Source organism: Barbus barbus (assembly GCF_936440315.1).
Source record: "Barbus barbus genome assembly, chromosome: 3".
NCBI lineage: Eukaryota > Metazoa > Chordata > Actinopteri > Cypriniformes > Cyprinidae > Barbus > Barbus barbus.
The window spans coordinates 37,986,459-38,056,461 of NC_136731.1; the positions used below are offsets into that span (position 1 = coordinate 37,986,459).

Genomic DNA, 70,003 nt, shown 5'->3' on the forward strand with positions numbered 1-70,003 from the left:
CCACGAGTGCTCTTTTTTTACACTGTCCAGTTTTTTGTCTTTACTCCTGTGCTCTGTGGAGTCATACTGCACTCTAGTGTTTTTGTCTTCTGAGGTGCCGATGAAAACACTTCATGTCCTTGGTGGGCTTCATTAAGACACAGTGGGCAGATGGACCGTTGGTCTGTGCGACACGAAAACTCCAATAGCCTGTTGTGCCTCAAACAAATATTTCCTTTAGGTTCCCTGCTTACAACAATAACGGTGTGCTTTTCTCTGGGATAGCCATTGTTACGATATCTCAGGTGGGCCCTGCAGCACAAATCCTCAATTTCTGGACACATCTTGACATTTTTGGAATTCTTTGCTGTGTAGATTTCTCTCTCCGTGTGTCCAGATCCATCATAACGTGTAGGTGGAGGATCCTGAAGGCCTGTGTTTTTAAAGCGCTCCACCACTTCTGCAAACATGGTGTTTTTGTTGAGGACAGGTCGAGGCGAGAAGGTCTTCCTGCACTGAGGGCAACTGTAACCCGTGTCTTTGCTGACATGTTTATCCCAGTAGTCTTTAACACAGCTCATGCAGTAGTTGTGTCCGCAGGGAATCGTCACTGGATCCTGGAGTGCGTCCAGACAGATGGGACAGTTGAACGGATCGAGGTCTTCAAAACACTCCTCTGCCATTTCACACAGTTATCTTAACTAATAATTAGCTGTAATAAATTCAGTGTTCTCTCTCTACACCCTAAGCTATAATCAAGGTCCATAGCGAGCAAGTGAGTGCAAGAGAGAGAAAAAGGAACAGGTATGTCTTTAGAGTACGGTAACCTGGTAAAAACTTTTTGAGCTTCTTTAACAGTTGTCATGTTTGTTCTTGTTCTTGATGGATAGATAGACCGACCAAATACACAGCTGTGGTGAGAATAAGGCATTTCTTTCAAAAATATCTTATGCTCACTACAGCTGCATTTATTTGGTCAAGAATAGTTAAAACTGTATATTACACAATGTTTGATACATTTTCAAATATTTCTTTGTTGCAAAGCTGAATATTCAGTATCATTACTCCAGTCTGTCACATGATCCTTCAGAAATCATTCAAATATGCCGATTTCCTGCTCAATAAACATTTATCAATGTTCATAACAGTTGTTTAATATTTTTATGGAAACTGGTCCTTTTTAATGATTCTTTTGATTAATAGAAAGTTCAAAAGAACAGAATTTACTTGGAAAAATAAATATTGTGTAACATTATAAATGTCTGATGAATAAATGTACTAATTTCTTAAAAACAAAACAAAAAAATTCTTCCAAAAAACTACAAAAATTTGAAGCATGGGCCTTTAGATCAAACAGCTAATCGTGAGAAACATACATTGTGTTCAACCTTTTGAAATATTTATTTCACAGTATTATTAGACGATCCAGAGGTTTGATCACTTTTTGAGATCGTTTACAAATAAACTGTTGCTGAAAGTGGCCCCCTATAGTATGAGTAAAATTACACCGAGCTCAACGGCTACCTCTGTATGTTGCAAACATAATTCAGTTTTACCAACACTATAATTGAGTGCATATTATACAGTTACATAAAGAGTAATTTGTTAAAACAATGTTGTATCCATATTTTTAAAATCATTTTGTGGTAACAATGTCAAACAGCATGTTACAAATGACCAACAACTTTATCCACTATATTAACCACACACAACTACAGGGCTAGGAGGAAGCGGTTGTTTTGTACTGCCAGCAGCTGCTGGTGCAGTCCATGCAGAAACTGTCCGCAGAGAAGCGTCGCAGGACCGCTGAGTTGCTCCTGGAGCAGCAGATCTCTCAGCTCAGCCATTTTGATGAAGACAATGCAGCGGAGAGACCAGGAATACTGCCAAAGGCAGGTTTTCTGCTCTGAAAGCAGAGGACTGTGGGGGTCAGCTCTGTGCTGGCTGGGTATCGAGTAGAGATGCAGGGAAAATAACATCCCAGAGGGTACAATCTGATCATGTTCAATATATTATCACACAATATCGACAGTTTGTTTTAAACAAATGCTGAACATTAACTTATTTGGAAAGTTACTAAAACGTACTTCATTTGAAATATACAACATTTAATCTATCTGTCTGTCTATCTATACATATATCTGAGTCTGTCTAATCTATCTGTCTCTGTTTGTCTGTCTGTCCATCTATCAATCTATACATCTCTCCATCTGTCTATCTATATCTCTGTCTGTCTGTCCATCTATCAATCTATACATATCTGTCTAATCTATACTGACTGAGCCACAAATATGAATGCTTTAAGCTGATTCATGCAAATATTTCCGTTAAATTCCATAAGTTTATCATGATGAGAGCTCAACGCTGACTTCAAATGGCCAGTTGGATTTTGTTCTGTTGCAAACACTACATTCAACATAATGGTTTGTTTGAGGGTGAAATTTTTAAGCCGTCTCTTTAAATCTCCTGATGGCTATAGCAGTCGGTGTTTTGGTTGAGAGCAGGTCTTTCTGCACTCAGGGCAGCTGTACCCTGTCGCTTCTTGTTGATCCCAGTTCTGCCTGATGCAGGCCGTACAGTTGTGTTCATCCTGGAGAAGGTCCAGACAGTTTGCAGAGCTGAGCTGCTGATGACTGAGTGAATCTCCAGCCTCTGTTGTATTAGGACAGATTCACAAAAGAAAGACAGGGAAAAGCCGAATATGACCCTGTTGCACAGATTCCTTTTGACACATTAGGAAAAAGCACAGGAACGTTGCTGTACGTGCTTTTGTACAGTGGAAAGAAGAAACAAGGAAAATATTGATAAGATTCATGTGCATACAGTATAATACATTTTACTGGAAAGAATTTTATTCAGCCTACAGACATATGAGCCATATCATTAAGCAGGGTTATTCAAAAATTAAGAAGGTAATATTAGACAAGAGTTTAGAGTAGCTAACTATTAAGTATTCAGTACATCTTTGAAAACACACAATGCCATAATAACCCTAAAATCAATTTAACACTTTTGCATTACCCAAAATGCCCTACAATTGTGGTCGCATGTTTTGCAAAAAATACAAAATAAAAATCTAGCGAGCCACCTACTGCTTATTCAAAATCTGTTACATATTATGATGCACCTTCCTTACAGTTTTACAACAAAATAACACACAGATTCAATATTCATACCACTTATAAAAGCCTGAGTAGGTGAAACAGTTTGACACATCATTTGCCGGACAGTTGAATTTAATTACAAAGTGACTAACTAACACAACCTCTAAAACAAGATCATTGTTCAATTGAAAGCATACTCAACTGATTCAGAATATACAGAGCATTATGTTGAGCATTATTGATGCTATACATCGATGCAGATTAAAAACACGATTATAGAATGAAAATGGCACTCTAAAATGAGTATAAAAGTACAAAAACAACAACAAATAACTGTTAACAGAAATACTGTATAAACATTCAAATAAAAAGATTAAGTGGTCTTTTACAATCAGTATTAAATTTGGATTATTTACATTGTTACTTGATTTACAGTTATAGGAAGGAAATACATAAAAAGAAGTATGCACAGTTTACTAATTATTTGTGGTTTTTATGATTTGTGTTATTCTCAAGGTCAGGATTTGGCTTGATCTTGACTAATTGCAGGTACTCCTTCAATCCCATGAGCCACCAGTGCCTCACACAAGTGAGTAAGGTATGTTGAGTCTGGATATCCACTGTTGCACACAAACAAATATTTCACATTCACACAAAAAGTTGGATATTTTAAATGTCAAATTAATGCATTCTGAGAAATTAAGTGTTCTTTCTCCCAGTCCACACTTATTAAATATACTAAATGTTGATTTATCTTTCAGGCCTACAGTTTTTTAAACACTTTTTTAAACTTTCTTACAAAGTTTTTCCTGGTAAAAACCTATGCCATCATTTATTTAAAATACATTTAGATCATACTAACTATACTACAAATCCATTAACATATTTAGTGACATATCTCTCAAGACTTAGTGATACAAAATTATAATGAAACATTTTTTGGAGTATTTATTGCACAATGCAAATTTCTTAATATTATGAACGTGTTTTAATATCACTATTAATAAGGACTGTATGATCTCTGTATAATATCAGACTTTAAATGCAAGATATTTAAAGTATACTTGAAGTATAAACAGTGAAATATACTTCAGTATATCTTTAGCTGGACTACAATGAAAGTGCATTAAGTACATAATTAGTTGTTCCAATTCAGCAGACACCAAGTTTAGTTATACTAAACTTTAACAGTTTAGTATACTATTGCAAGGTAAGCACATAAATATGTTCATTTGTAGTATACTTACATAAATATATTTATTATAGTCAGTTAAAGGTGAGCTAAAATTTACATTATATCTATTTGAATTTAATCCATCTTCCTTATCAACTTTAAATTACAATTCCGATTCTCTTTCGCAAACTTAATTTAAATTAAAAAATGTCACTGAAATTTAAAAAAAGCATGACACCTCAACTGGCAATGTCTGAGTGACAGCAAATGTTTGCCATGGATATCCTGTCACAGTCATGTAACAGATTATTACCTAAAAATTGCTGCTCTCTACTACAAAAGAGATCCTAGTTTGTAGACATTGTAGTTGGGGCAAACACCCCTGTGGTTAAGCTAACTAGCACTAACACATCCTTACTAAAATTATATTAGGAAAACATAAGTAATAAGATAATTAGTACTCTCTAAAATCATAGAAATCACACATCAACATGTCTATGCCACCAGCCAGGTATAATTATATTTGCAAGCTCAGTGTTTGTTCAGCTTAGCATCTGGACTCACCCATTCTTTCCTCCATCCATCCTGGTCTTGTGAGGGATCCTGCCCCAGGTTACTTTTGCATCACCACCAGCCTTCTTGCTTGAGCTAACAGTAAATGTTAGGCCTTGATTAAATGCCTTTTCCAGACAAGGCAATAAACTCTTTCCCTTTGGGTTGAGTGGCAGATAAGCCACAAATTGACCCCCCTCGAATGGTGACCCAGGACAGGGATCCTTATCCTAGAAGGGATGCGTAAGGCACAGAAATTATAAGGTAATATTATAATATATGACTGATATTGTAAGATATTTTGCACAATTGTAAGCTATACGTCTACAATGCTTTACTTAATAAACTAAGATATAATGCACAAAGATAATACCCTTTGTATGCCATCAGGTATGCAGTATGTAATCTTGGCCGTTGTGTATTTGCTATAGCCTGGAAGACTCAAAGTCAACTCCACACATGACATAGTGCCTTGGATTCCCTTATGTTCTTTGCTGTCCTCTTGTCTTGAATGCTGCTCTTGAGTCTGATGTTCATGTTGTGTATCTTTTGAGCTATAACTTTGAACCGGATCCCCCAGAACCTTCTTCTCAGAGTTCATCTCTTCTTTTCCACACACTCGGCAGTATGTATGCAGTTGTAGGCAGTCAGAGCAAAGGATGACACCACAGGTGGTCCGTTTCACATTTGCATTATTTGCTCCACACACGCATTGTTCTGAAACAATATATGGCAGAAGGTTGGACTGTTTCAAAGTCATTGAGGTATCTTGGTAAAATGGTAAAGAAGTTGGCCCATAATATTTTTGTCTTGTTGCGTCTTCTCTGGCATAAGAAAATTGGCTTAGTGAGTTTGTCTTGCTTAATTCATCCTTAGTAGATCTAGGGTTTTCCAACCTTTCCAATGTAGCCGATTTCGGTTTGGTTGATTGTCCTTCACTCTTGCGACTGCTGTTAGACTGAACCACTTGAATTGCATCCTGAAAAGGAAACTCCTTAAGACTTTGATCAGACTTAAAATGATCAGCTTTTGTTGACCGCATGCTCAAAGAAGACATGGCTGCTCCTTGATCTACATCCTCCTGCAAGGTCTTCATCTGTTGTAAGGAAGGGGACTTCTGCCCAGGATATACTTCCTTAAATATATCACTGGCTTGAGAGCAGAGCAATTTTGGACCAAGCAAGTAAATGCTATTCCTCACGGTGTGCAAGTTGACCTTGCGAAAACGTGACTGCACATTCAAGCAGCAGGTTTCAAACAGTTTATCTTTTTCAACCACGCCAAGCTCTGTCAAACTCAACTCCTGCATGTAAAAGTCACTGGCTACCATAGCCACTAGATTCTGAAGCTGCCGATGACTTTCTCCAACCTTCGATGAATCTGTGCCCTTCAGTGTCACGCTCACCTCACTTTTGCCTGCTTTTTTCTCAGTAATTTCTAAGCCAGATTTCATGGCATTCAGTTGCTTGCAGTAGACCTCCTGCATGTACATCCACATCAGGTAAGACACAGTAAGTTCTGCTTCCACTGTAGGAATCGGAGGATCTTCATTGGCTTTTCCACCACTGAGGCTATTGGATCTTGCTCTTTGATATGCATGTGTGCTAATCATTGGTTTAGCTGTAATCTGGTTATTTTTCACCTGATCTTTTAGGTGTTGCCGACCTGAGAAACTATTAGCTCTTCTTATGGGGGATTGGGAAGTGGGCAGTGATGTTGAGGAGGGAGCAGCTGTCTTCACTTCAGTATTACTGGCTGAGAGGGCATTTACACTTGTGTTCACTGAAACTTTGACTCCTGTGGTCAGTGTTGAAGTGAGTCCAGTGGCAGTAGCTGGTTTGGCCTTGGATGTGTTGAAGGTAGTTCCACCAAATGTGTTCACAGATAGAGGGTCTTGGTTTTTAAACAGGACATCCTCTCCTGTACAGTTTGGACTTGTCATCCTGAATGTTTCAGTTCCTTTCCCTGTCAGTTCATTACGGAGTATGCCTGCAGTGCCAAGCGAAGAATTTATGGGTGGTGTTGGGTCTAAGATTAGCATGTCCATTTTGTTTGTGAGACTCTTTATGTCTCCACCCATCTCCCCTAGCCCAAAGCTCTTAAATCGAGCCGCTAGTTTGTATTCTTTTGTATTTCCAACGTCCCCTTTTCGTTCAGCGCTAGAGCCAATCAGTTTAGGGGGCACTGGAGTGTGCACTTCACTTTTTCTCTTAAACTGTTGCTCTCTCTCTAAGGATTCAAGGGATGCTGATGGAGATCTGGAAGAGGATGCTGGCATTTCCGTCAAGTTCTGCATCACGTCTTCCTCCCCTCCAAGCAGTAGCATTTGTTTGGCCTGAGATACCTCACTTTTCTCTCCAACTATATAAATGCTGTCCTGGTCATAGCTAAGCAGAACATTAGGCAGTACTAACTGCACCTTTTTTAATGCTGAATTCAGTCCATCTGGCATGTAAAGAGCACCCTTTTTAATCTGGTCTTTTCTCAGACAACCCTCTAGCTGTTGATAAAGCTTCCTGAGCTCTTTATGGGCTTGACGCATGTTCTGTTTAACCCCTGACCCGGTTGGCACCTCTAACTGTAGGTACAAGGTGGTGACCCCCTCAGATGTAACGTGAACCACTTGCACTCCATGAAGTTGCAGTATCTGCTTGTACTCCTTAAGGCTCTGCAGGTACGCAAACACATCAGCTTCCATGATGATCGAAAGATCTTCCAAATTAGCTTCATCTATCCTGCTCTCTGCCCCCTCCTCTATTTTGCTTTTCTTAGTCTGACTTTTGCATTCATTGAGGGCTTCATTGCTGTCTTGCCGTCCATAGCGCACATGTCCTAAACCTGCCATGGATATAGAGCTGACATCTCCTGAAGACCGGGATGCAAAGCTGGCCCATTTCTTTACACTTGCAAGGTCTTCTCTCTTCTCAAGACTTTGACCTCCACTAAAATTTGGGTATTCAGCTTTTGAAAGGTGATTATTAAATAACGTCTGCATATAAGGAAAGGCGCCTTGAAAATCAGAGTAGTTGCCTTGCAAGGTGCACGTGTCCTGTAATAAGCCACGCTGCATACGTACACCAGGAAACTCACTGCGCAGTACATTCAGAGTCTCTGCACCACGAGGAAGCTGACTGCAATCTATAGTCACAGTCATATCGAGGATCACCTAAAGGAGTGCAAGAACATCAGCTGTGTGACTGTGTCAAAACAAAATGAATACTAGAATATATACGATTGGGAAATGGAACTTGTATTTTTTTAAAAAGCTGTCAAATGCAATGCTTATGTGGTCAGCAAACCTTATTTAGACTCTGGGACTCTTGTCTCGGTAGACTCAGGGAGAGTTCATATTTTATGCCATCCAGCTGTAAAATGTGAGGATGATGATGAAGTACGCTCTGGACCACTAAATAAAACCAGAAAGAGAAGATCAATTTCATTTGAGGGGCAAAGACTGGCTCAGCAGTTTACACACTAACAAACAAGATGTTTGCACACACATATTCAAGGTAATTTTTCACAATGTCTGATCAATAAAAGTATCAATTTTAGTTTTCTCTCTGTCTCACCAAAGACACTGATTCTCACTTATCTGACTCTGCTGCAAGACACACACACAAGCACAGTGAAAACTCACTCACTTTTAATCAGGCTTGACAGGACATAAAGAATACCCCGTCACAACCTGGCCACCCCCCACACATACACTTTATCAGCAAACTGACTACACAACTAAAATGTAGCCTTGGCAGACTGATCGGCTAGCAAGAGCCAGAGACTTCATTAGGTATATGCCATCAGTCTGGCTGCCAATCAGTGCATTTTGGATTTTTTCCAACTACCAGCTACTTTGGCAATGACATTTAAATGCACTGAAATTCAATGTATGCACCAGAAATATAAAAAGTGGGGTAAAGATGTGTCAACATCTTTATGCTGAAAAGTAAAAATACCAAAGTAAATAGCCATGCAAACATATACATGTACTAAAATATATACAGTATTATAAAATGTAGTAAATTTTCAGTGTATTCACCTTTTTCTTCCTGTAAGACCGGCGTGGCCATTTTTAAATAGTATGGGTCTAGCTAACAGTCTCATCCACGTCCAGCTATTTTTAGCTGTACAAAACAGCTCATTTTGCTGCTAGATATTGAAAATGGGTGTGTCTTACCATATTATTTTAATGTATTATCTTAATTATGAACACACTGGTTTGTAATGCAAACAGTTTTACCGTTTACTGCACGTTGTTATTCTTCTCGTTATTTTCCTATAGCAGCTAATGAACCGGAAGTCTCGCACATACTCGCTTACTTCCGTGTTGAAGAAAAAGGTGGATACAACCATGTAAATTGTTCGCTTATGAATAGTCATAAATTCTTAATTTATGCATGTAAATTAAGGTAATGTAGGTTAGATACAACCCTTAAAGGGGTCATTGGATGCAACATTCACTTTTACATGGTATTTGAACTAAAATGTATCTTGGCGGTGTGTGTACACAACCACCATGATCATAAAAATCCACCATCATAACCCCTTTCTCAAATCAAGCCGTTCACAGATTCTTGGCAGACTGACGTAGTTCTGCACAAGCCACTCCCACGATTGTTGACTGACACTGCCGTTTTATCACAGACCCACCCTGAGTGAGCTGTCAACAGTCTGCCATTGCTTCGAAGCTGGAGCAGTTGTAAACAAGAATGTCTCTTAAGCGATTGAGGTCTTTTTTTTGTTAGATGCAATAATGGACATAGCAGTCGTCATTTGCTCCCGACATCTGAGCCGCTGAAGACGCAGAGGATTACATTTGTTTGTGAAGGGAATGCACCCCCTGATCTACCTAAATGCATCTATGTTCGAGCCAATCATTCGTGATCCAGCTTCACCTACAGAGGAAGTGAGTACAAGGGTTTTTCTATGAATCTTTGCAAGTCACCTTTCCTAATAATAGGGGTTGAATGACTTCTGATTTTTTTAAAGTCGACTTTTATGTGATGAAAGTCGAGTTGACGTCGACTAGTCGCTGATGACATCATTAATGAACAAATAAGCCTAAACCTGGAGCTGAGACTTGAACACCTTGTGTACAGCTATGGCATTTGACACAGCACTGCCCACATGGCTATTATAACAGCTCATTTTTGTCAGTTCTTTTGCCTTTGGGTCGTTATATTTCTCACAGATTTCTGCTCGTTCTAAATCAGATACAGATAACGTAGCACCGTAAAGATTACATTTATATGAATGCATTAGTGAGAGCGACTGCGTGTGTGAATTAATTCTACCTGGCAGCATGTCTCTACTATAGTGAAGCTGCGGGATTTAGTTAAGAAATATGTGCTAGAACTTTTCAGTTTCTATGCTATTTTACTGAGAAATCACAAAATAAAGTTGACGATGCATTTCCGCGCTGAATGATTCTGTGTGCTCGCAATCTGCGTATGATGTACGCGCTACTGTCTGTAGCCTATGTGTATGCGTTACAGTGCAGTAGCGCATTAGATTGGAATGACGATTAACTTACCTGTACAATAAGCTGTTTAAAATGTGCATTCTCCCGTTCAATTTCGAGCATCCAGTAATATAATCGCACATGTTTTGTGAAGCGCTTTCGGAGTATGCATTTATTTATCATTTTAACTGTTTGGAAATGGAGCGTAAATATGTGGAAGTCCTTCAAAGATTTATTATCCTGTTGCACCTTTTATAGGACCAGCGACTAGTCGACATCAAGCTTAAAGGGGTCATATGATGTTGCTAAAAAGAATGTTTATGCGGTTTAAGGTTCAAAAAACACATTTTCCACATATTTTTTATTATTGTTGCTCCTCTATGCTTCGCCTTTCTGAAACGAGACGATTTTTACAAAGCTCATCGTTCTGAGAAGCGAGGCGTGCTCTGATTGGCCGAATACCTCAAGTGTGAGACAGAGATGTTATGCTCCTTACCGTAATGTGATGCCATGTCCCAGCGCGACGACACAAAAACAAAAAAAAACCCATTATAAACGAGGCATTTGTTGCATCCAGTGGGGACATAATTGCAGATTATAATGACTTATACTGTCTTTTTACGCGTCAAGTTGCATCGCGCCGAGTAAACATTACCATGTCTGCATTTGTGATCGGAGAAACGACAAACAACAAGCGCTACTCTACACAGCTCAAAACTCGGGCTTGAATCGTCAGTGGCAAATTCTTTAAATTTGAAAACATACTTACAGGCTGTGAGTCAGAAGTGCCAGACTGTCCTTGCAAAGTTGGAATTGCCCCACTTTATAGAAACAGCCTTTGTGCAAGCCAGCGTTGTAGACTACTCTCCCAGGTTCAGGAAATAGTCCTCCGTAAAATGTGCTGCACACACTCTAATATTTGGGATGAACTGTTCAGGAACAGTGTTGTAAATACAACTTAACCACTGATTTCTAGTTGTGTCTTCTTTTGGAAGCCCAAACAAAGTACTTTCGCTTTTACAACAAAACACAGCATCTCCAGGACATGGCGCCAGTGGCAGCAACAATACTACAGCGAGAATGTGGGGGCGTGTTTGAATGAGCTGTTTTAAGGGGCGTAGCAGAGTCTTAACTTTTATAAAGAATATATTTTTGGTTTTGAGACTTTAGTCTTTGCAACTTCAGGGATCTTATCTATGCACGAACAGCTTAACACACCAAAGAGAAAGGAAAACTTGAAATCGCATCATATGACCCCTTTAAAGCGTCATGGCAGCGCATTAAAGTCGAGTAGTCGGTGCAACCTCTACCTAAAAATGCACTAGTTGGCAAGTTCCGTGGCTAAATGCGGCTAAAGTTAACAGTCCCAGAGAATGGCTCATCACCCTACAGAAGAAAGGGGCGGGGTGAGCAGAGCTCATAAGCATTTAAAGGAACATGCACCGAAACGGGTCGTTGTGAACAGAGCTGTTTTTGACAAGTAGGGATAACTGCAGGCTTGAGCAATGGGCGTGGCGAAAGGTTAGGGCGTGCCAAAAGGTAGGGGCATGGAGAAAGGTCTTAATGATTGGTCGACAAAGCTGTCTGTCAGGGTGTGGGGGTAGGGTTAGGGGTAGATTTTGTTGTACTGATTCACCTTTCGGAACGCCTCATTTCAGCACGCCCATTGCTCCAGGCTGCAGCTACCCCCGTCTCGTTTTTGACAGGAAAAAAGAGTGTTGTTTTACACTACCATTGAGAAATTTTAACCAAAGTATGTTGTAGGCTTTTCATTAAGACCCTAAATAATCATATCAACTTGTAGAAAATAGGCATCCGATGACCCCTTTAATATTTTTATGGCGTAGCAACCCTGTGGACTATTATATTGTTTAAATAAATGAGCTGTTCAGTTCAATAACAGAAGAAAATTTTCCCCTACAATTTCAAGTTACGGTTCAAATAAATAAATAAAAAAAGAAAGCAAGCAAGAATGATGGAATAGTTGAAAATATTTAACTTTAAATTACATTTATTTTGCAAAAACAACTATTTGTGTTAACATTTAGAGGACAATTTAGGGTGCAAAATGGCACAGTTTACCCCACTTTTCCTTAGCTATTTCACCAATATCCATGTATTCATGTATTGACAGCATGTACTCTGATGTTTACCAGCAGTCATCAGTCATGTACATACCTGTTCTCTCCTCAAATGAGACGAGGGCACGCAGAGGTGTCCGCGCGATGATAGTGACCGACTTGACCTCTCCTCCTCCGTTCCTCTGGCGTAGGAAGTGAATCAACAGCTTGTCCCTGAGCCGTTCGTGATCCACGTCTGTGGGCAAACCGTGAACGCACACCGTGCGGCCTTCCTCTGCCATCCTTCAGGGCTGCCACCTATAAACACTGATTTTGAGTAAACACAAGTGGAGAAGGGCGGTATAATTATTAATGCGTCACCAAGTAAGCCATTCGAGCAGATAAATATCGAAATATCTTTTCCAGCTTTGTCAGTTACTACCTTCCTCATTATAATAACCAAAAGGACGTAAAAGTCGTTGTCCTGTCCACCGCTTGTGTACGGAGCTCGAGCACACAGGAAGTGTAACTAACAACAGCTCGTGAGAAGAGACACCGTTATACTCGCGTTTTTTAACATGATTATATAATGTTTTTTTTTTCACCTGTGCGTCTCGATATCAACACTTCGTCGCTATGTTCTCCTTTAAAATAGAGTATTTGCCATTTTTCCTAAAAAGTAATTTCGTTAGCCTATTTCGTGCCTGGCGTCGTTTACATGAGAAATGAAAGTGAAAGTAAGAACGCAAACGATGAGAAATTGCGCCTTTTACAAGTTTTTTTTAATGACTTGAGCTTACAAGCAAACTGCACCGAATGTATTCCTTACTTATTATTTATAGCATTTTTTTATTATCTATAATTATTTTCTAATCTATTTCCATAAATTATTATTGTCCCATGTCATGTCCTTTAAAAACCCCCAGTAAATTAAAAAAGCGTTTATGGGTAGATAGAAACAGAAAATGACTCAGCATCATGCAATGTCTTTTCATAAAATAATAAAGTAAAATTAGGTTTTTGCTCATCCTAAGATTTTATTCATGCTACTGAAATTCAATAGTTTCTTATGAATATATTAACCCTTACAAAATAAAAGGTACAATTAGCATGTCAAGGCACCAATCTTAGGCTTTCAACAGCCTTTGATAAAAACAAACTCAAAAACATAACTCAATTTCATACAGGTATAATACATTTAATACAGTTATAATAAGAATTATTATTTTGGTGAATGCATAAAATAGTTGAATTGCAGTGAACAAGTACTGAATTTTCAAAAACGATGTCACCCCAAATGTATCTTTCCCAGTGAGTAATATTTTGTTTTGAATTTTACACATTACTGGTGATATGGCAAAACTATAATTTGACGCTCCATCTACAGGCGATATCGTGCTAGTGCAGGAACATATTTGCTCACATTCTAGTCTATTAATACCCAGAGCTCCACCATGTGTCAGGTCAACAATATCTTGTGACAGGCAGCTTCGTTCTTGAAGGAACATGCGGGCATTTTATTAACAGAAATAGCAAATATTTCGAGCATTGCCTTTTATACATACCTGTTTTAAGCAAATTTATCATTGATTATTTAAGTTCAGCCTGTGCAGGAGAAACTTGAAGAGCGTTCAAGGTAGGAAGACCCTATCTTTAGAGCATTTACCCTGTTCTCAGTGTTATTATTGAATGTTATTAATGTGATTTATTCCTTAAACTCAGAGACAAAACTTGCTGGGTACCATATATAGGGGTTTTACTTATTCAACTGTGTTTCTATGGCTGATTGGAAAAGGTTATGCCTATTGAGCAATGCTGCTTTACTAACACTCCTACAGCGCAAGGCCACACTTTCTGTGCCAATGCTTTTTGTTCTAGGTGTATAACTCTAGTGCACTTCTAAATACAAAAGCTCTAGCTGGGATGTCCCGGGACACCTTTGCCTTCACTTCTGCCTCTCTGCGCTCCTTAAGGCTGGAGCAGGAGCTGCAGGACTGGGAGGATGCCAGGCAGGCACTGGCACAAAGGAGGACTATGACAAGACGCCCGTTACCTGCCGCCCCCAGACTCCGACATGGAAACGAGAGGATCCAGACAGTACGTGCTCCACCACCCCAAATACGGTGCAGAGACCCAGCCATCCATAACATCTTTATTTGTGGGGATATGAAGAGAGTGTATGCCGTCCTCAAAGACCCAGGCATGGTGAATGCACTGATGGAGACCGTACATGAGGAGATGATGTGGGCCCCGGAAATGGGTAGGACCCTTATAGACAGCCACCACACACACAAACAAACTTATGCGTTTAGGTGTATTTGGGTGAATTCTCTCCTCTCATTTTTATTGCAGGAATGTGGACTCTTACCACAAAGGTAAAGCAGACGTCTGCATTGCGTCTGGCTGCCAGCAGGGGACACTTCGGCTGTGTCGAGGAGCTGCTGTTTAGGGAAGCAGAGGTGGATGCAGACCCAGGCGGCCGTACAGCTTTACATGATGCCTGTTCTGGAAGCCATCACATCTGTGTGCGCCTGCTCATAGACCATGGGGCTGATCCAGACCTGCTTGCTGTAGACGGCAATACCCCATTGCACCTCTGTAATGCAGCAGAAACATATCAGTGAGTTGGCCTCCCTCCACACAGTCAGAGGGAACATGACAAAATGTCAAATGTAACGAATAAAACAAACAAACAAAATTAAAAATTAAAGAACATGACTCGAAATGTCAACTAAAGTCAAAATCTTTCAAAATAGGTTGGAACTAGGTGAAAAAGTTCACTTAAAGCCTTTATGTATAATGCATTATAAAAGTGGGTTTTAATGCAATAATTATGCCTTGTAATGCACCTTATAATGCATTGTACAATCTCATGAATAATTGTAACCACAGTTAATACATTATAACACTTATCAATTCATTGTTACACTATGCATTTTAAATGTAGTTATAATTATTTACAATAATATATAATGCATTACAATGCACATTATAATAAATAATTATAATGCATTATACACACTAACCCTTTATAATGCATTAAAGCCATTAAGTAAAGTGTTATCGAAGAGTTTTTCTTAATATTATTATTAATAATATTTTATTTCAGTTAAGGTTTATTTTATTTCAAGAAACAACAGTTTTTTAAATGGTTTTAGTTTTTATTGATTATAAAACCCTGTTTATAATGTTACTAAATATTTCCATTTCAAATAAATGTTGTTCTTTAGAGCTTTCTATTTACCAAAAGAAGAAAAAAAGAAGAAAAAAAACCTGAAAAAACAGCACAGCTGTTTTCAGCATTAATAAACCTAGTTTAAACTTAGTTTACCTTAATCAGAAATGTTTCTTGAGCACCAAATCAGCGAATTAAAATGATTTCTGAAGGTTCATGTGAGACTGGAGTAATGATGCTGAAAATTCAGCTTAGACATCACAGGAATAAGTTACATTTATATATAAAAATATATATATTAACAATACTACTGTTTACTGTATTTTTGATCTAATAAATGCATCCTTTGTAAGCATAGGAAATCTCACAATCCTAAACTTTTTAGTTCAACAAAAAATAAAAATGTCATCATTTACCCTCACATCACTCTGACTTGTATTATTGTCTTTCATTCGTGAAGCTCTAAAAGAGATGTTGGCATGAGTTCAGAGCTTTTTTCCATACAACAAAAGGTGATTCATACTACATAATGTCACACCATGTTGAAAATATATATATATTTTTTGGCACACATCTTCTCTGCAGGTGTGCTGAGCACTTGGTAACCAGTGGAGCTCTGGTGAACGTGGCCCAGCGAGACTCAGGTCTCACTCCCCTTCATGTGGCCTGCAGGAGAGGACTGGAGGACCACGTGGAGCTCTTCCTGTCCTATGGAGGGGACGTGACAGCTCGAAGCCAAGAGGGCGAGACACCCTTGAACGCAGCCTGCGCTGGGGCGGAGAGGCCTGCAGATGCAGGACGGTATCTGCGTATTGTCCAGAAGCTGCTAGCAGCCGGGGCTGATGCACAGACTGCTGGGAGGAAGAAGCATACGGCCCTGCATAATGCCTGTGGGAACTGTTGTCCCCGCATAACTAAGCTGCTGCTGGAACATGGGGCTCGTGCAGACATAGCTAACTGTGCTGGATACACACCCCTGGACTGCCTGTTACAGGTGGGATGATGATGGGGTAGAGGGTTAAGACTTTTGCAAGATCCTATTTTTACTTTTAGATGTAGATTTTTATAAACTATAAAGAGCACCTTTTATTGAAACAGCTCACCGCAAAATTCGAAATTCTGCTGAATGATTTCTGAAGGATCATGTGACACTGAAGACTGGAGAAATGATGCTGAAAATTCAGCTTTATCATCACAGGAATAAATGAAGAGCTCATTTGCAAAAACAGATATCTCTGTCTTTAACATTTATCAAAAATCATGTTTTTTCATTGTGCATTCCAATTAATAATTCCAATCAAACTGCAGTTGGGTTCTTTTGATTAGGTCAAAAAATAACTAAAAGTACAGCTAACTAACACAATAAAACACAATAAAAACATGATAACATAATAAAAAACATGATTTTTGGAAATGTTAAAAAACGGAGTTGTCTGTTTTTGCAAATAAACTCTTCAAATTACCTTTAAAGAAATATTCAAATAGAAAACAGTTATTTTACATTGTAATAATATTTCACCATATTACTGTTTCTACTGTATTTTTGATCAAATGAATGCTGTCTTGGTGAACATAAGAAACATAACAAAAACATAAGTATTCCAAAAGGTTGAATTCTTCTCTCTGTATTTTGGCAGGTAGTAGAAGATTACCCAGACCAGCAGCCAGAGGTTGTGGCACAATCTCTTCTTAACTATGGAGCACAGCCACCCTGCCCTAGAGTAAGCGCAGACTGTTATGTGTCCTACCTACTGTACCTACACTTTGGTATGAATCCTCATATATCCGCCTGTGTTTATCCCAGATGCTGAAACTCTGCCTGCCCTCTCCTGCCACTTTGGAGGTAATGCTGAATTGCTATCCGGTCATCCCAGCATGTGAGGAGTGGTTAGAGGACATACCAGAGAAACTACTAAAGGTCTCTCTGAAAATATATCTTGTATTAGTATTATTAGTTGTATTTTATACAATAAGTGTACTTTGCATTTTGGTTGGTCATGCCCTGCCATTTTTATCAACAGTGGTTGATCTGGTTGCATTTTCATTCAGAAACTAGTATCTCATCCTAATGAAAAAACACTTGTTGTATTCTCAGGAGCATCAGTCTTTCTTCGATGCGGTCAGACAGATGAGTGGTCAGCTGCGCTCTCTTCAGCACCTCTGCCGTTGTGCGCTCCGCCGCCACCTGGGGTCATTGTGTCCCTTCGCAATAGTCCAGCTCAACATTCCCAGCACTTTAAAAGATTATCTCCTGCTGCATAATGATGGACTGCTCCATTGAGCGGCATTTTCAGACAAACAAAAATAGCTGACTGGAAACAATGGGGTGAACTTGTTTTTCACAATATTTAGCATCTGTGATAAATATATGTTGTTATAAATTGATGTCTGATGTTTCAGATCTCTCTGGATGCCTCTTGACAACAGTAGTTATGTGGATTAACAGTAGTAATGTGGACAAATGGGGCAGTGCCCTGGGGACTTTGACTGTCAGAGGCTTTGAACCACAGTGGCTTAACAGACAGATATAAAGCACTGCAAATGTAATATTGATACAGATAGGTGGGTAGTGCTTTAATATGTGACCCTGGACCACAAAACCAGTCTTAAGTCGCTGGGGTATATTTGTAGCAATAGCCAAAAATACATTTTATGGGTCAAAATTATTGATTTTTTTTTAATGCAAAAAATTATTAGGATATTAAGTAAAGATCATATTTCATGAATATATTTTGTAAATTTCCTACTGTAAATATATCAAAACTTAATTTTTGATTAGTAATATGCATTTCTAAGGACTTCATTTGGACAACTTTAAAGGCGATTTGCTCAATATTTTGATTTCTTTGCACCCTCAGATTCCAGATTTTCAAATAGTTGTATCTGGGCCAAATATTGTCCGATCCTAACAAACCATACATCAATGGAAAACTTATTTATTCAGCTTTCAGATGATGTATAAATCTCAATTTTGAAAAATGTACCCTTATGACTGGTTTTGTGGTCCAGGGTTACATATGTGCCAGTGGCGGTTCTCACAATGTGAAATAAACAAAGACATGAAAATGCACTCTTGGCACTAACTGAATGCATTATTGCTTTTTATGTATTTATTACTTTGATGTTGTATACAAATATACACTCTCACTGCGGTGCCATTTCTTTATTACAGTCGCTAGTTTATTTCTTACATTTTGAAAATTAAGAAATTATATTGTATGTTGTAGATCTACATCATTTTTTTTTTTTTTTTGCAAACTACCACATTTGCAAAATAGAATTTGGATTTGTCAATCAATCAATCAATCAATACACACACATACAAACAAACAAAAAAATATTTTTCTTTCATAATTTTGAAATAAAATTCAAAATGTCCTTGAGTGTAGTTTTATTTATATAAATACACTTCTATATATAATTTATAGACATGTCAATAACTTCAAACCAAAAAACTTTTATTTTCATTTTTTATTATTGTCTAGTTTTATACATTTTGTACATTTAATGTTTTATTATTTATTTGTTTATTTATGTATTTAAGACTGAAGATAGAAAGCGAGCGATTCAGAAATTTTTTTTTTGCCAACCACGTGACCTTCCTACTCTGACGGAGCGTCAGCTGTGTGCGTGCGCGTGCGCGTGCGGGTGTACGTGTGTTTATTTATTTCCGAGCCAAGCGTTTCGTCTTTCAGCCGGTGTAGGGATTAAAACAGCGTCGATCCAGGATGATCTGAAGTAAAAGAAGGTAAATGTGCTGTAATATCTGTTTAAAGGACATGTGTTCTGTTAAAACTTACGAATCAAGGTCGTCCTACATCGCCGCTACATGATTAGCCGCCTTCCCTTGCAGACAGACAAAACAAAGCAGATACTTTTTCATTAAATGTATTTTTTCTTTTCGGCATTTCGTCTCATTTGTGTTTTTTTTTGTATCGACTGTAGATCATTCTAGGCCCTGTGGGCGACATTAAATGTGTTACATGAAGGCTTGTTCAAGATTTCAAGGCTTTAGCGGAAACCGCTAGCGAACCTCTAAACTGTCTGGTAATAGTGTATTATTAATGAACTAATATAAAACTTAACAGAGGAGATTTATAATTTTAATGCAAAAAAGGTGTATGTCACTCAGTACTTAATGTCATCGGGCTTATTGCCTAATGCAGCTAAGAAGTGTGCCACTTTGTGTTAGGTAACACAGTTACAGGTCTTTAAACAACTCACTGATGCTTTGCTAGATGATCCAGTTCATGCTTTCTAACAGTGTAACCCATGATTAAAGTCCAATAGCATTGAATGACCTATTATAAATCCCAGATTCAAGCAGGTCACTAAGATTGAGATGACTTCTGAGCTTGATTTGCTTTTTCATGCACTTTTCTGGTCTTATGATAGACTTGAGTAATATAAATAGAACCATTGAGATACTATGAATAGTTTTTATTTAATTAGTTTTCATTTTTATATTTTCCATTTTCTTTTGAATTCCAGTTAAAGGTTTAGTAATTGTGTTGTGCTGTCAATGATTTTAGTATATTTCAGGTAACATTTGTATTATTTCAAGTAACCATGTTATTTTTTTCCCCCTCCATGGTTTTACTTTTAGTTAACCTTAATAACCCTCTTTCAGAGGAAAGAAATGTCTCATCCAGAAATCGTCTCTGAAACAACCTTCTTTGGTTGACATTACTGAGCCTTGTTTATCCAATTGGATCATATTGTCAACACTGCAAAAAAAAAAAAAAAAAAAAGGCTTATCTTAGTATTTTTTGTCTTGTTTCTATCTAAAAATTCTCTAATTAAGATGCATTTACTAGATAAACAAAATGACAAGATATTGAGTCTCGTTTCCAGGGTGAAAAAAACCCCTAAATTAAGTGCATTTAGCTTAAAACAAGTAAAATGATCTACCAGCAGAGTAATTAAAATATTCTTAAAACAAGAGCATTTTATTTACCCCACTGGGAGATCATTTTTTTATTTTTAGCAAAATGTATTTAATTTATTTGTATTTTTTTGCTCTGGAAACGAGACAAAAATATGAAGCCTTTCTTTTTTGGCAGTGAAATGAAATATCCTGTTTCTCTTGGTAAGTTGTTACATGACGGAAGTAAAAAGGGTTGTGAACATGTTTATGGTTGATTTGATCTTTCTTTTTCTTGTCTGCGCAGGTCGAGAGGGGCTGGGATGGTGGTGTGTGCTCTAACTGTGCTTGACGGGCTCGGCGAGGAGGCCACGGCTTTGGGCAGCGTGGTCGTCCTGTTCCTGGCCGTGGTTCTTGCCTGGCTGTCTACCCACGTGGCCGACCGCGGAGATCACATTCTGGGGACCATTCTCACCGTGGGTGCCCATGCCTCCCTCATCGGCCTCGGGGGTCACGACAGCTACGCGAGCCCCCCGCCCAGCTCAGAGCCCAGCGAGCAGCAGGACGAAGAGCCCGCGGAGGAGGAGAAGCAGGAAGAAGGAGAGGCCCGGCCGGATGGGGGAGAGGATGTGCCTGGAGAGGAGCTGCTGGATATTCAGGGTGGGAGAAAGAAAGTGAGCTATGTTCAGGGTGATGAAAGGGAAGAGAGGAAGGAGGAAGGGACGGAAGAGGAGGCAGAGGATGAGGCCACCAGTATCACTGTGAGACTGAAGTTCCTGAATGACACGGAGGAGCTGGCAGTGCTTAGACCACAGGACACCGTTGGACTGCTGAAGAGGTGAGACAAACACACACGAGGCAGTGAAGAAATAAAGTTAGCTTGTCAGTCTTTAAAAAAAAAAAATGAGATGACGAACCTTAAATCAGAATCAGAATGAGCTTTATTGCCAGGTATGTTTACACACATGAATTTGTTTTGGTGACAGAAGCTTCACAGAGCAACAGAATGACAGAAACTACCTTATTAACTTTTAATAAGCAGCAAATTAGGAGTTTGAGGCAAAATGGTTTGTTAATGGCGAGAATCGGACCTTAAAGTGTGATTGTCTAAGCAGTTTATGCAGCCGACCACAGATCTAGGACTGTGAAAATAAAATAAAAAAATCAAATGACTAAAAGTACTTTTTCAGCCTTGTGATTGTATTATACCTTGATTTTTATGTTTCTCTTCTAAGATTACATAAAGTCAGTAGGTTTTAAATGTGTTGGAATGGAATTGACAAATACAGTAAAATAGTAATATTTTGAAATGTCATAATTTAAAATAACTTTCTTTTTTTTATATATTTTAAATTTGTGCTAAATGTATTCCTGTAATGCAAAGCTGAATTTTCAGCATCATTAAGGTCATTGCACACTGAGTCTGACATTTTCTCACGTAAAAAAATAAATATGACCTCACATTGTGTCAATCACGTTTACACACTGCCTCCGAAACTTTCGTCCGTCATAAATTTGTTTTTGGATCAGGTTCAATTTTCTGCGTTTTCACATCCGTAGCATGCATTTTGATAGGAAAGGATGAGGAATATGGAAAAACGCACGTGAAAATTTCGGTCTCTGTGTGCAATGACCTTTACTCGTGTCACATGATCCTTCAGAAATCATTCTAATATGCACAAGAAACAGTTCTTATCAGTGTTTAATATTTTGTGGAAACTGTGATATATTTATTTCAAGCTTCTTTGATGCATAGAAAGTTCAAAGAACAGCATTAATTAGTATTTTTTGAAACACTGAAAATGTCTTTTGATCTTACTGACCCCAAACTTTTGAACAGTAGTTTAATTTGAAATATTCTTTAAGTATTTTTTAATGCATTTTTTTATGTATTACATTTCGCGCACAAAATATTTTGCCGCATGACCACCTCACCCTGACACAGCTAATGAAGTTTAAACCACATTAAAACAGTAACGTCTTAATGCAATAACACTTGCACGTCACAAGACAGGGTGAGACTGCAAAACTAAGCAACGTAATGGCCAAAAACAAACACGTAACAAAATCCCTCCATTATTCACTGTTGCTTAATTGCACAAGCAACTCTCTATTGTTTCTCTCTCTCTCTATCTCTCCATCAGTAAGTACTTCTCTGGCCGTGAACATCAGATTAAGCTCATCTACCAGGGTCAGTTGTTGCAGGACCCTCAGCGCTCTCTCCTGTCCCTCAACATCACCCACAACAGCGTCCTCCACTGTCACGTCTCTCAAGCCCAGGCGCTGCGTGAGGCGACCGCAGAGGAGAACCCTCGAGCCGGGAGGGGCTCCATGCTCAGTGGGGGGCTGCGCTCGGCCGGCGTGGCTCTCAGCACAGGAAGCCTGGTGATCCCCGTGTTCGTGGTGCTGCTCGCCGTCATCTGGTACTTCCGAATCAACTACCGCCAGCTGTTCACTGCCCCGGCCACCATCTCTTTGGTTGGGGTCACAGTCTTCTTCAGCTTCCTCATCTTTGGCATGCACAGTCGATGAGAAGAGGGATGAAGAGAGGAATGATGCCAATTTTAGGGAAAAAGGAAAACGATACGATAGGACTTGAAAATAATCAATCAGTGGTAGCCGAGAAAGTTCTCAGGGAGCCTTCGAGGGTTCTGGTGCCATTTAGACGACTGAAGTCGTGCGTGTGATGAGAGGTGTGCTAGTGCTTTCAGCTTCATTTGTGAGCAGCACAAAGTAATACTGCTTTATAATTTAGCTTCTTGGGAAAAAAAAAGCTTTATAATTATTTAATCTCAACCTAAAATGTAGCTTCTCTGTGTAAAGTGAAGTCAGGATCCCATGTCTGACTGGGCTTTTCATTTAGAGGAATCGCAATTTGTCAACTGATTGGTTTTTATTAATTATGTGTCTCTTCTTCCCTGGTAATAGCACCACTATCTTCTGTAGTAGCAAAAATGTCATATGTTCAGATCTCAGTACACAAATAACAGATGTGATGTGCTTGTTGATATTTTGAGACATCAGTTTACCCAAACTTGTTTTTGATGTTTGTGATTGAAGGATTTTTTTTCTTTTGCCAGTGTCACTGAAATCTGTATTTATTTGACACTTTTATTTCTACATAACAGTCTGGTTTAGCATGTCTGCTGCTAGTTACAGCTCATAGTTATCATTTAGGACATAAGAATTTTATACATGATGAAGATTTTACATGCAAACATACTGGAGTATTCTAAAGAGACTATAGAAAACTCACTGCATTAATAGGCATTTCATATGTGACACCGATAACAAAGCAAATAACTTTTCTCCTGTGTAAAATCTGTATATAAGCAATGTATTTACTGTAGATAAATCAAAGAGGCATAGAGGAACCTTAAAGCTCTCTGACAAGTTTGATGGTTCTTGTATGAATGGGTCACATTTGTCAGTATTCTCAGCAATATCTACATATGTTTTGGGGAAAAGTAGTCTACCTTCTCATTCTCGCTGTAACAGACAACTAGCACCTTTTAATTAAAATGCTTTTTGGTTTTGCTTTGATGCAGTAATTCAGAATAAAATAGCTCATCTTTGAAATGCTCTTGTTCTTATCCACACACACACACACACATTGATGTATTGAACCAGTAACTTCCACTGTATGGAAAAAGTAATACGTGCTTGGAAATTGGAATGAAGTGAGGAATAAATCATGACAATTTTTGGGCGAACTGACCCTTTAAGGGTGGTTTAAGAATGAGTGTGAGCACATCGAATCCTGAGAAAAATTTATTTAGACTATTACAGAGTTACTACAGTCCATTGAGAGCCAGAGCAACAACTGAGCATCACAGAAGAAACATCTACCCACAGCAATGGTATCTCCTAAGTTGTACCAGGTGTCTGTGTTTTTTCTCTCTCCATCATGCAGACATTTCAATTCACACTTAGAGAAACTCTCAAGTGATTTAAACTTCAAGCAACAAAATTCACAAAAGAGAGCTCAATGACAAAAATAAAATTTTACTGAAAATACAATACGGCGCCTATATGGGCTGGATTTTATCCATTTAAGTGCATCTTCAATTGCTATTTGCATTTCTGACTTTTTTTTACCAAACATTTTATACAAAACAAGCTGACATCTAACATAGTAAGTGCTCTATGGCTCACCGAACTCTTCAGCCATTTCAACTTTGTAATCAGAGAAAATCCATAAGTTACAAATCAAGCCAAAAAGCCATGATTATAAAAAAAAATTACAAACATTGACACTAAACTAAATAAATAGAGTATCAGACAAGAAATATTAGCCATGACAACAAACAAGAATATTAACTTCAAAAGAGACACAAAAGGCAAAAGATTGTGTATCCACAGATTTGGCAGAAAGCTGTTGGTAGCACTATGCAAGTCCATTATTTAACAAGAGCGAGTATGAGTAGTAGCTTCGCTTGCAGAGAGCAGCTGAGAAGAGATCAACAGGTTGCAGTAACATTAGCAAGACGATATCAAGGAAAGATACCCTTTAAAACCAGTAGAGGACATTGCACAGATTAACCTACAGTAGGCCACCTGGGAACAAAATATTTGCAACATCCCATTCACATTCAAACATTCACCCATGCGCACCGTCACATTTTCATGTCACTGTAAACCAAAATCTCATGTATACACACACAAGAGTATACAATGACAGTGAACTGCATAGTAAAATAAAAACAAATGCTTGCTCTAGCTCACATCCACATACAAAAACCCAATTTAATCACAAAAACACTCACTTTTCACTGTGCAACACTGTGCCGTAACAAATGTACTCTCTTGTGCCCCAGATACAAATGTCTGAAATGGTCCCCAGATATTTTCTCTCATACACATTCAACAGAGACTTTGTCTCATCTCATTCATAAACCTTGAAAAAGTGGAAACCAGAGATCACATAAGGACTCATCAAGTCAGTTATGAACACAAACTCTGTGTGTAATTGTGTTGCATGTTCCTCAGTTCAGGTCATCGTAGATGCTAGGAGCTGGGGGAACGGGCAGTTTTGGTCGCTTTTTCCGACTGGACAGGCCCAGTGCATTCTGGGAGCTGCTGCTCCCGCTCCCGCCGCCAACTACTACTACTCTCTCTCGGTCTCCTCTCTCTCGTTCCTGCCCTTTGTCCCGCTCTCCTCCACCTCCAGTGGTAGTCAGAGTCAGTGTACTGGGCTTTTTCTTTTTCTTAGGTCTCTTAGATTCAGAGTTATTGGTGCCTGAGAACGAGACGGTGAATAAGTGGAAAAAAACAAAGACAGCATGTTGTTTTTTAAAAGCCTTCATGAAAAACTCACTAGCTTTTGAAGATGCCGAGTCTGACGGCGAGATATCAGAGGAGCCGTCCCACTGGAGGCGAGACATGATCAGCTGGCCATCAGGGGCATCATAGCAATCGTTTTCCAGCATTGTTTCAGAGTCAGGTAGCGTCGACCTATAAAACAGGAAGCAAGATATGACTACATAGAGACAAATGCTGAATAAGCACACATTTAACAAGAACCTTAGTTCAAAGAAACAACAGATTTGAAACCAAAGAGATATTTGCAGATGAGCTGCCATAGTTTCTTCCGTCACCCTTTATTTTACAGGTTAATATGGCACATTGAATATTCAAGAAGCATTATTAAAATCGTGAAGCCAAAGAACTTTTTTAAAATATCTGCGAAGTACCTTAAATCTAAATTAGTCTTACAAAACTTGAAAAAAATATATTAGTGTGAATTATGGAAATATGTTGAGTTAATAAATGACAAGAACTAGAAAAATTGGACATGAAAAAAGAAAAAGCACGAGTAGATCTACATTTACACTGAAAACTATCACTAGTAACACTAAAATAAAGTCTCATTTGTTAACATTAGTTAATGTATTAGCTAACATGAACTAACAATGGGCAATACATTTTTTACAACATTTTTAAACTTTAATTACAAATGCTTATAAATGGTTACAAAGAGAAACCAGGCATCATCCCCTTAAATCTGTTAAAGTTTAAATGCATTCAGAACACCACAAACTTACACTGAAACAATTATTGTTGCTATGAGACACCTTTAAAATGGAAAACAGTGTATTCAAAAATGGGCTCAAGATATCAAACATGTTTGATATCTGCCAACTGGATGAAGCTAAGTCTGCACACAATACACTACATGATTTTCTGTGAAATCTGTCAGCTTTTGACTGCCCCAAATCTGCAGTCTGACTGCGGCTTTCTCCAACTAATGTTGGCTCTTCCAGACTGCAAATTGGGAAAAAAATCTGGGAAAACATTGTGTAGTGTATTCCAGCCTTTAGTTCACAATGCATTAACTAATGTTAACAATAGATGCAAATTTTGACTTAATTAGTATTAATATATGCTGAAATTTACAACAACTAAGGTTAATAAATGCTTGTATTTTTCATTGCTAGTTTGTGAACAAATAAAACCTCACTGTAAAAAAGAAAAATCACAGCGGACTAAGCTGTACACTGACTCCAGATGGTGTGCCTCAAGTCTCAATACTAGGACCGATTAGTTTTTCACCTTAATCTTTGGCCAGCTGCTACAAATGAACACAAGCTTGATGAAAAAGAGGTATATTATGAGAGAGAGAGATGAAAGGAGAGGAAAGCGGGTGGGTACACTAATTGTTTTCTGACAGGGAGAGGTCAGGGTTGGGAGAAGGGGTGAAACTCACGCGGACGGCCCAAGGAGGAAGACCCTGACTGCCCTCCTCTGTTCGTCCGTGTGCTGGGGACACCGCTGGGACCTGCCAGGACACAACGTGGCATTACGCACTGCACCAGAGACAATGACGGGCAAGAGACTGGGTGAACACTACCAGCAGGATTGGAAAGGGTGCTCTAGGGTTAGATATTAGCATTTAGGGAAGGGGGTTTCAGTGCTGGTTGATGTTCAAGAAGTATCTTGCTACGTAAAAGAGGCAGTGCTTTAAAACAACCCATTACTGTCCAATTGGGAAATGATGGTGCACTTTTATGTCCAATTGGGATGGAGACAGTTTATTTCAATTAAACATTTTTAACAGAAGTGAGGCCAAATTAAATGACACAGGAAAGAAAACTGAAAAGTGAACACCAATCAAAAATATGGGGTTTATATGGAGTTGCCAGTTGTGTTCCGTAAAATCAGTCCCAACATAACATGATCATTTTCATTTACATGAATGAAAAAGATCACGTGTTCACACATCACATGCACAATCAATCTCTGGCTTTAAAGCAGCAGCACACACAAATACACACACATCCCCGACACTCGGAACAGTGAAAAATTACATCCCCTTGTCTGTACCAGTTCACCGTACTTCTGATCATATAACAGACTTCATTAGAGCAACAATTCCCTCAAAAATGAGCATCTTCATGCTGTCAAATATATCATATTAGTGATTTTTTTAAACCAATTACAACAGTACACTCTTCTTTTTTGTAATGCAAATATGTTCTTAAGTGCTGAACAGTTCAAAAGCTACAAACATTTCTACATCTAAATGTTCCTCAATGCAGGGTTAAAGTAGCAAAGTAGCCTTAACACAGAATTAAAAAAAAAGAGATGTTTTTGCCAGGCATAAAATGTGCAAAGCCCTCAAATCTCCTGGTTTCACAGATGTTCCAGCCATCAGTAAGTTTTTATTCCTCATAATATATGCCTGCTGTGGAAAAATACTTACTCTTTGCTGGAAGGAAAGACAACAAACTTGGTGACTTTCACAGTCAATAAGGTAATGGAAAGAAACTCTAAATGTCAGTGAGTGTGCCACAATGTGCAATTGTAAGAATAAATCACAGAGGTTTTCCTGTTAGTTCACAAATATGGACTGAATTCTTACCGAGTACACATCTTCTTCGTGTGCTCCGATACGACACCGCATTGCTGAGGAAAGAGAGAGCCTGTTAGCAAGAGGTAAACTCCAGTGGATGAGATTGTATAAATGCCAATAATACTATTTAATAGCAAAACAGCTAAAATAAAGCAAATTATTAACACTTATTTACAAAAATTTCACCAAAAATATCTGAAATTTGATCTTGGTAGATTTTGTAACAGAAAAAAAGAGGGAAATACCACTTCTAATAATGGTCAAAATTATGCTAATAATTGCAGATGTTCAAAATATTAGCGGTCCCCTTTATTTGGTCTACTATGAATGCATATAAGAATTTGAGGTGGCCAAAAAACACCCCAAAAAAAAAAAAAAAAAAAACTTTATTCTAACACTCCACTAAATTCAAGTAATATTTTAGTTGGAAAGATACATATTTTCCTATATAACGATTTTAATCTACCTGCATTTAAATCTGAAACATCACTATATGGTACAAAAACATTAAGAGTTTGGATAAGTAGAGAAGATAATATTTTGAATTAAATTAAGTTTTGAATTGCATTTTTTATTTTTTTTTACTTTATGATGATAGGACAGTTAGCAAAGATTTGACAGGAAGCAAAGACGCCCATAGTTTATTTGTAGACCTAATCTAGAATTTTGATAATTTACTAATATTTTTCTTTTTTGTTATTAGTATTCTTTTTTTTGCTGAGGTGGGTGTGGTTTATAGATTTATTTTTAGAAGGAAAAAAAAGGAAATTTATGTTAAACAGTCTATATAATAAATAAAATTTGATTATAAGAATATAATACACTTAATAATATATATTCTTAATGTAATAATATATTCTCTATGTAAAAATATAATATTAATTTATAATAGTTCACCGTAGTCAGTATGGAGTGCAGCTCCTCAGGTCCCAAAGTCTCATAACTGATGCCCGAGCTGTAATTAAACTGCAAGAGTGAATGAGTGAGAGAGTGAAACAACAATCCCCATAATACTACAGTAACAAATGCAACAGTGAAAGCAAGAACCAGTGTTATACACATTAAAATAATTAATCATCTCACCTTGTATAGGTCTGGATTACTGCTGAGCTCTCCTGCAGAGCGACAAGACACAAAAAGTCTCAACACATTCATGTGAAGCCTGCTGTCTGTCATGCAATGAACTACCTTTAAAAAACTTCTGAAAGCTAGATTCAGTCAGAATAAAACCCACCATTCTTGTGCTTCAGGGATTTGGATCTCCTGGGAGAGTTTGGATTCTAAAACACACAGATTTATTTTAAATATTTTAAATTTAGAATATTTGGCTTGCATTTTTTTCATATTTGATAAAAGTGTTATACCTTTTCTGACTTTCTCTTCTTGGCTGTGAAAATAAGAGATTAACTGTTATCATTAATTATTAAAATCAGGCCTACGTTAGATAAAGTGCAACATTTAGAGACAAATAGTGGTGTAGGAAGTAAGAGGAAAACAGAGAAACAGACAGACTATCAGCTCACCTTTCTTTTCTGAACCATAGGACCAGTCATTGTCATTGATATCATCATTGTCTTCCTGATCGCTTTCTGACTTGCTTGTGTTGTTGCTGCTGGCTATTCTGTTGAAAGAGCAGAACAATCAATGCTTTGAAACGTCACTAGAATTTTCCCTCAGGGATCAATACAATCTCTCTACCTGGCAGAAAGTGCAATCTTGAATAAAAAGAATACTAAAAGACTTTCAAATCACATGAGCCAATATTTTATTCACAATAGAACATAGATGATATAACAAATGTTTAAACTGAGGAATTTTACAATTTTATGCACAAAATTAGCTCATTTAAAATTTGATGCCTGCTACAGGTCTGAAAATAGTTGGGACGGCGGCATGGTTACCATGGTGTAGCCTCTCCTCTTCTTTTCAAAACAGTTTGAAGACGTCTGGGCTTTGAGGTTATGAGTTTCTGGAGTATTGGTGTTGGAATCTTGTCCCATTCTTGCCTGATATAGGTATCCAGCTGCTGAAGAGTTTATAGTAGTCTTTGACATTTTTCGTTTAATGATGTGCCAATTGTTCTCTAGAGGTGAAAGATCTGGACTGAAGGCAGGCCAATTCAGCACCCAGACTTCTATTACAAAGTCATGCTGTTGTAATAGCTGCAGTATGTGGTTTTGCATTGTCCTGCTGAAATACACGTCATCAGGAGGGGAGCATATGTTGCTCTAAAACCTTTATATACCTTTCAACATTCATAGTGCCTTCCAAAACATGCAAGCTGCCCATACCGTATGCACTTATGCACCTCCATACAAGAGATGCTGGCTTTTTAACCGAATGCTGATAACACGCTGGAAGGTCTCCCTCCTCTTTAGCCCGGAGGACACGGCGTCCGTGATTTCCAACAAGAATGTCAAATTTGGACTCGTCTGACCATAGAACACTTTTCTACTTTGAAACAGTTAATTTTAAATGAGCCTTGGCCCACAGGACACAATGGCGCTTCTGGACCATGTTCACATATGGCTTCCTTTTTGCATGATGTGCGGCGGATTGTGTTTACCGACCATGGTTTCTGGAAGTATTCCTGGGCCCATTTAGTAATGTCAATGACAGAATCATGCTGATGAGTGATGCAGTGTCGTCTGAGGACCCGAAGACCACGGGCATCCAACAAAGGTCTTCGGCCTTGTCCCTTACTCACAGAGATTTCTCCGAATCTTTTGATGATGTTATGCACTGAAGGAGTGAATCGCAGAACTACAATGGCCTTCATAATAATATTAATTATATTTATTGAATAATTATTAATCAAAGTTACATTTATGCATGTTAGAGAATAAGTTTAATATGGCTTTAGTCTGCCTTTCTATTCTCTAAGAAGCTGCTCTCATTGTGTGTGTAACCATGCCCGATAAGATTTAGGGCTGAGGCAACCTTGAAGTAAGATAAGGGTTTCTCTGTGTATGCGTGTTAGTATCTGTCTGTACAGGGAGAAGCGCAGACAGTCCCAGGACAAACGTTCAAACAGCCGATGTCCAGCGTATCAGATATACGTCTTTGGATAGATGTATTGCGTCTAACCTCTGACCACTTGTCACCAAAATATAAGAATACAAGATATACTTCAAGCTTTCATCCATGTGTGGAAATTGTCTATGTTTATCTAAGTTTTAGAACTAATCAGACTTATGCACTGACGCAATTAGCAAACTCTGTCTGGGTATAATTGTTGGTGTTTCTGAATTGTAACGCAGAGCGGCCTACGAACTCCGTGTGAGTGTTGAAGTTGACTTTCACTGACGAACCTGCAAACTATTTTCTTCAGTAAATGTTTCTTTAATTAATCGCATCTCTTACTCCTGGCCTTTGTTCATCATACCTGGTCCATGGGTTTTCACTGTTATTCCCCAACAGCACTGTACATGATGAGATTTGCAAAGCCTTTGCAATTTGACGTTGAGGAATGTTGTTTTTAAAGTATTCCACAATCTTTTTACGCACTCTTTCACAGATTGGAGAGCCTCTGCCCATCTTTACTTCTGAGAGACTCTGCCTCTCTAAGACATCCCTTTTATAGCTAATCATGCTACAGACCTGATGTCAACTAACTTAATTAGATAGATGTTCTCCCAGCTGAATCTTTTCAAAATTTCTTGCTTTTTCAGTCCTTTGTTGCCAACTTTTTTGAGACCTGTAGCAGGCATCAAATTTGAAATGTGCTCATTTAGTGGATAAAAGTAGGGCTGCACTATGTAAGATACACATTTCATGCTCATATGAAACAGCCTGCGATAATGAACGTGATATTGTGCAGCTTGTCAGTGAACTATAGCTCAGTGTATTAAATGCCGCTGAAACCATGTGATGGAGATTTATTACTAATCACAGAACCTGCTTTACTGACGAGATGCGCATGACAATTCCATGCAATATATCGTGTAGCCCTAGATAAAAGTTCAACATTTCTCAGTTTAAACATTTGTTATGTTATCCATGTTCTATTGAGAATAAAATATTGGCTCATGTGATTTGAAAGTCTTTTAGTTTTCATTTTATTCAAATTTAAAAAAAAAACAACTTTCCAACGTTTCTGGAATTCGGGTTGTAAAACAACAAAGTTCAGACATTAGGATGAGTAAATAATCTTGCTCAACTACTGCTTTAAGCCATCCCTTCACAGAATAATGAGCTAAATGGTGTGAGCTCACAGCCCGCTGACCTGCGATTGGCTATTCGGCTGCTGTTGCGACCCATGCCAAGACACTTCTCCAGATGAGGAGCAAAGCGAGAGGCCGCTATACTCCGGCTGCAGTTGGGACACACACACTCCTTATTCTTCCACTGGTTGTACACCTGCCCAAAGATGTCTACACCAGGCTGGTCCACTATTTCTACATCAGAGGGAACATAAAGTAGTGACACATTTTAAAAGCATGCAACCCAGGCAAATTAATTTGTTTATTTTTATGACTGACTCACCGAAATCCTTCATACTTTCTTGGTCCGTTTCATCCAGGAAGAAATAGCCCTGTTTGACCGCCCTGTGCACCTCAAAGCACAGCCCTAAACAGGCATCTTCCACTAAGTCAGAGTAAACGTCATGAGCCAAGGCCTACAACAAATGCAGAGAAGTTAAATCATGCGTGTTAAACTGATCATCATGCATCTTATTTGTCTATGATACAGGCTAGTTTTTGGGTCTGGGATAAAGGAGGCCCACCCATAAAAAATCTGTCCCTGACCCTGTGAATTTTAGTGAGGAGCCTGCATAACACAATTCTTCCATAAACAGATGCATTTAGATGAACACAAAACAATAAAGCAGATAAATACTGTTCTATATGTTTCATAAATTAAACTCATTATCTGCAACCCTTTACCTCTAGCTTGGTGTTATCCAGGCCTGACAGAGACATATCCTCCATTTTCATTTGCAGCAACTATTGTAGGAGACCTCTCATTGTGGACAATGCTGAAAGAGGCACAAGCACTAAAACACACAAATACATACAAAGGCACATTACATCACAGTCAAATGTAATATCATAATCCTACTATCTAAAAATAAAAGTATGCCTTTTTAATAAACAAAAAAAGAGACTCAGCATATCAAAATATCAATTAGTAAACAACTGAAAACAATTTAAACAGCCATTTATAAGCACATTTGTTCATATTGTGAATTGTGTTATCAACTCAATGTTTGTTTTTAAAACTCAAATGCATTTTCCAGGCTCTAAGGTCCATTTTATAACATGCTTGTGATGTTTATAAATTATTTATCATGTTCAGCAAGCTGATATATAACGGGAATACTGTGAACATGGGGGGGGGGAAGCAATTATTCAGCAAAACAGCAGTCACATAATATAAACGATGTATAACCAGTTTATATTTAAACCTAATAAAACTGCTGAATACACACTGTTATTGTAAACATAGTTGACTGTAGCACTGCCCTGTCTTCTCTATGATATAACTTTCCTTATGGGCTGGTTTGAGAAACATTATTAGAAAAACATGTCACAAAGTAGTAAGTGAGGCCGCGCGCAGAAAAGCATTTTTGTTGCGCTCTTGATTCAATTGTATCTCTACTTACCAAGACTGAACGGGCCGGGTCTCGTCATTCACGACCCGCTGCTCTCTCGTTCAACGACCACATAGAACAAACATCCTCAAAACGAAAGTACATGTGAAAATAACGAAAATATTATGTTACAAAAACGATTAGATGCCTAGCTGAATAAGTCGTTTGAGTACAGATGATGTTTGGAAATAAAACAACGCTGCCATTTTGGCTCCGGTTAGACATCACTAGCCTATTACCGATCTTAGGTGACACATCGATTGAGCTGCCTTGAATTAAACACACACTGATATACGTACACATACATGGTGACTCAGTCACATAAATAAAACAATTACGGAAGTATTTAATTGCTAATAAATGATAAATTATGCGCACACACACAAACACAAAAACTGATTAAGAGAAAGTTTATTTGCTCAAATTGTAAATTGCAGGGATATAACATCTCTTGCTATAGAAAACGTCCAAATGTTTCAAATCTGTAGTACAAATTTCTCTTTTTTTTGCCATTTCTACAAATAAACAAACAAACATGGGAAGGGGTAAAAAACTAAAACTTACCAAATTAAAAACATGTCCCCAATTGACAAACTCATTTTGGCTATAGCAGAATACTGCTTAGCCAACTGAAAATACAAACGCAATAATGTTCACTCATTACAAAGGAAAAAAAAAAAGAAAGAGGAAGCTATATGTACAAATACCTTACAACAGCACTGAACCCAACCCAAATCTATTTGAAAGTCTCAAAATCCTATAAAATATCAACAAATCTTGAAAGATCCACTGGGTTTCTTATCCCGGCCCATCATTCAAATCATCTATAACCAAATTCTGTTTTTCAAACAACTTTTTGCATGATACAGGCCTTAATTATTCCGGGTGCCTAGAATAAAGGTCACATGTCTGGTACAGCAAATACAGCACCCAGCTCTGTTTTTACAGCAATCTCCCCCTCCGTCCTCAAAATTATATGCTGGTCTTTATATGCAAATTACCAAGGCTCAAAATTTTAGATGGAGGGAAAAATCACTTACAGTGCCCCTGTTAAGTTGAGGGCTGCATAAAAATACTGAGTAAAAGGTGGTACTCAGCAGAGGAAGCTGGGTTGTGGGTTTAACTAAATTTAGTTGCCATTTCAGGCCAGGGCATTGGAATGAGAGAATATACCAGTCACCCTCAAAACTGCTCATATATACATAAACACACAAATAACGGTACCCCTCTCTTAAATAAAACATCTCCATTACATTCCTTGAGCTGGTGCATGAAAGACCTGTGAAGTGGTTGATATTATGGGCTAATGAGTGAAATGACGAAAGAAGAATACTGAAAAAACATAGGGCTTGTGAGCAAGGGATTCCATCATAAGTGCACTGAATTGTGGGGGTAACTCGCATCCGTCATATTTAAAACATACCGTTTAAAAAAGAAAAACAGTTCTTTGGAGCACCAAATAAAACAGTGGTTGGAAAGAGGAACAAAAAGTCAGCTTCAAACACCACAGAACTATAATTAACAAATGGAAGAAAAACATGTTGGTGCCCCATCCACAAAACACACACACACACACACAAAAAAACCACAAGACAAGCATATTTCTGCAAGAACTTTGCTTGTGTTGCCATACAATTAACTTATAAACTAGTCCTCCTCGTTATGTAACATCAGTCGGCTTTATTATCTGAACAAACAGCGAACTCAAACCCGTCAGCTGCCACGCAACAGCTATGGGCAGCATTTCTAAAACAGGACAAAAATAAATAGTCCATTTTCACCTTTAACCCCTCATCAGGAGCAGGTAAGGGCAGCGCACAAATGCCTGCTGAACAAGAACCGCGTGCGAGACCAGTGGGGCCCATGCGGCAACATTCAAAATGGCTTCATTGTTCCTGAAAATACCACAATTGTTTTGAACCGAAAAAGCAAAAACAAACACCAAAGCAAAAATGGAGGGGGGGAGCAGGAAACGGAGAGGAACGATGCTACTAGGAAGAACAAGAGAGGTACAGACAGAAGAAAAGAAAGCAAACATTCTTCAGAGTGCAATTATTTGGTCCCCTGTACCTCCTGAAAGAATCTTTGAAACTAAGAGACTCTTTGGCTCATTTACGGAAAAGAAAATGGCACCTGGTGCTCTCTATATCTTCTAAAATATAAACACGGGGCGTCCTAATAACGCTTCACGACTGCTACAAGCCAATAGCAGAGCACTGCACCCTTTTTTCAGTGTTGGGAGGAATTTAGAGCATACATCCTTGTACACGTTGCCTAAAATGCCTTAAAACCTGCCAAGCCAATTCATTGAGGGAGTTACAAATAAAATCAGAAGCGCAGGGGAGAGGAGAAGCAAAGGAAAGAGTGTGTGAAAGGTGGCGCAGATGTGTGACAGCGGGGTGAGCCCCCCTCCTGTGGTGAGAAGAGCGCAGTGCAAAGCAGGCTCAGACCCCCCGGCTCATGGCTCAGTTCACAGCATTTCTGGCAGTCTGTGGGCTCAGCCTGACTCGGCTCCGGCTCCGGCTCAGTCGGAGTCTGAGCCCGATGAATCGTCAGAGCTGGAAGCGCTGCTGCTGCTCTCTGATTTATTCTCTTTATCCTCAACCTCTTCGTCCTCAATGTCTTCTTCATTCTGGAAGTGAATTTGGAAAGATTAGCTTTCATTACTTTCATTCAAAATCCGACCAGGTTAAACATGAAATTCCCAAACAGTATTTTCTGGAAGCCGATTGCTGCTCTCAATGACAAAATCAATATTGCAAAATCAAAGGCTGGTCCTATATCAATATACATGACCAGCATGCTATAAATCTTACATCGTCGTCGTCGCTGTCGTCATCGGAGGATGATCCGTCGTCAGATTCCTTCTCCTCATCATCGTCATCATCGTCTTCATCCTCTTCCTCATCCTTTGGATAAAGTAACAATTGATAAAGAACGAATCAATCATTAGGCCTACATGCTGCTAAAAATGTACATGGTGGCCGATAAACGCAGAGTGATTTAAGACTATGCATGATCAAACTCACCGATAGTTTGGCCTTGGGTTTCGCTTTAGCAGCGGTGCCACCTGGTTTTGATGTGCTCCTCCGTTTCTGCAGAAAAGTTTAAGAGAAAACATTAAATAGACAAAACTGTGGGCAGGGGGTGTTACAGAAGAGCCAAATTTTCTTTTTAAATTATTATTACCAATTTAAATAAAAACAATATAATTTGAGAAACAAACAAAAAAATCTTATGGTATATAATTCAAGTCTATTTTGACAAGTTAGACTGCAATACTGAGTGGCTCCAAATGTATGACTCACCAGAGAATTATATTCTTTATAAGTAGCTCTCTCTTGTGATGATATACTCTGTGAAGTGGAAAAAATATTACAGCAATGTTGTAATATATTAGATCTTCACATTAAGCTATTTGTGCTAGTGTTGAGTAGGTTAAATAACAGTAAAGACACGTACCGCCAGCCACTGCTCGAGAAGCACTTTGTACTGCCTCTGTTTCTCTTCTGCCAGCCTTTTGTAACGGTCCTTCTCTTTCTGAGGGAGCCGCTGCCAGCGGCCTCCGATTTCACCCATGCGCTCTTTCATGGGCAGATGATTCAGCTCGCCATTCGACAGCATCTCCTGAGAGAACTTCTGATAACCGTTCCTGAAGTCACAGGTGAAGAGAGCATGAGTAAAAACAGTGGGATGGGCAAGACAAGCAAGCTGCCTCAAACACACCAACAGCTTTTTCCCTTGTAGACGTTTAAGACTTAACACACAGAACAAACTTACGAGGGTGGTTTCTTAGGTTCACCATCAAATTTCATTTTCTTCCCAGGGGTAATGACTTGGGGAGGCGCTCGCATCTCGCTCAGCTCTCTCTGCACAAGACAGAAGATTAAAAAGGGTATGAAATCTTGCACACACAAAGTCGGGAAGAAAAAATAAGCAGACAGTAGACATATGATCAGTTACTTTATTCAAGGCAGTTTGATTTTAATGCCACAAAATATTTGGATATGTCTGGACTCACTTCATATCTCTTCTGGTCCTCTGCTGCCTTCTTGATCCACATGATCTTTTCTTTCTTCTCCATGGTGTTCCAGGTGGCCTCCATGGCTTTTTGAGCTTTTGCTCGGTCATTCTGAGTAAGCAAAGAAGAGGGAGAGATCAGTGGATAATCTATTATCTGATAATAAACTATTTTCAGATAGTGCTGGTGTTATATTCTTTGAAAAAAAAACAAAAAAAAACACTTAATTTCTTGCAATTATGATTCCATACCTTGAATCGGGCAAGATAGTCTCCAATGACGCTTTGTTGCCAGATATCCTGAGCTGTTTTGGGCGTTTCTGGTAGTTTCCCTTTGTCCTCTTTGCTCTGTTTTTCAGACTCTGCCTTCAGCGTCATCTCCAGGTTTTTATATTTTTCCTACAAGAAAGATTACAGAAGTTGAATACAATTTAACTGGCTAATACAGTAAGAGAAGGATCTTAACATCTCTGGGTCACTAAAGTGTCATGATTACCTTCTTCTTGTCAGAAAGCTCATTCCACATGCGGGCCAGTAGTCTGGTGAGCTCCATGTCAGAAAGATCAGGCCTTTCCTGGTGAAGTTTTGGGCGCTTCTCCTCAGAGAAAATAAACATTGCAGAGACAGGGGGCTTGGGCTTCTCTGTACTGGACTGTTGGGATAACAACGAGGAAAAGGGAATTAAAGAAGCAAAGGTTTAGTTACTAAAGTTCACTTAAGATAGTAATCCTTTAAATGACCCAAAAATGACTGACAGGTGAACTGACCTTTGCTGTTGAGTTCTTCTTTTTGGAAGCAGGACTACTGCCTCCACCTCCCTTTTTAAAGCTGCCCATCTTCTGTTCTGACAGTATTCTCTGCTGTTCCTCCTCTGAGATACTCTGGGATTCACAGAAAACATTTAAAATGCAAACTGAATAGAAAATTGTGCAAAAAAAAAAAACACACAGAGAGCAAGTGTCTGTTGTCATAGAAGTATACTTACTAATAAGTAACGATTCATCTCAACTTCATATTCTTTCTTTTTCTGTGTAGAGCAGAAATCAAATAAAATATGAAATAGATGGACAAACTTTCAAATGTAACCATGTTGGTTTGTTTATGTTAATAGGTGGCTGAACTGGTTACAAACAATGTGTTACAAACCTGCTCACAGCGCTTTTGGTAAGCGTCTTTCTCGCCCTGTTTGAGGAGTTTCCAGCGCTGACTACACATGACCATACGCTCTGTACTGGGGACATCTTTCATACTGGACATCAGCTCAGCACAGAACATAGAGTAACCATTACTGAAAGAGAGACAAAATGAGAGAATGAAAACTTTCACTTACTCATACAAAATCGCTGTTATTATTACTTAAACTATTTTTTTTTTATCACTTTCAGCAATTTAAATAAAAATTGCTGAAAGTGACCATCCCCCCCCCAAAAAAAAAGCCAAAACCTTTTATCAGGTAAACTTACGAAGGCGGTTTGTCTGGCCGCCCATCAAACTTGTCTTTGAGCTGTCTCTCTGCTTTGGTCAGAGTGGATTTGACGATGTCCCCCTCTGTCATGTTCATCTCCGGGTGCTGCTGGATAAACTCGCGCATCTTTTCCTAAACAAGGACAAGAAAGATGAAAGGTTATAAAGCAGCACGCTACTGCAGGCAAATATGCCATGTAAAATGCAAACGTTTTACCTCATACAATTTCTTCTGCTCCAAAGACTTTGTGATCCACTTTATCCTCTTCTTGTCTGAGAGCTGTGGCCACTGCTTGGCAACACTCTCCTTGATGTCTTTGGTAGTCGCCTAGCGAGTTTAAAACAAGTGTTTTACGGCATTCATGTGTATGAAGAAGCCAGCATCATTATTTATGAGTGCGAGTGTGTGTGTAGAGCGTACATCTGGGTGTGCTTTGAGAAAGGCCTTCTTCTCATGGCAGTACCACAGTTGCTGGGGTGTCTTGGGCTTCTCTGGAACATTGGACTTCTTGTTAACATTCTCTAGAAGGTCGGGATGGTCTTGCCTGTTAAGAAACAAACAAACTCTTTAAGAAAAGCCATGACTTAAAAATGTAAATGTGATGGTAAAGTGTCAATAAGTCACTTACCTGAACTTCATCATGCTGAGCACGAAAGTCTCCTTTTCATTGAGAAAGTCTTTCACATATTTCTCCTGTTGACAAAAGGTTCAGTCATAACAAACAGGTCAGTCAAAACAGTGCCTGCTTTGTCGACCGATCTAGAAAGGTACCACTCAAAACAATAGGTGACCCAGACCAAATAGAAAATATTTGCTTCTTTTCAAAGGGAAAAAGAGCAGCCACAGATTTGCAATCCACTGAACACCAGATGAATCCTAAACCTTTAGCCAATATACCATTACAGTATCCACATCATTTCCCATTAGCGTAAAAATCCATATTAATTCCTCTTTTATATTGGCTCTTGAAAAAATTATACAGACTGTGTTTTAGTGACGTTTTTTATTTTATTTTATTGCACTCACTTTTTTACGATCCGGGAGCTCCTTGTATTTTTTGGACAGGATTTTTGTGAGATCTAGGTTGCTCATCTCTGGATGTAGTTTAGCGTACTTGGCACGCTTCTCCATAAAGAAACGGAAATACGGTGTCAATGGCTTTTTGGGGAAGTCTGGGTGCTTCTGCAGAGGGGACAAAAACACAAAGTTAGTATTTGCAACCGTTGCAAGTGAGAGGAAAAACAGTCCTTTTTAATCCAAGCTTTCAGCACAGAGCCACAAGACTGTCTACCTTCAGCTTCTTTCCTTTGTATGGATTTTTGATGTAGTCCTGCGCATCCAGGATCAGCTCAGTAAGGGTGCGGAATTTGCGAATCTGAGTGAGGAACAGGATTTTTTTTTTTTAATCAAATATTTCAAATCCTAGTATCTACTGCTCAACAACATTTTTGATGCAAGTTTCTCTAGTCATTACAACTTAAACTCATTGATAACTGAACTAGCGTACCATGCGTGAAACTTCCTGCCATTTCTGTTTGCACATCTCCCCAGAGTAAGAGTTGAAAGCCACTTTCTCCCAGTCCAAATGGGACTCGGACGTCTTGTACTTGGACAGATCTTTTTCCGGCAGGTTCCCCTTTATGGCATCCAACAGCTTAAACAGGTCATCCTGCTCCCAAACTGTAATAAAACATTATGGAAAAAATTATCTAAGAGATCCAATGCACACATCTTCACGAAGATTAAGAAAAACGTACACATTTGTATTTAACACAAAGGTTAAATACAGGTTCACATGGTTTATGACAAGAGCAATTTGTTTTCCAAGGCAATTATTGCCAGGAGTATGAACCTAATTATTCAAAGCAACTTGCTTTGCATTCAAGGTATACATTTTATCAGAAAATGCATCCTGTGGGAATCAAACCAATGATTTTGGCATTGCTCTACTGTTTGAGCCATCAATTCAACAGATATTTAGAACCCAAAATGCTCTTTTATTTTTTTTCCCTATGAAAGCTATATCCATTACCACTGATGGCAAAAATATAAATGCTAAACAATATTCATAAACAACTAAAACCCACCACGATTCATGTTTCTTACCGGGTTCTTTAGCAGTGGAGTCCATTTCTCCATTCATTGTCTGAAATCACTATAAAAAAAACAACAAACAAAGAAAGATTAATTATATTAAGGACTACAAAAGTTGAAAATCATACTTTCATGGCTTTAACCCAGCTTTAAATTAAATATTAAATTATTTTGCCTCAAATTACTGAAAAAAATTAATAAGCTACATCTTGTTTATATTGTAAAAAAAAAAAAAAAAAAAGATTTCTCTTTTTCGGACTTAAAAGTTTAATCAGTACCGTGTAGGTGTTTTGTAAGCTAATGCCTCAAACAGGAATCTCTGCCTGAAGAGTGGAATTAAAACCCAGCCCGACACATAATGGTTGATGTTCATTATACCGCCCCTAAACGTTTACGCTGCATCGTGAGACAGAGCCCATTGCTTGTGACGGTTTCAAATCTCAAATAACTCTGCAGTCGACACCAGCAAGAGCAGCCAATCCGTCTAATCTTCCATTCTGTCCACAGAACTAAGACTCGCAGCGGCTTCTCCTGCTCTCTGCGCGCTTTTCGAGGCGAAACTGGAGCATATTTTCGGCGGACGAGTGGATACTGGGAGGTACTACAGGAGGAGGAAGCAGCGTTTTGGGCGATAGGCAGGCGGCTGCCTGTAGACGGACCAGCTGACCACGGATCGGGATCTGCTTTCGGTCTGCGTCGAGAGGGGAAACACAGCCAGGGATCATCATGAGTGACTGCAACAGCATGCAGCACCAGAGTCAGCCTCCAACCCGACGGGGCGCGAGGCTCCGTTTCCGCCACGGACGTGTTCTGGGTCGCCCCCTTTGATGCATAGCGACTGGTTTAAGAATGCTTGAGTATGGAGGGCTAGTCATAATCTGATGTCTTTTAGCGAGCGAGTGCGTCGACTGAATTAGTCACAAAATGGCACGACTCTTGTTCCAGGGCGAGGCGCTGAATCATGTGTAATGGCGGCGCGCGAGCCAGCAGTGTCCAGCTCGAAAATACACCCTGGCTGAAGGGCATATTTACCACCATGAAATGTTACTAAATAAAGTGGGTGGCATGATGACCAGACCCAGTTTGAGCAGAATAGAGAGTTACTGCGATAGAAATGCTCAGGAAAACTATTTTGTGGATTTTAAGCGCATTTATGAACAAAAGCTTTGTAGCGGAACTCAAGTTCAGAGTAAAGAATACGTTTAAGTATTTATAAGGGTCACTTTAAAATTGATGTTTAAACGTAAGACCGTTTCCCATATCAAAACCTCACTAAATTACATAATCGGTGCTGTTTGATGTTTAAAACTCCGCTTTAATGATTTACCCAACTTTAATAATAAACTCAGCAACATTGTGTCCACACGGGGAAGTGCTACAAATGATAGCCTCGGAGATATCTAAAAATACGTTTAATGAGGGAAAAATGTTACACTGTTAAACCGATCTATGACTTGACCTACACCGGAGCTATCCGGCTATAACTAGCATTGAATCCCCATAAAAGCCTGGTGAAAGCCGAACCGACAGTCGTCAAAAATAACCCTAAAATGCTGTTAAAATCAAACCTTATTATACGCTCCTAAAAAGAGCTTGTATCGGGCGTCCAAATTGCCCTCTTACCGTGAAGAAATTCGGTGGTTTACCCCGAGTTTGGAGTAACGAGGAGTGCGGGGTGAGAGCACGGTTTGAACAGCCGTATGGCAGCAGGGTCTTCAGAGGCTTGAAAAACAAAAAATGAAAGAAATATACGATTAATTTCACCGAATTCGCGGTGGTTGAAGCACAAGTATGACAAGCGAGATCCACTCGTTTAGAAATGAATCATTCTGGTCTCTAAACGTGTCGTTTACTCCCAGTCACAATGGAAAAACGCAACAGCCGAGAGAGAGGACGCTTGACTGGCGTGACGACTGTTCTAGAGCCGCCATACTACCCTCCATGCGCTGCTGCCGCGAGCCTAATTCACCGACAGAAAGACGGCTCACAACTCACCCGGGTCGCTCCTCAAGCACAGATAACCCGAAAAAACGGCCAAATGTGATCGCGAACTTTGCTTTCACGGTAAGACGCAAGCGAAAACAAGCCCACACGGTGAGATAACCGAGCTCCCTGATGGCGAACCAGAGGCGGCTGATTCTTCCCTCCACGAGCCTCATGGAGTCCTGACTCGGAAATGAAGGCGACCGCGAGGGCTCTAAACACTATAAAGCGCGCTTAAAAAACGAGGTTAGCGGCTCCTGGAGTTGTATTCGGAAATTAAACTGTGGTAGATCAATGTTGATGTTTTTCCCCGAGTCACAGGACGGGAAAGTCGGGTAAGGCGACCTCGGAATGTACCGTGCCTTGCACCAAGTCAACGCGAATTTAAACGAGGCGGCTTTACAAAAACAAAGCGCACGAACGTTCTAAAATCAGAATGTTTAGAATGTTTGCGTTACATTTAAGGTTTTGTTTTTTTCAAGGTTTGTTGGTAGGATGAGGCGCTGGTTAGCTCTTACCTGTCGCTGCTTGTGTGTGGAACTGGTGCTGGAACAAGGGGAGGGTTGAATGTTAGCCAGCACTGCGCCGCCGGTCCAGGGCACGGGCGCTCCAGTCCCCGCAGAGCTGAGAGACTTCCCCCCGCCTCCATCTCTCTCGCTCTCCTTCCAGTCAGCGCGCAGCTCTCTCGATCCGCTCATTTCTCTTTCCAGAGAGACATCCGCATTTTCAATCTCTCCGCTGCTATAGCCGCTCGCATCACGGATGGATCGCCTGGGTTTCGCTTCCATTTGGATTATAAAGTCTGCGCTGCCGAGGCGCCCTCAAGCGCCTGTAGCCTCTCGGGCTTGTTTTGAACACATTTGTTTACTCTTGATGACCATGTGAAGTTTGAATAAATAGTGAATTTGATTGAATATGTTCCAGAGTGATTTCTGTTTTGATTTATGCTTTTTTTAAAATAATAAATAAAAAAGCAGTTTTCTTGAATTTAGTCAAACTCCCAGCGTGCATGTGTGGTGTTAGGAGTGAACTACTGTTGTGTACTTTAAACATGTTTTCGGTATTTTCAGTCTGAATCTTTTTGTCAAGTTAAATAATTAAACCCCACCTTGTCTGTTTGTGGGCGTCACCTGCGAGGTCCAATCAAGACGTTCTGATTTGGGGAAAACATGATTTTCCTATGACCGAGCTGATTCGTTAAACATCAGAGCGGTGACGTGTCCAGCAGCGAGAGAGCGCGCGTGCCTCCGGAAACAACACACAGGCCTGGTGCTTCCCAAGCGTTTCTGTCTGTTATAGCACTACAGCCCTATCAGTACACCTGCACTGACACCAAACCAAAAATGAACACGCTATTGATTTGAAATCATTTAGCACTGTCAATGCAAATTATTCACCTAAACAGTTCATACCGTGGCTGGAATTATCTTCAATAAAACACACGATCTTGTCTATTTACACGTTTTGATTCTAAGGAAATTCATTTGTACATGAAGTCACGATGGGATGTAGGCTATACAATCCATCCACAGATCACGTGACTCAAAAATTTACAAAACTTATACCTTACAAAACATTAAAAAAAGAAAATAAATTAATACTTTTATTCAGCGGAGATGCATTAAATTGGCCATAGGTTACAGTTAAAAGTTCTATTTAAAAATCATTTTTAGAATTCTATTTCAGATATGTTCTTTTGAACATTCTATGTATATAACAACTTTGAAAAAAAGTATCATGATTTTCACAAAAATATTAAGCAGCAAAACCAGCTCTCACGGTTTCTTTCACAGTACAACAAACTGGAAGCTAAACAGTCAGGTTTCAGGAGTGGCCATTCAACAGAGACTGCGGTACTCTCAGTCACTGAAGCCCTGCGAATTGCAAAGGCCGATTCCAAATCATCAGTCCTCATTCTACTGGATCTTTCTGCTGCTTTTGACACTATCAATCATCAGATTCTCCTGTCTACACTCTCATCACTGGGCATCACTGGGATTCCACTTCGCTGGTCTGAATCCTATCTCACCGGTAGATCGTTCAGGGTGGCCTGGGGAGGGGAGGTATCCAAACCACATCAACTGGTCACTGGAGTTCCTCAGGGATCGGTTCTTGGACACCTCCTCTTCTCCACATACACTATATCGCTGGGTCCCATCATACATGCACATGGCTTCTCCTATCACTGCTACGCCGATGACACGCAGCTCTATCTCTCTTTTCAACCAGATGACCCAACGGTAGCTGCACGGATCTCAGGCTGCCTGGCGGACATCTCGGCATGGATGAAAGAACATCACCTACAGCTCAACCTCCCAAAGACGGAACTTCTTGTCTTACCTGCCACTCCGACTCTACAGCATGACTTCACGATTAAGTTAGGCTCATCAATGATTACCCCATCAACTTCGGTCAGAAATCTTGGTGTAATCTTTGATGACCAGCTGACCTTCAAAGAGCACATTGCAAAGACTGCTCGATCCTGCAGGTTTGCACTACACAACATCAGAAAGATCAGGCCCTTTCTGACAAAGCATGCTGCACAACTTCTTGTCCAGGCCCTTGTCGTTTCTAGACTGGACTACTGCAATGCTCTTCTGGCTGGTCTGCCATCAAACACAATCAAACCTCTACAAATGATTTAGAATGCAGCGGCACGACTGATCTTCAACGAGCCCAAAAGAGCGCATGTTACACCGCTCTTCATCTCCTTGCACTGGCTACCAGTGGCAGCTCGCATCAAGTTCAAGACACTGATGCTTGCGTACAGAACTACCACAGGCTCCACTCACTATTACCAATCTACATCCCCTCCAGAAGTCTGAGATCTGCTAGTGAGCGACGCCTTGTGGTACCATCACAAAGAGGCTCAAAATCACTCTCCAGAATATTCTTGTTCACCATTCCTGGCTGGTGGAATAATCTTCCCACCCCTATCCGGGATGCCGGATCCCTGTCAATCTTCAAGCAACAACTGAAGACTCATCTCTTTTGGCAGTACTTGACTTCATCCTAAACTCAAAAAAAAAAAAAAAAAAACTCACTCTTTCCCTCGATCTTTCTCACCCTCCCTTACTAGCTTATACTTATTTGAACAATGACTGAGACTTGGTGTTACGAGCACTTCCTCTGTCTGATTGCCTTTTCAAGATGAATCGCTTTTTGTATTCCCCCAATTGTAAGTCGCTTTGGATAAAAGCGTCTGCCAAATGACTAAATGTAAAACTGTTTTCAGCTTTGATGATAAGAAATATCGGTAACACTAGAATAATGGTCCGTTGTGAACTAAATCAGTCATGAGCTTGTCAGCATCACTTCCTAATTATTACAATTTTTAAGAGAATTATCGTTTTTATTATTATTCTTTGTTTTTGTTTGAAATAAACGGAGAACATCCATCCTTTGGTAAGAGTAGTAGTCACAATTTTAAAATGTAGCTGACTTATTTGGGGGACATCATATTCATAAATTAGTTTCCACAAAGAACCCAATTGTTCACTTTTAAGACGTTACTGTTCTGATTAGTAATTAGTTGGTTATTCTTTATTAATTGGTCATAGTTCGCAAGTAGTTCTCAATGAGGGGATGTTTATTTAATAATTATCACATATCTAATAAGGAACTACCTTTGTCCTAAAATTGTTACTACTCACTGCTTAGTTAATCTTGCTTCTCTATTAGTTAATAGTATTAAGTTAAGTGTTTATGTAGTACTACCTATTACTTCCTGCATAGTTACTTGGTAACAACGGACCATTATTCTAGTGCTACCGATATTTCTTATCATCAAATCAGCATATTAGAATGATTTCTGATTTGTCATGTTAAATGGATGAATATGTCTTCACAGAATATTAAAAATATATTAAATTAAAAACAGTAATTGTGAATTGTAATAATATTTCACACAATTACAGTTTTTACTGTTTATTAATCAAATAAATGGTAAGCATATAAGGCTTAATTCAAAACCATTAAAAAATCACACGAGTATGTATACTACTCACTGACAAAAATGTAAAACAAACCCCCCAAAAAAACTAAAACAAAGGGATTTTCTGGACCTATTGATAACACTACATTTTTAAGTTGAAAATTGTTCTGCAAAAAAAAAACCTCTTAAAGTAACCCTGGTTTGGAATCACTGGTGAAAAGCTGCTAATTTAAAGAACAGCAGGTTCGACTTTAACATGCAAGGAAAGTCAGAATGAACTGGACACTTGGGAAGGTGGGTGGAGGGTGGATGCCAGGGTGGGCCAAGCTCATGATTAGGTGGGCCAGGCCCGCCCAGGCCTCCTCTGAAGACAAGTCTGCTGGAAAAGTTGATGTGTCTCCCCTGACTAAATTAGGACCGGAATGTAAGGCTTTCTTTATTAAGAATTATTGTAGATGTTTTAAAGAATTTTAATCATTAAATCACACACCATAACAGACCAAGCATACATAAAACCAAATATTCATTTATACTCTAAAGTATCAAATCTTCGCAATAGTAACCTACACTAACGTTCTGTATTTGTAAGCCTATAATATTTACAGGTATGGTGTCCCTGAAACATTGAAATTCTAGTAAGAAATATAAAGGCACATTATGCAAAGGATTTACATTCAAGCTGGTGTGTATTTGACATGCTTCACACTGCCATGAGATTTCTTGCACGAAACCCTGAATACATAAAATAAATAAACACCAGGATGTATGAATCCCAAATGAAAAACAAAATAAAAAAAATCTTATCAGGCACACGAACACACAAAAGAAAAAAAGCACAATGTTCCATGAAAAATAAATAAAAAATAAGAAAAGATTGTAATAAACAACTACGGAATGTATATGAACAGTTTATGAATTTTAGGTGTGCATTAATTTCATTCTAAATAATGATATAAAGACATATCGATTGGTTAAGATAAGACCTGAAGCAAAAGATTCTCATGTAATGCACACCGTAAAATTAATGTATAGTGGCTTGGAATCAAGAATCAAGGAAGTCATCCAGGGGTGTTCTGGGGTTATTTTAGTCATCCTCATCATCAAATTTCACGTTTGCATCATCTGCGTCCAGCTGCAAAAGGATGACATAACATATGCAGTCACAACATGGACAAATAAAAATGCATAGGTGTGAGTGAGTGTTGTCTAAATTTTTGACTTGAAAATAAAACAATAAAATAAAAAATCTCAGTATAAAACAATATAATATGTGTACAACATAAAGCGTTCATATAGCACTTTTTAACTTTGTGTGCTGTTAAGACATGGTGGCAAAGGGCTCTTAGGCCTATAAAAGAGACACTTACACATTTCATTTCTATGATAGTGAAAACGTGACCGGTCATGAACATTCTCAGAGGGATCGTGAGGATCAGGACAAAGGGCAGGGCAAGAGAAAACGCACTAGATTTTATTGCCCACAGAATCGCCAAACAAATCACTTGGATCAAAGTGTACAAGTGCATGCGCATAGTGGGCACCTGTAGAGAAATAGAGAGAGAGAGAGAGAGAAATCAGTACCTAGATACTGTAGATGGATAGAAATATGACTATAATTTCAAATAAAGGTATTTCTATTTGAATATATTTTGAAATCTAATTTATTCCTGTGATGGCAAAGCTGAATTTTCAGCATCATTACTCCAGTCTTCAGTGTCACATGATCCTTCAGAAATCATTCTAATAACTTTTCAATTTGTTTTTGATAAAAATATTAAGTTCAAAAGAACTGCATTTCTTTGAAATAGAAATTGTTTGTAACACTATTAAGGTCTTTATTGTAACTTTTGATCAATGTAAAAGCCTTGCTGAATAAAAGTGTCAGTTTCTTTAAAAAAAAAGTGGGCGGACCCCAAACATTTGAACAAAAATACACTTTTATCCATGTAGTGTATATGTGTGTATGTAATTAAATCTTACACGAGTGACAAATGGAACAGTTGGGTGATGCTTTTTCGGTGTAATAAGCAGACGTATACGGTCCCAAAGCTGGATGCCACTCAGTGAAGTGATACCCATATAGAGAAAGATACCAAACAGAGCCGTCATAGGAATCATCTTCAGGATGGGCTCCATGAGAATTGAGACCCCTGTGGGGAAAGAATTTGAATGATTCTGTGTATGGTTCAATAATGTTTTGTTATGTATACTATAATTATGTCGATTTTAATTTTAATGTGTTTATTAACTGTCATTATATCAGATAAAAGGCTTGGAACTCACCAATCATCACGGCCACCAATATACCACTGACTCTTTGTTCTAACACGCGTTCAATCTGAGGTCTGGGGCCTTTGGTCATGACAGTCAGGGCGTTGGCATGGGTGACAGATCTCACTGTAGCAGCACTGAGCCAGGGGACACCGAAGATAGAGGCAGCTCCTCCCAAGAACACCAAAAGGAGGAGGTCCAGATGGAAACCAGAGCCCTTGACCATTTTTCTTTCAGGCTTACTCACGATCAGCCTGGATGGTAAGGAAAAGGAGTGAGGTTAATGCAGTAGCTACACCAAAATCCTTGCATGAATCTTCATTGTATCTTAAATTATAGAAACATTTCAAAATATTCTTGTTTTTACTGTATATTTGATTAATTAATGCAACATCGGTGAGCATAATAGACTTCTTTCAAAAACATCTTCGCTGTATCATATAATATCTTCATCTGTATCTTCTTGCTGTTTTCTCTATAGTGAAGATCTTTTAGCATAATGTGTCTTCACCCAGTGTGAATTTAAATGTGTTCTATTCTGAATATCACACTCACGTAGTGATCTGGGACTCAAGGAAAATAAGGATGAAGACCAACAAGGCAGGAACAACACAGGCGAACATCATCCAGATAGGGAATGGCTTCTTCTCACCAAATGGGCTGATGATCCAGCCTCTAGCAGATGGGTTGGACACGGTCAGCCCCTTTGGCACCACCAGTTTCTAAAGCAGGAATTTACCATTTATACATTTATCATGAGACACATGAATGGAACTATCATTATCATTTTCAAAATCCCAGGTTATTTGAGTCCAGTAATGCTATGGGTCCAGATGCATAAAACATATTTATCTTCATGCTTATTTCACTAGTGAGCTTTTCCATAATCACTCTGCATGGGTCAGTTCTCTAATAATGGTACTTGTGTGCAAAACAGAAAGTAAAGTAAATGCAAATAGCTTGCTGAGCTGAGCTGATTCTTAGTGAAGCATATGTCAAATAACACAATCACTACCATTTTTGAACATTTAGGAACATTACAGTCCTACACATCAGTTTTTGCAACTTGAAGTGTTACATTCTGTGAACCGAATTTTTTTTTTTACTGCTGTACTTGACTCCAGATATAACAAATGTGTAGAAATTGACATGCAAATATGGACCCTTCGATTTGTATACATACAAAAGTGCATATTCTTTTTCTGTGTACTACAGTATTGGGTCTTCCCAGTAAATATTTACCTACTGTATCAACAAAAATGTAGAACAAAAATGACATTTGTATATAACAAATATTTCCAAGGTTGACTGCCACTGTAAAAAAAATCTAAATATTTTGAGCAGTACAGCTCACACAATGCCAATTAATAAATAAATACATAAAAATGGTGCCATTGCTTTTTGAAGCATGAGTTAAATATTTTGAGTTATACCTTTTGCAGACATGCAAAATCTCAGTTGTGACATTTGCATTTACAGTTTAGAGAATGTTAGAGCCAAAGCAATTGAGAAAACGTGTAATAACAAACTACATCAAATTATTAGTGTTTGTCAAACCTGTGTGTAGGCATCACTGATGCTGATATCCACAGCAATCATGAAGAAGATGGCGATGGGGACACCAAAATCTCCAATCATTCGACGGATCTGGTGGTGTACAGTATTTTAATAGTAACATGATCAGTACATTTAAAGGCTTGGCTGGATGGTATAATTGCTAAAATGCTTTTTTGTTTTCCATAATTGTTTGAAGCTTTAAAATGATTTTACTTACAGGACCGGGAAGGAAGGTGCTAGTTTTAAACCCACGGAGAAACAACGCAACAAAGAAACAGCCAAACATAAGGCACATGGACAGCAAGGCAGTGTTGGGATAGGCCCTCTCTCTTATTTCATGATGTACAGTAGTATTGCCCTCAGGATGAACTGTGGTGTTAACAATCACTTTGACAGGGTGGAAGGGGTCTTCCAAAGAAGTATTCAAGTGTTCGTAGTTCAAAATCAAAGGATGTGCTTGGAAAATCTGAGAAGAATTGAGAAAGCGAACAAAGCATTGAGAGAAAAAAATAAAGATTTGGCGACAAATTAACCGATGTGAATTAATCTAATGAAGTGTGTGCCTATTTGGAAGACTGAATCTACCCTGATAAGCTTGGCAAAGGTCTCATAGATGAAAATGAGAGAGATCAGGATGGAGAAGATCTCTTGGGTGAAGCGTGAGATGAAACGGACAAGGAAACTTCCTTCCACTGCCACAATCAGCACCACAATGATGATCAACCACATGCCCACCCAGACACGGCCCACAATGTACTCAAAGCCATTAGTCTTGCAGAACTGAATGGGAAAGATGAATGCATTTAGATTGATGAGAAAAGTCACACAGGTATGGATAATCTACTTCATTAAATCACATTTCTCACTAACAAAAGCATCACCTGAAAGAACGCCTCCTCAAACACCATCAGTGGACCGGTAAACCCAATAATAAGTGCTGGTTGAGCCGCAAACAGACAAAAGATGATGCCCTGCACACAGGTAGCGACCATCATCTCAGAGACCCCCATCATGTGCTCCGTCTTGTCCGCTAAAACATAGAAATATTGAATATTAGAGATGGAAAATATTGCATTTCTTTCTTAGTTTGAAGAACATTTTAAAGAACCTTTTGTGGAATGGAAAATTTTTTCTTTTTCTTTTTTTTTTTACATACATAATTTTGCTTCAGAAGATTGATTCATCAGTTGGGGTCGTATGTGTTACCATCATGTTCAGTTTGAATGGTTTTTGAAGCATCAACTTGTGTATGTGGTCTTACATTACCTGGACCCACAGAGATTAACTATTTTTTTGTGTGTTAATCTGAGGAAAGAAAGTCATATACATCTAGGATGGAATGAGGGTACGAATTTTCATTTTTGGATGAAGCACTCTTTTTCATTTCATCCAGTCCAGGTGGGCAGTTCTTGGCCAAAATATGATAAAGTGTGTGCCATATTTCATGCCATGAGTTAAACGATAAATGTGACTAATTTAGATCTTTTTCAGTGGTTAGATTAGTCTATGCTTGCAGTGAATGTACTCACCGAGAAGTCCTCCGAAGGTAATGGCAGGTGAAAGGGCAGCGAAGTAGATGAAGATGACAGCAGACACCACCTGAGGGTCCAGTGCATCGGTAAAGTCACTAAGGTAATGCTTGTAGCGGCGTTTTATGTCTTTCACCATACCGCCAAATGGATAGCCGGTACGGGCCAGTGGATCCTCCCGTGGCTTCTCAGGTCCAGTTGGGGCTAATAAACACAATTAAACACAGTTTACTTGATGTAATTCCAGAGGATAGATGCAGAGGAAAACTGTTCCATGTAGCCATTATTGATAAATCTAAACTGCATATATGCTATAAATACATGTCTAAAATTTTTAAGGGTATTATTATTTTTTAAAGTAATTAAACCTTAAGATGTGTATAGAAAAAAACAAAAACAAAACACGTGTGAAGTATGAAGAGCCAAAAGCATGAATATGATTAAATCTTAATAAAGAAGCCTGTCATTATTGGCGCTTCCACGATACATTAGTTATGTTCCTCATTTTTAAGTGGATAAAAGTGTCTGCTAAATGACTGAATATAAGTGTAAGTGTAACTATATGAAATATTTTACAGTAATGCCAGACCAGCATCATATACACTAAAATGAAATAGGTCAAATTTAGATCTTGAGAAGTAACATGACCAGACCCAACTGAATCTGCAGACTTTTTTGCATTTTTTTTAGACTGGATCTTTAGGATATCTGCACTGAAATCTGCACAGTACTGCAGAATGTGTAAACTGTGTTACAATATTTAATAAACATCAGACTATTTAGATTATATATATATATATATATAAAGTACACAAGGGGACTGAAGGATTTGTTCAAATTTCAAAATTTCTAATTAAATGAAGGCAGTTACACCAGTATCAACACCTTATCATTATATAAAGCCTGACCTTTGCCCCCAACCATGAGTCGGGTGTCATATGGGCGGACTCTATCTCGTAGCATCTTCTTCTGGAAGTTGATGATGGGCTTCAGCATGCTCTCATCCTGGATTTCTGTGGGTGGGATCACAATGCTGCAGTCCATGAAGTCTGCCATGGCATTGGTCAGATCTTTCTCGTTTGTAGCCAAGTAAGCCTCCAGAGTGAACACCTGTTTGCAGGTACAGATTTAAGATGAGACATTAGAAGAGCCGTCATTTTAATTAGATTTATTTAATAATATTTCAGCGCCAGTCCATAGCTCCTCTTTACCCAGTCAGCCATCAGAGACGCCATGGCCCGGCCACTCTCATGATAGTCCATGCCACTGTTACTGGGGCCCATGAGGAAGAAGACAAAACGAACAGGAATCGGAGCTTCTAGAACCCCTTCCATCACCACTGAATCCCGTAGACGTGCAAACGCCACCACTGGTTCCTGGAGGTTCTCCACCACACCTTAAGAGTGGTATAGAAACAAGGGCATGAAATATGCTATATAACAAAATAAATGTTTTTATAGAATAAAAAATGGATGTACTCTGACCTGATAAAACCACAGAGGCCTCCACACGATCAACCATGTCTCGCTGAGGAGGAACAAAACAGTAGTTGAAACTGTCAGAGCATTTTAAATTGAAAACAGATCTGGAAAATTGTGATGTAATGATCCATTTTTTAATGTTTATCCAGAAGCTAAAGGTATTTTTTAATTGGATGCCACATCTGAGAATCTGACTTTAAAGTCTAAAACTGAAAGAATAGTGTCACTGTGATTTTAACCAGTAGGACATCCTAGATCAAAATGTTTTGGTGGTCCTACAACAACAGTCCTATCAAATAATCATAGTCTTCAACCAAACCATTAACTAGCCTAACATTAAGAGGGTTAGATACCTGTTTGGTGACTGAGAATGTTTGCAGCTCTATGTCTGCTGAACCAGGGGCCGAAGTGGGCTCTAATTGACTGTGAAGCAGAAACAATGAGTCATATAATATTTATAGTCATATACAATCATATTCAGCTATTAATATAGACCCCTGTGACTCATATACCAAATAATACAAAAAACAGTTCCCAGGACTGCTATATACAGTAATAAATACGAAGTACCTTTCTTCCACATAAACACAAACACACAAAGCAACACAGATGACATGGAGCCTAACCTGCGCTTGCGCTGCAGTATGGCCACAAGAGCGTCACGGTCAGTGGGTCGGATCTCTTTTTTGAGCAGGAGTTGTTCCACCATCTTCTGACAAATGCTTGATAAGCTGCTCTCATCAACATCTAGCAGCACCGCCCCTAGTTATAGTCACCATAAAGAATATTCCCTTTAATTCACCCCCGAAAATGAAAACCTGGAATTCTAAAACATGATGATTCATTTAAATTTGAATTATAACTATTTTAGTTACTAATTTTAATCTTTGGACACCTTTTTCTTCTTCTTCTGTAAATCAAAATAAACAGGGGAGGGGGCTCTTCAAATATTGTTGTGAACAGTGTGGAGTCAAAATGTTCAGAACTGCTGTCATAGAGGTATACGTAATTAAAAAAATATAATTGTGATATCATGTTTGCTTTACATTATTCGCATTTATCATCATGTTAAGTGTCGTGCCATTATAGCAACTTCGAAAGAAGCTTTGATTTGCTTGGTGTGTTTTCTTTGATCCAGTCATGCTCTGGTTGAGATATGGGCCTCTGTTAGAAGTATATTTCAGTGTTCATGCAGGCACCACACTTACCCATTTCCTGTCCTCTCTACACTTTCTTATTTAGTTAAAGAGTCTAAAGGCCAGAGGAAACATGTCACTTGGTGTCTCACCTGTGCTCATGACCTTGCGGAGTTGAATGAGGCTTTTGAAGGTGAGATAGGAAATGTGGGGCTGACTCCACTGTCCCGTGGCAGGGCTTAAGTTCTCCTCATAACCCAGCCAGCGTCCCATTTCCTGCCACACCTCCCCGCGTAGCTCGTTTAACTCAACGTATGCCTAGTGTGAACGAAAATTTTTATTAAGGTTTTTATAAAGAAGTCAAAGATAAGAGTAAGTGAATTAATGCGTTTGTGTGAATCACCTCTGCATCTCCTCTCTTGATGGCATTGGTGTTGGTATTTCGGGCAGCTGAAGAAGGGAAATTTAAAAAACAAAATGGGTAGGGAATCAGTAAGGTGTATGGTTTGTGTTTATATATATATATATATATATATATGCATGTGTATGGCAAACATACCCTCTAAGTCTCTAGAGAAGGTAAAGGTCTGATGCTGCTCCTCTTCCTGCTGCCTCATCTGCTCAAAGTCATAGCTGCCTTTGGCAGGGGTCCTATAAAGGGCAACAGAGAGCACACGCTACAGCGCACACACCAGGGTACGGACGCCACTGTCACGGCTCCACACACTCACCATATCTTATTCACCATAGGGCAGACTGAACTCCATCCTCTTACAAAGCGACTCAAGCCATCCCTGATACAAGAAACATAAACCTCACTCTGTCCAGCCCTCGCACTGCCCTGGTCGGCCACAAGGGTGCGACATTTTACAACTTTACTGTCTGTAATCCTGAAGTACTGTAGTGTGCAGCCAACCACTAGTTGTATTTTTTTGTGTGCTGTCAAACGATTAATCCCATAAAAAAATAAAAGTTTCTGTTTACATAATATATGTGTGTGTACTGTGTATATTTATTACGTATATATAAAGACACACACATACAGCATATTTTTTAAAAATATTTACATGTATTTGCACGTATAAATTTATATTCATATAAATTATATCATACATAAATATATAAACGTAACATATTTTTCTTAAATATATACATGCATGCGTGTGTATTTATATATACATAATAAATATACACAGTACACACACATATGTAAAAAAAAACTTTTATTTTGGATGCGATTAATCACGATTAATCGTTTGACAGCACTCATTTTTTTTATTTAAACTGAGAAGGGCACATAGTTGGGCTTGTGATCATTCATCACCACCCACAACATTCCATTTTAAAGTGAAAAAATAACTTCGGAATATTAGAGATTTAAATATATATATATTTTTTTTTCAGATGACAACTCTTAAAAAAAAAAAAAAAACAAGGCTGCAGCATTTACCCCCCCACCCCCTCTCTCTTTTTTGCATTGCTTTGCATTCTTTTCAAGACAATTATTAATTGTCAATATCTCAATTTGTAAAATCTTATTCACATTTTTGTGAAGTAAAAACATTAAAATTTCATTGTATTTACACACTAAGTTTGCTTTAATTTATGCTCATTTGAAAAAACTGTAAGTTTTTTTGTTTGTTTTTTTCACCTTGAAATATCAGTTTTCAAAATCATGCTGATGGTACTTCTAATAAAGTGAATTCTTCCCCCAAAATGTCTGGTTTGGGAGTATATAAGTTTGGTTAATGGGTATGAAATTCCGCATGAAAGGCAATGTTGCAAAAATACACAAAACTACATAGTTACTTTACATATAAAAAGTATTAACGCTATAAGGACCTAATAAAATAATAATCAAATTGTCTAGATGCACCATGGTAATGACAGTTTGGGGAATGGGGATATTAATAATCATAATTTTACAAACATTACCAGGCTTTTAATTGCTACAGCCTGACTGCAGGAAACTTAAGCTGTGGCTGAGAAATGCAGTGAAGCAGATGCAACTTTATTTGCATTTCTATCAGTGTGTGTTACATGTGTGATACTCACAAAGTGAATGGAGACTGTAGAGGTGACTCACTGTCCTCATAGGTCATGTTGTTGTCCTATAGAAAGAGAGAGAGATATCTATCCATTCTATAATACAAAGTCAAGCAACTTGCACTTGAGCTTCATCAACTACTTCATGTGCTATGAGATGCTCCTCACCCCTTCAAACGATACTGCTTCCATCATCGAGACTGTCTTCTCTCTGTCCCAGAACTCACACATAACCTTCATTCACACAGAGAAACAATATAACACAGTCAGACTGTAAGAACTTCACACCTGCTACAGGCAGTGGTTATCATTCATTCATATATTCCCCTTTATTAAAGTGTTACTATAGACAACATAACAAATACTTTTCAACAAAGTGTATGACTGACTAGTATGAGTTTTCCCAGTAAATTTTTACTTCAAATGATTTGCATAGAATATTTACAGTGTATTTGCAATAGCATACATAAATATGAACTATGAAAAAATATACAGTTCTTAATGTTCTGTATGTCTTTGGCTACTTCATTTAAGTAAAAAACAGCAAGGCCTCTGTTCAAAGCACTGAGGTTCAGATCACAGTTTTTGTGTCTTTCAGAGGCTCTGAGACTCACCCTGAACTAGCACAAGGGTGTGTGAGAGCCACAAACAGACAATTATCTGAAGCCTGAACTTCTATCGAGTGATAAGGGCCCTCCTGTCCCTCATGGACAGAGGCTGATAGAGCACATCAGAGCGGTTTGGTGAAGTCTTGACACTTCATAACTCTCTTTACCACTTCAACAGAATGACAAAGATGGTATACACAAATGTATTTCTCAGTGAACAAAAATCTGATTATCTTATCAACATTTACCAAAAATTACTATTACTACTAAAATTATTTCCAATGTGTTAAAGTTCATTCAGTTCCACATAAAAAAAAAAAACTGTGTACAATGATAAATCTAGTGGAGGGAGAAGAACACCGCTTCCTAGAATTGTTTATTAGAATACTGCAACTAATAACATATATATGATAATGTGAACCTCTGTAGGTTAATTATGCAGCCTATACACCAAATACTCTATAAAGTTACTCTATAAACACAATTATACACAGTGTCCAACTTTTCAGTAAACAAAACTGCACCAATTAAAAAAAAGACATGATTTTCAGTAAGATGAACATTATTAATATTTAGATTTACTTATATATACAAATTTAAATTTTCTGAAATTAGCAACTCTAAAATGAATGGCAAATTTAAATATGCTGCCTGGAATAATCTGTTAAATGCAGTTATAAAACAAACTGACTCCTTTATATGAGCCACACATTCACAGTCTCCAGTATGAAAGCTCATTATTTCCAGTCGCAGCCTTTTGAGACATTTAGAAATACAACTATAGAGAAAATATATATAATATAAAGTTCAGATTTTTCCCAGCAGTCCTTGCAAAATGACTGATGAATTACTGCTGCAAGTAGCAGTGAGATCTGTACACTGAAAAACACTAAAAACAACTGGTGTAGAAACTATTTTCCCTCAAAATTGCGAGTATATTTCACAAGCAATTACAAAGAAACAGCAAGTAACACACTGAATTAACCATGCCACTTTAAAGTAGAAAAACTGCAGTTTTTTCACCCCAATGTACCTTTAGCAGGTGCACAAGCGACCACCCTCTCATTTTAACCTACTGTTAACCTACAGACAGACCTTCTCATAAACACTTAATTTGACTGTTTAACAGAGCGCAGCACACACTTACCTGAGCCCAGGTGGTCCTGGCGGGTCTCTGTGCTGGGTTTCCGCGTCTACACGTTGAGCGCCCAACTCAAGACTGACCTAGGATCAATTCAAAAGGCATGGGTGGAGATGGAGGGGTAATGGAAAAAGAGAGAAAGACGTAAAGTCACGTAGTGCGCGGCAACCCGAAAAGCATCAGCATGCGTAGAGCACCAAGGGGTGGGAGGGAGTGATAAGACCCCCATAATCGGAGAAATAGCCTTATCGATGGAGCCACCTTACAGCAGGAATACCCCAACCCTAATACCACTCCCAAAAACAGTCACCTTCAACCAGTCCAAGACAGAACATAGTAAGAGAGGCAGAGAGAGTTTGAGGCCTCTGGTTGTACAGACTCAGTTACCTGTCCTAGTTAACTCTATATCCTCATTAAACTGATTCAAAAGGCATGGGTTCATGTGAATTGTGCACTTTAATGCTAGTTCCTCAGGTACAAAGGTATCTGCAAAAACATTAATATAAAATATAAACAACAACCCCTTGTTTATGCCACTCCCAGAAAACAGTTAACCTGGATAAATACCAAAGAATGACACACTGAGAGAGAGAGAGGTTAAGGTATACTTTAATGTGGAGCTCATCATAAGCAGGGTAAACTAATCAGTAAAACAGCATCTTGCCTTCTGACGTCAAGCTGCATAGAGGTTTGGGATTCCCTTCCCGCTGGGTATTGGTGGACACCCCTGTAAAGGTGGTTAGGGGGTGCTTTAAGGGGTTTCCCCCTCTATGACCCTCACATCAGTTTGATATGCCACCTTTTTTCCGCTGAGTCACTGAAACACTGCTGCCCCTTGAGCCATTGAGAGCTCGTTCAAGTCCTGGAAATAATTCAAACAAAACAGTAATCCAGGGTGTGTCCTTTGAGCGATGATTCTGTGAACCTTCTTGGTTCAGGTCATTCTCTGGAAACGCCATTTGTGTTCCCTTTATATTCCTGTTTTACTATTCATTACTACTCATAACACTAAACCTTGCCATATAATTTGACAGATTTAACTCTCTTTAGGGTGTAATGCAAAAGAAAGTTTAAAATATAACAGTAATATATATATATATATATATATATTTTTTTTTTCTCAATATCAGCCGATTTGTATGTTACCATTCATCACATTACAGTTTAATAGATTATACTGAAGAAGAAAAAACAGACACATTTAGGTTTTACTGATTCATTTTTTTTTTTTTTTTGGTAGTTTGATTTTAAATTTCTCAAATGCATTATGCGGTTTCTGAAAATGCATATTTTGTCTTTATCCTCACTTTCTGTTCAAGCCAGTTATTTTGTGACATTTCCTCATTTAAAAACAATGGTTTAATAACTGAGGGCATCGTAACAGTGTTTTTGGTCACACGGTTCAAACGAATTATGTTTTGCTTACAGTATTTCTTTACATTTGCCTTATCGATATTTCCGCTCTGTTATGAGAGAAAGAAAAAAAGTACAAAAATATAAACTTTTGATGTAATTTTCTCAATTACACTGTGTGATTTATTAGTGAAAGTACCAAAATTGACATTTATATTTAAAATATATAAATTTAAATTTGAATGGGGAAAACAAAATCTGCTCTGAGAGAGTTGAAATAATGTGGCAACATATTTATGACTGTTAGGAGACAGCGCTGGCCCCAACTCTGAATTAGGGAAAACCGTACATTATTTGTACAGCAATTTTGGCCATGGTACACTGGGTTTGAAGTGAACACGGCTGGGACAATAATTTTTGAAAGAAGCAGTAACCTGGCATCAACATATTATCAACGCACACATGACCCCATGACTGTTTACGACGCTCAAAATTTACACCAGCTTTTAGACACAAACACACAATTTGTATCTTTCAATACATATAGAACTAATAACTATACAAAACAACAATTTAAGTGACCGAATGTGATGCATTACCTGAAACATGGAGATGGGGGTTGTGTGGTCAAGGGGCTGCCATTTAGAGTTTGAAGGTCCCAAGTGACACGGATTCAGAAAACAGAGCACTTCTGTCATCCTCTTGTATTATTTCTAATATGCCCTCGAGCAAGGCAGGTTGCGCTTAGACAAAGTGATGCTGTTCCTGGAGAGCCACCTTCCTGCAGAGTTTAGCTCCAACCCCAATTAAACACATCTGAACCATCTAATAAAGGTCTGCATGATTACCAGAAACTTTGAGGCAGGTTGCAGCAAAACTCTGCAGAAAGCTGGCCTTCGTGAGCAGGATTGGACAGGTCTGTCCCCGCAATCATTATGCTGCTGTCTTGCCTGAGAGCTGAAAACTAAGAAAAAGACAATGCCAAATGAAAGGAAAGAGGTAAACAGCACTCACTCCAACATGCAATGAATTGTAATCATATATAGTCAACTTATAATTTACCTAGTGTTCATTTATAATAATATCTACATTGTTAAAGTCCATGGAGAGGAATATACACCTTTATACCAGGTGCATTAGAGCACATTTTCACTGGGGACATCAGGCAATGATTACAGTCCACTGACAACACATTTCTGATGTCAGCATTCATGTGGCTAGGGACCTTTCAGGACTAAAAGAGTAATTAATGCTCAGTACTGCAGTTATGAGACCTATTAAGGCATGGAATAACTGCATCTCCAGAGAGGAGCATCACACGACCCGTGAGCAATAACTGAACCATGATTCCTGAGCCAGTCAGAGAGAAAGTTTACTTTAGTGTGTGTAAGGCAGGATTTTGTCACTTGTAGTTTAATACTATACCAAAAATTTATGTGTTTACATACTACAATGTATGTGTATTTACTACAGTAAATTAAAAGGATGGAAATGATATAACAAATCCAGTTTGCAATATCAAGCAGCATAACGGAATGTTTTTGTAGCTACAGGTAAAATAACTGGAAGCAAATGAGTCTCGCATATTCAAGTTAGCCGCATTCGCTGTTGTGTTAGACATATGTTGGTAAAAGTAGTTTACACTGTAATGCATCATGAAATCTGAAATTTGATTTGATGCGATAACACTTGATTATTTCGGTAGCCTAGGCTACAGGTATCACGCACTCAAGAACAATGTGGATTTACTTTTAAACTGTAACATATTTAGATATAAGTTTAGCAAGTGCAGGATGATGATGCATCAGCCAATGTGTTAATAAATAGAAACATTTGAGAATTTAGTTGTTATAGCACAAGATAGGGGTGTAAGATGGCCCCTACTGCGGTAAAACTGCCCCTGCCTGGGATAAGGTAAAACTAGTCTACAGCATATAAATACAGGCATGTGAATATTTACATATTTAATTGCCAACATCTTAAGATATGTAAACATGCCACTTGGGCCTTCTGGGGGATCATCTTACACCAAAAGTCTAATTTAACTTTTTTCTTCAAAATAAAATCAACTTTTACTCCACAAATTTAAAAATGTATCCAAAAATCCATAATTAACAAACAGACGCAAACACTTTAATGTCACAGATCCTAAGAGTCATAAAATGAAATCAATTACCTTAAAACTGTTTAGACTGGCTAAATCTCAAAATGTTGATATTCAGATGAAATGGCAAAATTAAAAATAGTGTAGCGATTCATCAAAAGTGTGAGATGAGATTTTCTGTCATCTGTTTACGAGAAGAAAATGAAGGTGGAGGGGCATCTTACCCCTTCTTACACAAATGTAAACATTTGAATACATTTTTCCCCCACATTGTAAAATCTGGCCAAAAAATCATGCTGTTTAACATTCACAGACTCAAGATTTGAATTTTGATTAGGAAATTAATGAATAACATATTGGATATTATTAGAATGCAATCAAATTCTGTAATTGATTTTTCTTTGTCAAGTTTTTTACTCTTGTTATTTATAGTATTGCTCTGCTCTTCACAATAACACCAGTGTGCCTTGGATATTATTCCCCAGTGTTCATGCTATATTGCACATATTACATTGTACAGCACACAGTGTGTATAGGTGTGCCCCTTCTCCAGTCTCTGGCGTTTTATGATAAAACACACCAGCTTGACTCTTCTGTGATAACCATACACACAAACTATCGCCCGCTGCTTTAAGGGCGTTCACGCAATTTTCATTTTGAAAATTACAGTGCAGTGTTGGAAACTCCTAACTGAATTTTCCTCATATTATCTTAGCCTTAATAAGCATGTATGCACCATTACTACATACTTTAATACTTTGGTATAATGAAATGTTGGTGTCAATGCCCTAGCTGTGTTTTGTCTTACAAAAGCAGAGATGTGTTATATTGACTCTGAGCCTTCCTGACTTGAACTTAATCACCATACTTAATATTTTTGTTTAGTGCACAATATTTATAGTACACCACACCTGACTCTTCTGAAATTCCACCGAGTTCTGGTAATAAACACCACTCTGTTACTTGCAATTAGTTAGGACATCTTCTTAGTTATAGATGGCTCCATTTAAACAGTTTCACCTCCACTTTGTTAATGCATGAAATGTAAACTGAGATAATAACAAATATACTGAAAGAACACAGCAGCAAAGAGAAACGCCCTCTACTGCTGGCAGAAATATTTACAACCTGAAGGATTTCTACAAAAGAATTCACTGCTGCACTGAAACATCTAGTATGATTCATAATTCATGAAAACTTCTGAAATGTATTATAAATGTACTAGCCCAAAGCAGAGAGACTTCACGATAGTTAAATGTTTGGTAGGCACATGTGACAACATATCAAAAACAATCTGCAAATATTTTCAGAAAATATTTATTGATTGATTTTTTTACATTACATGGGCCCCAATTATCAATAAGCTAGTTAAATCAACAGTTTCAGTACTCTAAGAAAAACTTTTTTTCCCCAAACTAAGTCATTTTACCAGTTACTTACCAATTACCCTACCAATATTAGTCTTTTTCCACTAAAAATCCTTCTATAACTTCATTTTTGAAATCCTACTCAATAAATTTAAGTTTTATGTATCAGAATAAGACTAGGTGTCTCATAGCTCTTGAATAAACTGATTATTCTGTCAGAAAAACTGATTATTTTAATCAAATAAAAAAGTACTCTTCACTATCTTCTTTATTATTACGGGTTCAGAGTTTTCTGGACTAAAGCTTCATGCCATAACTTTTGAACTTTGAGCAACGGCAATCACGTCCAGAAAACTAGAGATGAGTGAAGAGCTTCAAAAACAATTAAACCATATTCTGCAATAGAGCATTAAGATGCTCATGAGGACCGGACAGAGGAGATGTTATGGGCATCAGAGCTACTTCGAAGTGCGTGTTTGATGACCAAATATGTCACTGGGCTTTTTGAAACATTGCCGACACATTTAAAAACATCACTCAGAAATGTATTCGCATTGAAAGAATTTACATGAGGTACAACAGTAATTTAAAGACAGCTAGATCGATGCACTTGAATACACAGGCTAGTAAATAAACTTCCCAGTATTCGACTTTTATCTTCACCACTATGATTCTTGTTTTTCGATTCTGACCTGTGAAGGCTAATGGTTGCCTGGTTGTTCGAGGAGACAGGAAACAACATCCCCCTCAGACTGGCTACACCCTGCTCACCTCCACCTGCTAATCACTGTCAGTGACAATGATCCTCTTTCACTATTGTATCAATAGCCTAAATGTCAACAGCTGCATAAAATAATTATTTAGGTTACACTTGCCCTCTCCGGCAATACTGAGGGGATAAAAACGCCGCAAACCACACTTTGCTAGTTTGACAGGCCAGCATTCTGATGGTTTGCTCGTTGGAAGCTAAAATGTCAGGCCAAAATGCAGTAAACACTTAAGGTTTAAGCTGTTTTCAGCATGTAGCACTGAATGTGCTACAAGGATTACATACAGATTTAATGATTTAATTTTAAAATGCAAATTGTTTTATATTAGGACAAGCTGACAAAAAACTTACTGTAACATATAACACACTGAACATATGTGACCATGGACCACAAAACCCGTCATAAGAGTAAATTTTTCGAAATTGAGATTTATCTGAACGCTGAATAAATAAGCTTTCCGTTGATGTATGGTTTGTTAGGATCGGACAATATTTGGCTGAGATACAACTATTTGACAATCAGGAATCATCTGAGGGTGTAAAATATCTAAATATTGAGAAAATCACCTTTAAAGTTGTCCAAATGAAGTCCTTAGCAATGCATATTACTGATCAAAAATTAAATTGATATATTTACAGTAGGAACTTTACAAAATAACTTCATGATTTTTACTTAATATCCTAATGATTTTTCGTATAAAAGAAAAATGGATAATTTCGACCCATACAATGTATTTTTGGCTATTGCAACAAATATACCCCAGCGACTTAAGACTGGTTTTGTGCTCCAGGGTCACGTATAATCAAACCAGAAATTGAACATTCCGTGTATTTTAATGTCAACAAATTAAAGAATCAGTTGGACCAAGTTAAGCAGCTAAACATTACGGTCCATCCCACCACACTATATTGAATTAGGTTTGATATACCACCTTAATTAAAAAGACAGAAAAAGGCTAATAATTTCTGTATAATTTCCTATTTCCTTAACATTACTTCTAATGTCATATCAAACATTTGTTATCTGACACAAAGCCAGTACCTCTGAGAGCAAGGTTTTGTGTTACAGTGTTCTGTTCAACAACACATTAACAAAATGATCAAAATAAAAAGCAAAGGTACAGGCACGATCAGACAAAAACAGATCCAAACACAATTGGGGGACAAAATCAGATGATAGCTCATTATTTTATTAACCGTATACGAGTGACATTTCATAAACAGGGTCTCCTGTAGTTTCTAAAAACACAAACACACAAAAAAATCATGCAGCAGGGTCTGCAAGTCATATAAATGCCCTTAAACCAGCTATTTGGTTTGATTTAATGATGAAAAAAATTGTATAACATTACAACACTAATAATAATAAAAAGAAATAGTGCGCAAAATGCTTGCAAGAGGCGAAACACCTGAGCTTTGACACCAAGCGAAGTTGGTCTAGAATGTTCCCTACAGTACTTCAAACAAGCATTTCAAGTACTCAAAAACAACACATCTCTTCATGCTAATATGGGATGGTGGACGTGAAGGGACACTTGCAAAATGTAAATTTACCTACTCAGACACGCCCAAAAATAATGAGCCGAGCTTTAGGCATTCCCTCCTTACAGCAAACGTTTTAGTACATTAGTATATTCTCTAGGCAATAAAAAAAAGAAGAAACAAAAGACATTAACCCTTCCATTGGTCTCCTCCTTAGCATCCCTGCATCTTGCTCCTCCAGCTTAAAGGATGCATGGACTGCAGGCCTCATACCATAACTGCTCACTTTAGAGTTACGATAATCATTTACGTCCAGCAACCAGACCGGAGGAGTGAAGAGGAGGGGATGTTTAAGGATCCTACATCAATACACTCTTTCTCTAGACGTTTAAATTATGTTAACAGAACCATTCATATTCTAGACATTTTTAGAGCCAAAAGTGAAGGGTCAAGTAGTGAAACTTTAGAGGATGACACAAGGAGGCCGGCTCTTGGTGATTTTCTCCACCGGCTGGCCATCATAGGCTCTTTGGATAGTGTCCATAATCTTGTGGATGGGATAAAAGAGAGATACACACATGCATGTGAAACATCAACTTTTTATAGGTAAAAATGTTATTCAGCGTGAGATATTTACTCACATCCTCCTCATAAGGGAAGCCACTGGTTTCCAGCTTTGAGAAAATCAGTTGTCCATTGATCTCGATCTCAAAGCTCCCTGGAAAAGAGAAATGGAAGAATTGATTATGTTTGCTCACATTCATATTTTTGCATAAGATGTAAATCACTGCATGGCCATGGACGTGCAAGGTACCTTGGCGGCCGACGAAGCCACTCACGTCCGCATCAGTGAACTCAGCAGTGACGACCCGCTTGAGCTCCTGAAAGCGGGGCTCGTACCCTCATCCGCCGCTGCAACACAACAGTGAATGTAAGCGGTTAGCAATTATGCCATCCAACAAATGTTTGGATCCAGACAAACAGGCAATGGCTGGTAACTAGTGTATGAGTTTATGTCTGACAATAAACCTGAAGACTACACTGCAAAAAATGCTTTTCTTAGATTTTTTGTCTTGTTTCCAGCCAAAATATCTAAAAATTAGAAAGACAAGTCAAAATTAAGCGAGTTTTTGTTTAGAACATGCAAAATAATCTGCCAATGGGGTAAGAAAAATAATCTTAAGAAAAAAAACAAAAAAAAATCGAACTAAGAAAAGCATTTTAGTTGAGTCAGAATTGTGAGATAAAAAGTCGTAGTTATACCTATTTTTTATTCTATGATAGAAAGGGGCTTCCATATCATTATGAGAGGGTAAAAAACAACAACAACAAAAAAACCCAAAAGAGTTCTAAAAGAGTCTGAATACCGAAAGCATCACTGCGACCACTAACTGGAGACAGTAATCTAGCTCATACCATTGCATTGCATAACTTTCCTCACAGTTCAGTTGCTGTGTCATATCTCTTTGCATGCCCTAAATATATAAAAGACAGGATTTTATTATTTTTTTTACATTCAATTATTATTATTTTTTTTTTCTAAATATATGGCACATTCATAATCCGTTAAACGTTAAAGAAGCTAATGTTTGTCAAAATTAATGAATTGATAAAGAATGTTACTATAAAGTAAATGTAGTATTTTAATGGGTTCCTGGGTTGCTTGATAGTCTGGATGAGGGTCTTTTACTCTGTATAGATTGAAAACCACTTTATTGAGGGATATACAGTTTAGGATTTTGTCTTCCTTCTGAAATCCCATAGTAGATGGATCATCTTAAATCTCTACCTGCTCCGATTTTAAACCCCTTTCAAACCTGTTTACGAGATACACCGGGAATTTTGGAGAACAGCACGTATTAAAACATGATGCATGATAAACTAGTGCATGGATGCATAAAGGAAACGAGATAATGAACACACACCACATCACCTTTCCCTAACAAAGACAACGGAGCTGGCAATCTGCACGAGCTGTTTAATCTAACGTAAACATTCGTGAAGACATTTTACCCCATTAAACGTTTGTAAAGCACATAATATTTTAGATAATTCACAGATATACCTATTGTAAAATCACTCACCAGTATTCAACTTTTATTTGTACACTCATATCTGCCCAGCTTCGTTTAATCGCTATTGTGCTTCCGCGTGCCTGACTGATCTTGTATGAAACTATACCTCTAGCGTCCTCTATCAGCTGGAAGAGACATTTTTACGACAAAAGGGCAGCTCAACAGCCCCAGAAACTTGTCGTTGAAAAGCCACACGATGGCAGCAGCTATTAACCCATTTCATTCCAAATTCTTCTGTGAGTGAGCCCATGTATTTTACCACTTGGATATAAAAATGACATGTATAACTCATGTTTTAGCTATTCCTGGGTTCTCTACTATTAGGGTTAGGATTAAGATTTGGTTTAAAGCTACACAATAAAAATAAAATAGAAGAATATTTTTGTCTGAATGGTTCCATAAAGAACATTTCTGTTGCACAAAAGGTTCTTTGTGGGTTGCATGCAATTATGCATAATTTACTTTTATAGTAAGTACATATAACGTGTAACAAAGACACTGTAAAATTAAGTGCTATTTTATAATGTCGATCAATCGATCAATCAGTTACTTACAATGAATTATTATTTACTGGTGAGATTAAATGAGTTAACTAACTTTATTAGTTATACTGACATCACAGCAATTTTTAAACTTCTGTAAATCTATAACGGTCAGATTACTAGATTTATTATGTGTAGAATTATTTCTACTTGCCTCATTAATTTAATTCAGACAAGGCAAGACAACATTTTTAAATTGTCGCAAACTGAAGCACACTCTAGTACAGCATACTCATTTAAGCAACGGCCCTGTTTATAACACATAAAAAATAATGTAGGACATCCAAAACGCCCTTGATGGGGCAAAGACATCAAGAGAATGTATGATAGCATGAGATCTCAAATGTGCACCAATCCTTTGCTCCATCACTGCCTGTGTAAGAGAAATAAAGAAAGAAACATGCTAAAGCGTTTGTTAAACTGGGCTCGATTGTTGTTAAGATTGAACACGGCTCGCTTCTACTGATGACTCACTCCTGAAGTCATTTTCACACTGATTTGCTGTGTCATTTGTCATTAAGGGCCAGGTGGGTTTCAAACGAGACACGGTGATTTGGAGCCGCATTACACCATTATGGGCTCATTATGATGATGTCATACAGGACTCACAACTGACACCACATCGCAATGGTTTTGACAGGCCAAGTGAAAGGGTTGAGAGGGAGAGAAGAGGCACAGATGTGTCAGATTTTGAGCTTTATTTTTTTCTAGCTTCCAGTTTTTCTCCTGCATTTGATTACAAAATTACATATAATGGTCAGGTATGTCCAAATAACCAGAGATGATATTGCAAATATATGAGAAATAAAGATGGAAGAACAAAATCTACACAAAAGTGCAAAAATTTTACCTTTAGGGTATAACAGCTTATCACTGGGCCATTACGTTAAAGGGACATCTTTGTACTGTATTTACTTATAAAAGAGTCATAGTAGTATGATAAGCGGACATATTTGTATTGTAAAGAAGGGAACCCAAACCTTTTTGTCAGCTGAACCCCTTAGATGCAAAATACTTACATTTCAATTATTTTCCATCACATTTGTATGTTCATAGTCATCTGATGTTTGTTAAGGCTCACATGACATGCAAATAAATAATATTGAATCTTTTTAGTATGTTTATTTTGATTGTTTTCTATGAAAATAAATATATATACATATTACTGGTGTAAATTATAATTGTCCATAAAATAAAAGTACAGTGGGGAAAAAAATGATTTGATCCCCTGCTGA

General features: G+C 38.3%; 6 protein-coding genes and 1 pseudogene across 12 annotated transcripts; 2 read left to right on the top strand and 5 right to left on the bottom strand.

The window, feature by feature from the left end:
• Positions 1-1,964: 1,964 nt before the first annotated feature.
• On the bottom strand, positions 1,965-13,074 carry LOC306844932 (uncharacterized protein). Of its 2 annotated transcripts, none has more exons than XM_079377380.1 (6): positions 12,933-13,074; positions 12,446-12,654; positions 8,109-8,215; positions 5,183-7,975; positions 4,822-5,039; positions 1,965-3,703 (listed from the first exon to the last, which is right to left on the bottom strand). In XM_079377380.1, the coding sequence occupies exons 2-6, from the start codon at positions 12,627-12,629 to the stop codon at positions 3,601-3,603; spliced, it is 3,405 nt and encodes a 1,134-aa protein (XP_079233506.1). In that variant the 5' UTR covers positions 12,630-12,654; positions 12,933-13,074; the 3' UTR covers positions 1,965-3,600. The 2 variants fall into 2 exon arrangements, with proteins under 2 accessions (XP_079233506.1, XP_079233505.1); XM_079377379.1 differs by having other exon boundaries at positions 12,770-13,060.
• Positions 13,075-13,763: 689 nt separating this feature from the next.
• LOC306849039 (ankyrin repeat and SOCS box protein 16-like) lies at positions 13,764-18,880 on the top strand. 2 transcript variants are annotated; one of them, XM_079383892.1, is made up of 7 exons: positions 13,764-13,963; positions 14,301-14,587; positions 14,680-14,947; positions 16,088-16,496; positions 17,140-17,223; positions 17,307-17,420; positions 17,598-18,880. In XM_079383892.1, exons 2-7 carry the CDS (start codon positions 14,362-14,364, stop codon positions 17,781-17,783), a joined length of 1,287 nt encoding a protein of 428 aa, XP_079240018.1. In that variant the 5' UTR covers positions 13,764-13,963; positions 14,301-14,361; the 3' UTR covers positions 17,784-18,880. The 2 variants fall into 2 exon arrangements, with proteins under 2 accessions (XP_079240018.1, XP_079240017.1); XM_079383891.1 differs by having other exon boundaries at positions 13,771-13,963; positions 14,206-14,587.
• A 226-nt stretch (positions 18,881-19,106) lies between these two features.
• On the top strand, positions 19,107-23,902 carry LOC306860040 (transmembrane and ubiquitin-like domain-containing protein 2). Its single transcript, XM_079401568.1, has 3 exons — positions 19,107-19,250; positions 20,674-21,204; positions 22,511-23,902. The coding sequence occupies exons 2-3, from the start codon at positions 20,690-20,692 to the stop codon at positions 22,896-22,898; spliced, it is 903 nt and encodes a 300-aa protein (XP_079257694.1). The 5' UTR covers positions 19,107-19,250; positions 20,674-20,689; the 3' UTR covers positions 22,899-23,902.
• Positions 23,903-24,121: 219 nt separating this feature from the next.
• LOC306849674 (ataxin-7-like protein 3) lies at positions 24,122-34,078 on the bottom strand. 3 transcript variants are annotated; one of them, XM_079384870.1, is made up of 13 exons: positions 33,824-34,078; positions 33,105-33,214; positions 32,704-32,836; positions 32,444-32,615; positions 29,742-29,839; positions 29,583-29,605; positions 29,453-29,498; positions 29,302-29,333; positions 29,116-29,184; positions 28,228-28,271; positions 27,073-27,144; positions 25,684-25,820; positions 24,122-25,605 (listed from the first exon to the last, which is right to left on the bottom strand). In XM_079384870.1, the coding sequence occupies exons 2-13, from the start codon at positions 33,153-33,155 to the stop codon at positions 25,352-25,354; spliced, it is 1,131 nt and encodes a 376-aa protein (XP_079240996.1). In that variant the 5' UTR covers positions 33,156-33,214; positions 33,824-34,078; the 3' UTR covers positions 24,122-25,351. The 3 variants fall into 3 exon arrangements, with proteins under 3 accessions (XP_079240996.1, XP_079240997.1, XP_079240995.1); XM_079384871.1 differs by lacking the exon at positions 27,073-27,144 and having other exon boundaries at positions 24,126-25,605; positions 33,824-34,064; XM_079384869.1 differs by having other exon boundaries at positions 24,132-25,820; positions 33,824-34,037.
• Positions 34,079-34,204: 126 nt separating this feature from the next.
• On the bottom strand, positions 34,205-44,413 carry LOC306857136 (nucleolar transcription factor 1-like). Of its 2 annotated transcripts, XM_079396861.1 has the most exons (22): positions 43,892-44,413; positions 43,014-43,112; positions 41,403-41,451; positions 40,804-40,976; positions 40,588-40,671; positions 40,323-40,478; positions 39,925-39,989; positions 39,717-39,840; positions 39,513-39,623; positions 39,295-39,428; positions 38,978-39,119; positions 38,817-38,858; positions 38,599-38,712; positions 38,328-38,483; positions 38,084-38,230; positions 37,833-37,943; positions 37,592-37,680; positions 37,274-37,463; positions 37,120-37,167; positions 36,841-36,906; positions 36,628-36,720; positions 34,205-36,443 (listed from the first exon to the last, which is right to left on the bottom strand). In XM_079396861.1, exons 3-22 carry the CDS (start codon positions 41,437-41,439, stop codon positions 36,336-36,338), a joined length of 2,190 nt encoding a protein of 729 aa, XP_079252987.1. In that variant the 5' UTR covers positions 41,440-41,451; positions 43,014-43,112; positions 43,892-44,413; the 3' UTR covers positions 34,205-36,335. The 2 variants fall into 2 exon arrangements, with proteins under 2 accessions (XP_079252987.1, XP_079252988.1); XM_079396862.1 differs by lacking the exon at positions 43,014-43,112.
• A 2,823-nt stretch (positions 44,414-47,236) lies between these two features.
• LOC306849337 (band 3 anion exchange protein-like) lies at positions 47,237-59,266 on the bottom strand. Its single transcript, XM_079384287.1, has 21 exons — positions 59,083-59,266; positions 57,496-57,561; positions 57,337-57,392; positions 55,841-55,932; positions 55,685-55,731; positions 55,434-55,599; positions 54,772-54,907; positions 54,499-54,568; positions 54,149-54,191; positions 53,876-54,060; positions 53,573-53,774; positions 52,665-52,868; positions 52,017-52,165; positions 51,721-51,915; positions 51,353-51,601; positions 51,136-51,225; positions 50,134-50,300; positions 49,591-49,832; positions 49,288-49,457; positions 48,675-48,848; positions 47,237-48,439 (listed from the first exon to the last, which is right to left on the bottom strand). Exons 2-21 carry the CDS (start codon positions 57,556-57,558, stop codon positions 48,392-48,394), a joined length of 2,748 nt encoding a protein of 915 aa, XP_079240413.1. The 5' UTR covers positions 57,559-57,561; positions 59,083-59,266; the 3' UTR covers positions 47,237-48,391.
• A 5,708-nt stretch (positions 59,267-64,974) lies between these two features.
• Positions 64,975-68,373, bottom strand: LOC306845697 (migration and invasion enhancer 1-like; annotated as a pseudogene). Its single transcript, XR_013785797.1, has 4 exons — positions 68,236-68,373; positions 66,966-67,063; positions 66,793-66,869; positions 64,975-66,698 (listed from the first exon to the last, which is right to left on the bottom strand). The product of XR_013785797.1 is annotated as a migration and invasion enhancer 1-like (transcript).
• Positions 68,374-70,003: the final 1,630 nt, after the last annotated feature.

What these genes read in the sequence shown, in the direction of transcription:
- LOC306844932 (XM_079377380.1), bottom strand. Translation starts at nt 12,629, where the DNA reads ATGGCAGAGGAAGGCCGCACGGTGTGCGTTCACGGTTTGCCCACAGAC. An exon ending in CTCATTTGAGGAGAGAACAG is followed by an intron (nt 8,216 to 12,445) that starts GTATGTACATGA and finishes GGTTTTATTTAG; the next exon opens with TGGTCCAGAGCGTACTTCAT. An exon ending in TACCTGATGGCATACAAAGG is followed by an intron (nt 5,040 to 5,182) that starts GTATTATCTTTG and finishes CATCCCTTCTAG; the next exon opens with GATAAGGATCCCTGTCCTGG.
- LOC306849039 (XM_079383891.1), top strand. Translation starts at nt 14,251, where the DNA reads ATGTCCCGGGACACCTTTGCCTTCACTTCTGCCTCTCTGCGCTCCTTA. An exon ending in AATGCAGCAGAAACATATCA is followed by an intron (nt 14,948 to 16,087) that starts GTGAGTTGGCCT and finishes TCTTCTCTGCAG; the next exon opens with GTGTGCTGAGCACTTGGTAA. An exon ending in CACAGCCACCCTGCCCTAGA is followed by an intron (nt 17,224 to 17,306) that starts GTAAGCGCAGAC and finishes TGTTTATCCCAG; the next exon opens with ATGCTGAAACTCTGCCTGCC.
- LOC306860040 (XM_079401568.1), top strand. Translation starts at nt 20,690, where the DNA reads ATGGTGGTGTGTGCTCTAACTGTGCTTGACGGGCTCGGCGAGGAGGCC. An exon ending in ACCGTTGGACTGCTGAAGAG is followed by an intron (nt 21,205 to 22,510) that starts GTGAGACAAACA and finishes TCTCTCCATCAG; the next exon opens with TAAGTACTTCTCTGGCCGTG.
- LOC306849674 (XM_079384869.1), bottom strand. Translation starts at nt 33,155, where the DNA reads ATGAAAATGGAGGATATGTCTCTGTCAGGCCTGGATAACACCAAGCTA. An exon ending in ATCCCTGAAGCACAAGAATG is followed by an intron (nt 29,334 to 29,452) that starts GTGGGTTTTATT and finishes GTCGCTCTGCAG; the next exon opens with GAGAGCTCAGCAGTAATCCA. An exon ending in GTAATCCAGACCTATACAAG is followed by an intron (nt 29,185 to 29,301) that starts GTGAGATGATTA and finishes TCACTCTTGCAG; the next exon opens with TTTAATTACAGCTCGGGCAT.
- LOC306857136 (XM_079396862.1), bottom strand. Translation starts at nt 41,439, where the DNA reads ATGAATGGAGAAATGGACTCCACTGCTAAAGAACCCG. An exon ending in GGCAGGAAGTTTCACGCATG is followed by an intron (nt 40,672 to 40,803) that starts GTACGCTAGTTC and finishes TTCCTCACTCAG; the next exon opens with ATTCGCAAATTCCGCACCCT. An exon ending in AGCTCCCGGATCGTAAAAAA is followed by an intron (nt 39,990 to 40,322) that starts GTGAGTGCAATA and finishes TTTTGTCAACAG; the next exon opens with GAGAAATATGTGAAAGACTT.
- LOC306849337 (XM_079384287.1), bottom strand. Translation starts at nt 57,558, where the DNA reads ATGTGTGAGTTCTGGGACAGAGAGAAGACAGTCTCGATGATGGAAGCA. An exon ending in AAGCAGTATCGTTTGAAGGG is followed by an intron (nt 57,393 to 57,495) that starts GTGAGGAGCATC and finishes CTCTTTCTATAG; the next exon opens with GACAACAACATGACCTATGA. An exon ending in TCAAGAGAGGAGATGCAGAG is followed by an intron (nt 55,600 to 55,684) that starts GTGATTCACACA and finishes CGTTCACACTAG; the next exon opens with GCATACGTTGAGTTAAACGA.